The sequence below is a fragment of the Oncorhynchus mykiss genome, chromosome 25 (assembly GCF_057628025.1).
Source record: "Oncorhynchus mykiss isolate SJ-2025 chromosome 25, ASM5762802v1, whole genome shotgun sequence".
NCBI classification, from domain to species: Eukaryota; Metazoa; Chordata; class Actinopteri; order Salmoniformes; family Salmonidae; genus Oncorhynchus; species Oncorhynchus mykiss.
Genome location: NC_143046.1, coordinates 69,564,527 through 69,625,474, shown reverse-complemented (window position 1 = coordinate 69,625,474; position 60,948 = coordinate 69,564,527). Strand labels below are relative to the sequence as shown.

Sequence of the window (60,948 nt, the reverse complement as noted above, 5' to 3'; positions counted from 1 at the left end):
TTCTATGAACGTATCTTTACATTTACTCAAGCGTGACAATTTATCACAACTTTCCACTCCAACACATCACTACTGCTTTCTGTATAATGATCTCTCTTCTTCCTATGTCTTTCCACTACTGACCATTCCGGTCCTTGACGCTCATCCTCCCATTATATACCCTCAGAACTGACACCCTTATTGTTCGCATTCCAGCACAGCTGTTGCTTCACCAACTTTTTCTACACTTCTCATTTTCGTCCGCACTACTCGCCGCAATTTCCGATCGGGTTACGGTGTTGTACCGTCACTACGTTTTTGGCCAAACACATCCAATTTCACACCCACGAACTAGAGTAAGATTGGAAGAGTAATTTGTCAAAATAGAGGATAACAAAAATCCTTGGTAAACCAAATTTGAACAATGAAAAAAAAAGATAAATTAAGTCAAAAGCTCCAATGTCATTATATTCTGTAATTCTGTATAACTCATCGTAGTTGTATTTAATTTATTGTTGATTTAAAAACAAAAATGTTTTGCTTTGAAATAACAATTTCCTCGCTATGCACTGATTACAGTCTGCAGTTGTGAGGGGAAACGCACGCGAGCTCTGATTTACATGTGCTGTTGTTGCTGTGCCATTTCTTTGCGTTTTGAGAGTGTGGAGTGTACCTTTTGTTCTGGTGCTCTCGTTCAAGTGACAATGACAGCCTGTCTATCAAGATGCATGGAACCCGCCCCATTCACCCCTCCTGCTCCCTGGCCGTAGCAAGCAGGGAGCAGTGAAGACGAGGTAGCTAGTTTTGAAGCCGTGGCATAAATGATCTCATCTCAGCCCGATCTCCGCTTTCTACAGAGGATCCTATGACCAACACCGGAATAAAGTAAAAATAAAGGTACGCCAAATTAATTAACCGACTGTATTTATTTGTTAGGATTGATATGGCGCATTTATTGAAATGTTTATCTCCGAAAGTCTTGTCAAATGTTAGTCTGGTGAGGGGGTGGGTGGGGGGGGGGGGGGGGGGGTGCGCTAGCTACACATTTAGCTAGGTAACGTTAGCTAACGGTAGTTAGGTAGCTAAACAATTTTCATGCGGGAGTATCCATGTCAGTTAGGGAGAGTGGAGAAATGTAGTTGGAAAAGGGAAGTTCATAATTTTAAAAACAGTGTTGTAATAATCTACCCCATTTATATCCGTTATTTTATAGTTAAACAATTATATCGCAGAGTGGGAATTAGCTAGCTACAGTAGGTAACGTAGTTAGTTATTTCAAAATGGCCTCATCTCCGTTGTCGCCCCAGCGTCCCTGTTGCTCGAGCTAGACAAAGCATGCGGTACAGCTACCAGAGAAGGACATGCGCTATTGCAGTGAGTGCAATATAAATAACTAATTTCATTATGTACATATTTTTGTATTAACCTATTATGAATTGCAGGATACACACTCGCACTGTTGCGTAGTCAGCTAATTTCTCCATTCAAAAAAGCATAAGCGGCAGCGGAAATACTGTCAACGTCAGTATTGTGGGGGAGGGGAGACTATTCCTAGGTGGAGCCAGAGACGAGGAGGAGGAGGATCTCTGGTGGAGCTGTGGGTGTTAATGCTATTTTATGTAAGCCTTGCTGCTCTTTGACGTTTAGAACGGTGTAATATAACTGAGGCATAACACATACAGTACAACAAGCACAGCATACATGAATGAGGTTCCCTCCTTACATTTGGTACTGACAGATTAATTGTTTGGAGTACAAAACCTTGATTCATCAAAACAATGATTCAACTTTAAAGATTTTTTTTTTTCATTTAACCTTTATTTTACTAGTCAAGTCAGTAAAGAACAAATTCTTATTTACAATGACGGCCTACTGGGGAACAGTGGGTTAACTGCCTTGTTCAGGGGCAGAACGACAGATTTTTACCTTGTCAGTTCAGGGATTCCATCCAGCAACCTTTTGGTTACTGGCCCAACGTCCTAACCACTAGGCTACCTGCCGTCCTAATTTGAAGGGGTGTATGTTGGCTTGACCTATGTTTTGTTTTCTTATAGCCACATTAACCTATTAGATCCTATTTGTCAATGGATTACAACCTAACAGATTTGTATTGAACAGGCCATTTTAGGTTTGCAGTGTTCATAAAGAGCAAAAAGTCCCCTGCCTGGCACCACTAACTCGTTTTTTCTCATCAAAATGATTGCGCCTCCTTTTTTCCTTGTTTTCAGATATCCAATCAGCTATACTCCCATAGTAGACACCTATTGTTTGTGGGTGAAATGGTGCATTAACATGAACCCTGTGTTGTTACTTGTGTAGTATTTTGCTTCTTAGCTAGAAATTCTCCATTCTTTTTTACAGTTACCACTAAGGTAACAAAAGAGAAACAGAGAAAGTACATTCATGTCTGCCTCACATTTTGTATTTTGAATAGGGTACCTGGCAACGCTACTCATGAATTGGACTAGAAAATATGGAATTATTATTTGGGTTTTAGCTATTTAGAACACAACATTTGCTGAATTTGACAGTTGTCTTGTACCCCAGAGGATTGTATCAGACTGTTTGTGCATTTTATCCGTGGTCTGACGCAGGTCCATTTGCAGTCTTCAGTTCTTGCAGCTAACATGATCTTAGATTTCAGTAAGGGCACCAGTCCAATTATGTGACATATTGTTTTTCATCATGGTTTATTGATGGCTAATGACATTAGAAGCACATAACCACCCTCTAGTGAAAGCAATGGTTAGGCTAAGTGGTCGGCCATAAAGTCTGCATTCAAGTTAGGTTCATTAACACACTCAAAAGCACTCTCCTGATTGCTTCCAATGGTGAAAACATACAGTAAATGCGACAGTGTCACTTGTGATGTTATTTGTTGCTTCAGTGCTGAGATGTCTTCTCAGGTAGGACCAAAGCTCAATGTCCTTTGCTTGGCAGACTGATAGATTGTGCCCCTGTGATGTCCAGTGTATCCCTGCAGCTCTAGAATAGATAGATACAAGACATTTGCTTATTAGGAACATTGCTTAAGTTGCTATTATCAACTGTGCTTTTTTTGCCATAAGCTAGTATAGTGTTAAAATCTATTAAGTGCAAATGTTTGCTGTTTTGAACCAAAATGTTACTTTATTAGCTTAATTTATTTCATACTTGTCTCCTGTTTGATATAATTTCTTGCTTCGTAGATGGTTGATCCATGTAGCAGAGTAGTAACTCCAATTACTGCCCCAGCCACTGCTCTCTCTGAGGAGATGCACACCCTGACAGAAGTTCCTTTGTTTTAGTCTGATGGAAAATGTAGTGTGATGTCACACAGGCTCCTGTCCTGTGTTCTCTCCCTACTCTGCTCTTCCCTGCTTGTTGGTCCCTTGGAGTCAACAGCCGTCCCCTGTTGTTTTGAGGCAAGTCTTCTGATATCTTCTCATTCAGACAGAGATACTGCTTCAGGAAGGTTATTTTCACTGTTCCTCCTTTCCCTTTAATTACATTATAGCAGTTATATTTTTTGGAGCATGGTGTGTATATCTCAAACATATCACATTTAAACCTGTGTGGTATTCTTTTGACTTTTCTCACCCAGTATGTGTCCTATTAACTTCACTCCGGTAGTACAGAAGTGAACTCACTTTTGCCAATATTTAGATGTTTGACGTGGGGTGGGATAGTGTATGTACATGAGCTGATTGTGTTTTTTGTTGTTGAGAAAAGCCTGACCTGTCCTGATTTTGACCGCAGTGATGGTAGTTGGTTGGTAACATGCTGTATTTTCGGTGGTTCAGTGGGTCTGTTAAAAGTGTGGTTGTTCCGCCCAGCAGGAGCCTTGCTTCAGACTGGCCTAAAATGGGCAGAAAGGGTGCAGAACAAAAGCTGCTTGTTGCTTGTACAAAAGTACTGAAGCGCTGCAGCCGGGACCAAGCTGCTATGCTAATGCCTGTGCCTCTCAACAGGAAAGGTATAGCAAACTTTCAGAAAAACAACAAGCTATTTATACTGTAGCACATTACATTAATATTTAGCTAACCTGTAGAGATTCTTCTTCATGAAATTCTCTTACCAATGAAAAGTCCTTATGCCACACACTTCAAACATAACACCACAAATTATAAATTCATACATTTTTTGAATGTAGTTTTGATAACTAAAATTCATCAAGACAACACAGTATTTCATGATATCATGTGTGTTTGTTAGAATGTGAAGTTTTTGTGACAGGTTTGTCACCAATAACACTCTTTCCGTTTCCCTTCACCCCAGAGAGCCAAAATGTTCCCGAAGGGCACGAAGCGCAAGTTTTCCGACTCCAGGGAGGAACCTGTGGCAGGCGGTGAGGATGTGAATCAGTCGAGTTTGGCAGCTGTGAGGATGCTGTCGTCCTACAGCCTGCAGCGGCAGTCCCTGCTGGACATGTCCCTGATCAAACTGCAGCTGTGCCACATGCTGGTGGAGCCTAATCTGTGCCGTTCGGTGCTGATTGCCAACACGGTTAGGCAAATCCAGGAGGAGATGACCCAGGACGGCACCTGGCAGATCATGACCCAGGCCCTGAGTGCTGCCAACGCTGCTGCCCAGTGCTCTGCAGACCGCCTGGTGGCCACCGAGGTTCTGTGCCGGCAGACAGAGGCAGCCCAGGGGGAGCAGGTCCCCAAGCCCTTCCCAGTGGTGGGTTCAGAGGGCTGCCCTGCGGAGGAGGTGTTGGAGGAGGAGGAGGAGGCGGCGGCGGCAGAGGTGGGGATGACTATGTCCACTGTCTCCCCCCAAGCCCCAACCTCCTACCTGCCAGGCACCTTTGGCATGGACCCCTGCTGGGAAGAGGAGGAGACAGGTGAAGATGATGATGATGATGATGAGGAGGAGGAGGACAGTGAGGAGTGTGGGTCTGGCTCAGAGGGGGAGGAGAGGGAGCGTGACAGCCTGGTGGAGGACACCAGGACAGCAGAGCAGGTCTTTGGCACGTTCGAGATCAAAAACCCTGCGCCCAGCCCCGACCCTGCTCTGGAGGAACTGTTTTCAGACGTGGATGCGTCTTACTACGACCTTGATACAGTGCTGACAGGAATGCAGAGTGTTCCTAAGATGGGGCCCTATGACCTCCTGGAGAGCCTGTCCTCCCATGGGCCCTCACCCCTCAGTTCCAGCACCAGCTGCCGATCAGACCTCAATGAACTGGACCACATCATGGAGATCATAGTGGGCTCCTGAGAAACAACACACTTCCTTGCATACTTACTTTGCAGACTCGTTACAGACTGTGCACGTGGTGCGTATATTTGGATATGGTGTTATTATACGTTCAGATGTTGAGGGTTTATGAAATCAAGAACTTATTCAGTGTTACGACATGCAGCTGTGCATCTCTAAGTGGGCAGAGATTACAACCTATACCATTATGATTTCTTATTTGACATACTTTTCTATATTTCTTTTTGTCATACAATCTATTTTTCCAGTTTTGTTTTTATTTATTGTAATATGTATGGACTGAAGAACAATGTCATTACACTACACACAAATAGACCCTCTGAAGCGATGCATATTTTCCTAAAGAGTAAAACAAATATTAGTGAAACATGTACGTACAGTTGAAGTCAGAAGTTTACATATACCTTGGCCAAATACATTTAAACTCAGTTTTTCACAATTCCTGACATTTCATTCTAGTAAAAAATTCCCTGTCTTAGGTCAGTTAGGATCACCCCTTTATTTTAAGAATGTGAAATGTCAATAATAGTAGAGAGAATGATTTATTTCAGCTTTTATTTCTTTCATCACATTCCCAGTGGGTCAGAAGTTTACATACACTCAATTAGTATTTGGTAGCATTGCCTTTAAATTGTTTAACTTGGGTCAAACGTTTTGAGTAGCCTTCCACAAGCTTCCCATAATAATTTGGGTGAATTTTGGCCCATTCCTCCTGACAGAGCTGGTGTAACTGAGTCAGGTTTGTAGGCCTCCTTGTTCGCACATGATTTTTCAGTTCTGCCCACACTTTTTCTATAGGATTGAGGTCAGGGCTTTGTGATGGCCACACCAATACCTTGACTGTGATGTCCTTAAGCCATTTTGCCACAACTTTGGAAGTACGCTTGAGGTCATTGTCCGTTTGGAATATCCATTTGCGACCAAGCTTTAACTGACTGGTGTCTTGAGATGTTGCTTCAATATATCCACATAATTTTTGTCCCTCATGATGCCATCTATTTTGTGAAGTGCACCAGTCCCTCCTGCAGCAAAGCACCCCCACAACATGATGCTGCCACCCTCATGCTTCACGGTTGGGATGGTGTTCTTCGGCTTGCAAGCGTCCCCCTTTTTCCTCCAAACATAACGATGGTCATTATGGCCAAACAGTTATATTTTCGTTTCATCAGCCCAGAGAACATTTCTCCAAAAAGTCCGATCTTTGTCCCCATTTGCAGTTGCAAACCGTAGTCTGGCTTTTTTTTATGGCAGTTTTGGAGCAGTGGCCTTTTCCTTGCTGAGCGGCCTTTCAGGTAATGGTGATATAGGACACGTTTTACTGTGGATATAGATACTTTTGTACCTGTTTCCTCCAGCATCTTCACAAGGTCCATTGCTGTTGTTCTGTGATTGATTTGCACTTTTCGCACCAAAGTACATTCATCTCTAGGAGACAACGCGTCTCCTTCCTGAGCGATGTGACTGCTGTGTGGTCCCATGGTGTTTATTCTTGCATACTATTGTTTGTACAGATGAATGTGGTACCTTCAGGTGTTTGGAAATTGCTCCCAAGGATAAATCAGACTTGTGGAGGTCTACAATTTTTTTTCTGAGGTCTTGGCTGATTTCTTTTCATTTTCCCATGATGTCATTCAAAGAGGCACTGAGTTTGAAGGTAGGCCTTGAAATACATCCACAGGTACACCTCCAATTGACTCATTATGTCAATTAGCCTATCAGAAACTTCTAAAGCCACAGCATAATTTTCTGGAATTTTCCAAGCTGTTTAAATGCACAGTCAACTTAGTGTATGTAAACTTCTGTCCCACTGGAATTGTGACACAGTGAGTTATAAGTGAAATAATCTGTCTGTAAACAATTGTTGGAAAAATTACTTGGGTCATGCACAAAGTAGATGTGCTAACCGACTTGCCAAAGCTATAGTTTGTTAACAAGAAATTTGTGGAGTGGTGGAAAAACGAGTTTTAATGATTCCAAAGTAAATGTAAACTTCTGACTTCTACTGTATGTATATAGAAATATATATTTTTGCAATTTACAGTTTGGGAAATTTACCAGTATGATTTAATATAATTTCCCCCCATATTTTGAATATGATACATTTTAATTTAGCCAGTCACCCAATGTCTTCCTATGGTTTGGTTTTAAGCATTTAAGTCTCAAGATGGGCACAGTTTTTTTCCTACTTGATTGGAATCCATCCCTTACAACCTAGACTATATTTGTAAAGTATTTAGAGAAACTCTTGCTTGATATCAACATTAAGAAGCCTTATTTTCTGATATTTGTATTACTACAAATTAAGAATTATTGGTTGACCCATTAAGTTATTCCTTTTAATTTATTTAATTTATTAAATACAGATACATACATGCCACGTAGATTTTTAAACTGAGCTGTGTATACCCATGTGATATATTATAAACTGGGTGGTTCGAGCCCTGAATGCTGATTGGCTCAAAGCTGTGGTATATCAGACCATATACCACGGGTATGACATTTTTACTGCTCTAATTACGTTGGTAACCAATTTATAATAGAAATAAGACACCTCGGGTGGTTGTGGTATATGGCTAAGGGCTTTATCCAGGCACACTTTAGCCGTGGTATATATTGGGCATATACCACACCCCCTTTTGCCTTATTGCTTAATTACAACTCAATACCCCCCCCCCCCCCCCCCTATTCACTATGCATTTCTTTTGCAAAAATATATTTTGTACAGAATTCAACTATCATTTTTTAAATTTATTTTTACAAGCAGCTCTTTCTCTAAAGATTTCTGTTCATAATGTCTCCTTATCATGATGAAACGATTACTCAGGCAAACCGTACCAGTAAAATCTGACAGTATTACTCTGGTCATTACTACCACAAAACTCCTCTGAATGATGTCACTGCTTCAAACAGCAGCTAGAATTTCAAAGACCTTAACAATTGTAAAGTATATGCATTTTTATATTAAGAAAACATTTTAGGACCTTTGTAAATATTTTTTTATAATAAAAGGTGCAAATCTTGTCATTTTTTAATTTTAATTAATTTGATCAAATTAGTCTTAGTATAAATACTTTATTTTTTTTAAATGAAATTTCTCCTTTTATTTAAAGACCTTTTGTGAATATTTTTTTAACTAGGCAAGTCAGTTAAGACCAAATTCTTTCTTTCAATGACAGCCTGCCCCTTATTCAGGGGTAGAATGACAGATTTTTACCTTGTCAGTTCAGGGATTCGATTCAGCAACCTTTCGATTACTGGCCCAATGCTCTAACCACTAGACTACCTGTCGCCCCAAAACAGTTGTTTCCATACCGGTAGTCGAACCCCGGCCGCCTGAGTGAAAGCCAGGAATCCTAACCGCTAGTATAAAGGTAAGTTAAAGTATTGTGGTTGATTTGTAGTGTAAGCTGTGTAATGTGCATACCAATCAGTGTACAACCTTCAAAAACGTAAATGCACACCATAATATCAATTGATTTCTGTAGTGCTCAAGAAATGATATTCCATGAGACTAACATTGCATTTCTTAACACAGGATTTGAAACGGTACATTTTTGGACTATTTTCATGATAACAAAAATATTAACAATGGAGTAATTAGGTACTTAGATTTGACTATATTATGAAGTGAGACCATTATACAGTGCCTTGCGAAAGTATTCGGCCCCCTTGAACTTTGCGACCTTTTGCCACATTTCAGGCTTCAAACATAAAGATATAAAACTGTATTTTTTTGTGAAGAATCAACAAGTGGGACACAATCATGAAGTGGAACGACATTTATTGGATATTTCAAACTTTTTTAACAAATCAAAAACTGAAAAATTGGGCGTGCAAAATTATTCAGCCCCTTTACTTTCAGTGCAGCAAACTCTCTCCAGAAGTTCAGTGAGGATCTCTGAATGATCCAATGTTGACCTAAATGACTAATGATGATAAATACAATCCACCTGTGTAATCAAGTCTCCGTATAAATGCACCTGCACTGTGATAGTCTCAGAGGTCCGTTAAAAGCGCAGAGAGCATCATGAAGAACAAGGAACACACCAGGCAGGTCCGAGATACTGTTGTGAAGAAGTTTAAAGTCGGATTTGGATACAAAAAGATTTCCCAAGCTTTAAACATCCCAAGGAGCACTGTGCAAGCGATAATATTGAAATGGAAGGAGTATCAGACCACTGCAAATCTACCAAGACCTGGCCGTCCCTCTAAACTTTCAGCTCATACAAGGAGAAGACTGATCAGAGATGCAGCCAAGAGGCCCATGATCACAGATCACAGGATGAACTGCAGAGATCTACAGCTGAGGTGGGAGACTCTGTCCATAGGACAACAATCAGTCGTATATTGCACAAATCTGGCCTTTATGGAAGAGTGGCAAGAAGAAAGCCATTTCTTAAAGATATCCATAAAAAGTGTTGTTTAAAGTTTGCCACAAGCCACCTGGGAGACACACCAAACATGTGGAAGAAGGTGCTCTGGTCAGATGAAACCAAAATTGAACTTTTTGGCAACAATGCAAAATGTTATGTTTGGCGTAAAAGCAACATAGCTGAACACACCATCCCCACTGTCAAACATGGTGGTGGCAGCATCATGATTTGGGCCTGCTTTTCTTCAGCATGGACAGGGAAGATGGTTAAAATTGATGGGAAGATGGATGGAGCCAAATACAGGACCATTCTGGAAGAAAACCTGATGGAGTCTGCAAAAGACCTGAGACTGGGACGGAGATTTGTCTTCCAACAAGACAATGATCCAAAACATATCCAGGTGTTAGAATGGCCAAGTCAAAGTCCAGACCTGAATCCAATCGAGAATCTGTGGAAAGAACTGAAAACTGCTGTTCACAAATGCTCTCCATCCAACCTCACTGAGCTCGAGCTGTTTTGCAAGGAGGAATGGGAAAAAATGTCAGTCTCTCGATGTGCAAAACTGATAGAGACATACCCCAAGCGACTTACAGCTGTAATCGCAGCAAAAGGTGGCGCTACAAAGTATTAACTTAAGGGGCTGAATAATTTTGCACGCCCAATTTTTCAGTTTTTGATTTGTTAAAAAAGTTTGAAATATCCAATAAATGTCGTTCCACTTCATGATTGTGTCCCACTTGTTGATTCTTCACAAAAAAATACAGTTTTATATCTTTATGTTTGAGGCCTGAAATGTGGCAAAAGGTCGCAAAGTTCAAGGGGTCCGAATACTTTCGCAAGGCACTGTACTTATTAATGGAATATTCTTCCAAATCTTCATTGAAATGTCGAAAACATTGAAAGACACATTGATCTCCAAATTTGTTCCTCCCAAGGTAATACTTTACTTTTGTAATGTGCACACACACTTTTTACAATTACAATAGACTTTTGACCTTGCGTGGATGTACATGGGCCAATCCACCACAATAGTTATTTTCTCATAAGGAAAATGTAATTGTTACATTGTATGAAATAACTTCGTAATCCATGCGTCTGTAACCGTGTTCGATGGTTTTAACAGTAACAACTCTTGATTTGCAGTCAAATGCGCTGCGATGTAGACTGGGTACTTTGAATTTCAACGCATGTAAAAAGTTACAAACCTCAAATGTGTTGCACATTTCCCAGCCCCGTGAGTGGTAGAGACCGCCCAATGACAATTAGTGGAGGCTTGGTCTGCGGTCTCGCCGACCAACTGCTTTCATAATGGGTATCCGGGAACTGTCTCTGCCTTTCCATGTGTCCCTGTAGTCCCACACCCCTCCAAGCAAAACAGACACGTTTATCAGCGGTCAGGGGGATAGCCATAACGAAAAGAGACACGGCCTTTGAACGAAACATTTGTACGATTTCTTGCCTTCCTCACATTTCAATAAGATGCAGTGAAAACTCAACTGTGTAAATGACGGTCTTTTGAGAGAGCAACGAATCATCGACAATGCGCAGGATATTTTATAAACCGAGGAGTTGGAATCAAATGCAGTAGCTCCATAATACAGGTAGATTAGCCTATGTGATTTGTATTGGTAGTATTACTAGCATGTTGTGTTTGCGTTTTCTAGATAGTCGTGTCTCAACAGCACTTCATAAATTGTTAATTTTATAATGGAAAAAATATTGGAACGCATTATTCATCCTTTACTCAAGCTCATATTTATTGCTGTCTTACACATGAAAATATGCATAAATACAGTAGTTAATTAGAGCACTGTCAACAGCGAGACAGAAGTTGCACTACCCTAGGCAGCCGATATTGGGCGCTAGAGCTACATTATCGTCCAGGATTGATGTGCCCAGCCGGTAATATACTCAAGTGTCCCCATTGGACCTGCTTGTACATAAAGCATCATCCATTAGCGCCCACTATCTGCTGTCTAGGCTAATGTTGCACATATAGACCTGGCCAATACAGTAACAGCAAGTACACACGTTGCACATGTAGGCCGATACAGTAGCCTATCGACTCACTGAACAAGAAGAGCCTTACATTACAAACTAGATTTAAAACTATATGAAGACCAGACTCAAGTGATGTGTATATTTCATACTCAAATGTTGATCAGTGAAAGTGATCAATGTCTTTCCTGTCTAGATCTATGTTGGGTCGTGGCGTGAAGCGGAAACAGTTGTAATGAGGCAGAGGGGCTCAAGGTCTATTTGCCAGAGAAGGCTGAGGTCAAGGCTCAGGGTGGGTCTTCTTACCTGCCTCATCTGCAGCAGCTGGTGCTCAGCCTATGCCTGGACAAGCTACAGCGCAGTCGAACAGGAGCAGAACTAAGCCAGCACCGCTCAGTGCTGCAGGTGAATACCCTGAGGCAGATTCAATAGGACATGCACAGGGATTTGCCAGGTAGTCTTGACCTGTCAGCCCAGTCACTCTCCCCTTACCCTGATGCACCTACCCACACAACTGACCTCTCAAACTTGCCTTTAAATGCTGTCCACCATGACTCTCTCAGTGATGGTATTTGGGAGGAGGATGGCCCACTCACCTGCCCAGGGTGTGCTGAAGGAAACGCACTGGGTGTCTCCTCGCCCTCGCCGCCCCACCCTTTGTTGCCTACATCTCCCTTACAGGACAGCTCCTCTGGGCACCCCAGAGCACAAAGCCCTGGGCTACCTCACGGACCTTGCCCTGGATGACATCTTTGAGGGCATTGACACTTCCATGTACGACTCTGATATCCCCTCGGCCTTGACCGGCTACCCATCCTGGGTGTGCGGGGTGTCGTCCTGGGGGGACAAGGGACTAAAGCGGTGTCTGACCGACCTCAATGATCTGGACCACATTATGGAGATCCTAGTCAACTCATGAAACATGTAGTTCACATCAAGGGGTCATGACCTGGTTGTTAAGGATTTGGACATCATCAGTATTTTTGTCATACGAGAGCGGTTTTATTAAGGTGACGTAGACGGTGTATCTACTGAGAACATAATGTTCAGTTCTTGAGGGAGTCAGCAGAATGCGAGAAAAAATCATTTTACCTTTAGTGCTTGTGCTATTATATAATGCATCTTCTTGAAATTGTACATTATCTTTGCATTTAATCAAATTATAGCAGCCACTTTTCCCTTTAAAAAAACAGTGCCTTAAAGACTTAAAATAAGTCTGTAGAAATGTAGTATTTGAGTTTCAATGAGGAAAGTTAAGAAATATATCAAGTGGAGAGCTTAGCAGTGAGCGCTTTCCTCCACGTGTGAGTGTCATGTAAAGGCTCAATACAACCCAGGATCATCCTCCCTTCCTCCATGTCCCTTTGTCTCTCTTCAGCCACTGCACTGGAATGTAATCTTAATTCACTCTGACATCCCACCAGTGCACTAGCTGGGAGGAGATGAGAGAGAGAGAGATGGAAATAAGAGGGGGGAGGAAAATGTAGGACTACATATCTTGTCATGTAGGATGGGCCTACTTGTGAAAAGGTGATTGTTTTGCTCTCAGTATTACATTTCTATTCATAGACTCAACCCGCCAACCAATCAAATGACATGTGGGAGGAGTGTTCTCATCCACCAACCCCTCGTTTTCACTGTATGGAAGAGAACTGGCTCAGATGGAGTTGTACACATGTAGTAACCTCCCTGTTACGCTGCTTTGTGCTGATTAGCTCCATCATACCCCATTGACCAATCCCATGAAAATGTCTGTGGTTTAGAGTATTTAGGCAGGTTAACAAAGCAGAGGAACACAATGGGGGAAAGATAGATGTGGAAGACGCCAATAATGTGATTCCATAAATAGTTAAAGCACAAACAATCCAGTTTTCCACAACACCTATCCACAGTAAGAAGACACACCCAATCATTACTTAGATTTATATTTGTACCATGCACTCCTCAAGATGTCAAGCCAGGTTTCTACAGTGAGACTAAGGCTGTGTTTACACGGGAAGCCCAATTCTGATATTTCACTAATTGGTCTAATTGACTAATCAGATCGAAGCTCAGAAAAATATCTGATGTGATTGGTTAAAAGCCCAATTAGTGGAAAAAAGATCAAAATTGTCTACCTGTGTAAACGCAATCTTAGAGATGGGTATTTGATCAAATATATGGACAAATGGGACAGTCATACATTTTTGTGAGCTTTTGTTTCTCCAGATCATTGTTTTGAGGTGTAGCAAAAATATAACAACTGGTCATGAGAATGACTCCTCTTATTAGCAAGTTACATGTCTTCCTCCAGCTCATTCATGTTTTGTTAGGATGCTGATAGTAACTTTGGCTTGTAGATCTGCTGTATCAAATACTACTAGTCAATGTGTTCAATGGTTTTTAAGTGCAATATCAACTTTTTAGATTTGTAAATAATGATGATATGGAATGAATCAACTCTTAGAAAAGATTCTGCCATTATCCTGGTTCATGTAGTCAGATGTCAGTATTTGTTTTATACGTACATTGAAATTAAATTATGTTTAATAACATTTTAAACTATACAATGCTTCGCGTCAGTGGATGTCTTCCCATTGCAATTTCTGTGTTTAATTCTGATTTAACATAATCACATACCATGCCATAGATCTGACCCACAAATAATGAAAAAGTAATAGAGATTTGCCTCTTGATTTTAGTTAATGAATATTAACCCTTGTGTGGTTTTCATGTTTTTGTTATTAACCCAATGTTCGCAAGTCTGATGGACCCACAACATTATTGGATTTTTAAAACTATATAGCCATAACAATTTCCGTAAAAAAATACTTAATACTTAGATGTTGACTTATATCAATTACAAGAAATATAGACAGCACACATGGTTAATATTAGCCATTTACCTCAGTTAGATCACATTTATCAATTAAAGCACCATTTGTTTTTTGATAAAATGTGATTTTTTGTAAAGAAATCAATTACAATCAAGACTTGGGTGGAATAAATCATGTTTATCTTGAAGCTATACTAATGAAACAGGGTTTGCATCACTATTCATGTTTATTTCTTTGAACTGAACAAATTGGAAGGACACATTGTACTGTGTGTGTGTTTGTTGCAAATGTATTTCTTGCACTTGATGCATGTGTACTGTGTCTTCCTGTCCTTCTTGGGTCCACACACATCACAGCGCTTCTTCTTGTTGCTACCGACTGTAATCTAGAATGATGAAAACACTTAGTTCAGGAATTTAACTAACATCTCACTCACTTATATAGTTACAGCAGGCCAAGGTAGGAGAGTCAGACACACACACATGCAACATCACTCACACTTACAGTGCCTTGCGAAAGTATTCGGCCCCTTGAACTTTGCGACCTTTTTCCACATTTCAGGCTTCAAACATAAAGATATAAAACTGTATTTTTTTGTGAAGAATCAACAACAAGTGGGACACAATCATGAAGTGGAACGACATTTATTGGATATTTCAAACTTTTTTAACAAATCAAAAACTTAAAAATTGGGTGTGCAAAATTATTCAGCCCCTTTAAGTTAATACTTTGTAGCGCCACCTTTTGCTGCGATTACAGCTGTAAGTCGCTTGGGGTATGTCTCTATCAGTTTTGCACATCGAGAGACTGACATTTTTTCCCATTCCTCCTTGCAAAACAGCTCGAGCTCAGTGATGTTGGATGGAGAGCATTTGTGAACAGCAGTTTTCAGTTCTTTCCACAGATTCTCGATTGGATTCAGGTCTGGACTTTGACTTGGCCATTCTAATGTTTATTTTTGAACCATTCCATTGTAGATTTTGCTTTATGTTTTGGATCATTGTCTTGTTGGAAGACAAATCTCCGTCCCAGTCTCAGGTCTTTTGCAGACTCCATCAGGTTTTCTTCCAGAATGGTCCTGTATTTGGCTCCATCCATCTTCCCATCAATTTTAACCATCTTCCCTGTCCCTGCTGAAGAAAAGCAGGCCCAAACCATGATGCTGCCACCACCATGTTTGACAGTGGGGATGGTGTGTTCAGCTGTGTTGCTTTTACTCCAAACATAACGTTTTGCATTGTTGCCAAAAAGTTCAATTTTGGTTTCATCTGACCAGAGCACCTTCTTCCACATATTTGGTGTGTCTCCCAGGTGGCTTGTGGCAAACTTTAAACAACACTTTTTATGGATATCTTTAAGAAATGGCTTTCTTCTTGCCACTCTTCCATAAAGGCCAGATTTGTGCAATATACGACTGATTGTTGTCCTATGGACAGAGTCTCCCACCTCAGCTGTAGATCTCTGCAGTTCATCCAGAGTGATCATGGGCCTCTTGGCTGCATCTCTGATCAGTCTTCTCCTTGTATGAGCTGAAAGTTTAGAGGGACGCCAGGTCTTGGTAGATTTGCAGTGGTCTGATACTCCTTCCATTTCAATATTATCGCTTGCACAGTGCTCCTTGGGATGTTTAAAGCTTGGGAAATCTTTTTGTATCCAAATCCGGCTTTAAACTTCTTCACAACAGTATCTCGGACCTGCCTGGTGTGTTCCTTGTTCTTCATGATGCTCTCTGCGCTTTTAACGGACCTCTGAGACTATCACAGTGCAGGTGCAATAATACGGAGACTTGATTACACACAGGTGGATTGTATTTATCATCATTAGTCATTTAGGTCAACATTGGATCATTCAGAGATCCCCACTGAACTTCTGGAGAGAGTTTGCTGCACTGAAAGTAAAGGGGCTGAATAATTTTGCACGCCCAATATTTCAGTTTTTGATTTGTTAAAAAAGTTTGAAATATCCAATAAATGTCGTTCCACTTCATGATTGTGTCCCACTTGTTGTTGATTCTTCACAAAAAAATACAGTTTTATATCTTTATGTTTGAAGCCTGAAATGTGGCAAAAGGTCGCAAAGTTCAAGGGGGCCGAATACAAGGCACTGTACATTCTGGTTCCCGCAAGACATTGTGTAGTTTCACACACTACAAAGGGTAAAGACTGCAAGAAAAGTAGGAGACAGGCAGGGAGACAGACAGGTTCTTGGTGCTGTGTTGAAACAGCAGGCCCAGGGAGGAGGAAGACAGAGCGTAGGCACACAGCAAACCTTTTTGTTTAAGTTTTACTTGTTTTCACCTACACACACACACACTTCTCCACACTTATATTACCCTCGGGTCCAGTGGACCCGAACACCACATATGTAATATAAATGTGTAGGTGGGTGCACATGTGCACTCAATGAAAATGTGTTATTTTACATGTTTTTCACAGAAAATGGGCCAAGGCCAATGAGGTTGAAAAATTTATTAATAGTATAATTTTATTTTAGTAAACATTGAAAATGAGTCCCCAGGACCCACAACACCACACAAAGGCTAAATATCTTCAATAAAATATTGGTTAATGTCAATTTTATGTCTAGCTCACACAGGGCTGACTGCTTGTGAATATTGCCAGCAGACAGTTTTGTTTGTCTGCAAAATGGGGTTCAGGACTTGAGGCCAGTCTGCCCTCTAGTGGAGTGCTGTGACTTACTTCCAGTCTTTCCACGGAGTTGCATCATCTCAAAAGGAGCATTGTTCCCTCTGCTCTTGACAATTGTTAAACAGAATAAATCACTCAGTACATTCATAGAAAATGGTATAGTAACACTGTAACTGCACTCTGTATCAAAATATATACACTACCATTCAAAAGTTTGGGGTCACTTGGAAATGTCCTTGTTTTTTAAAGAAAAAATATTTTTTTGTCCATTAAAGTTACATCAAATTGACCAGAAATACAGTGTAGACATTGGTAATGTTGTAAATGACTATTGTAGCTGGAAACGGCTGATTTTTAATGGAATATCTACATAGGCGTACAGAGGCCCATTATTAGCAACCATCCCTCCTGTGTTCCAACGGCAATTGTGTTAGCTAATCCAAGTTTATAATTTTAAAAGGCTAATTGATCATTAGAAATCCCTTTTGCAATTATGTTAGCACAGCTGAAAACTGTTGCCCTGATTAAAGAAGCAATAAAACTGGCCTTCTATAGACTAGTTGAGTATCTGGAGCATCAGCATTTGTGGGTTTGATTACAGGCTCAAAATGGCCAGAAACAAATAACTTTCTTCTGAAACTCGTCAGTCTATTCTTGTTCTGAGAAATGAAGGCTATTCCATGTGAGAAATTGCCAAGAAACTGAAGATCTCGTACAATGCTGTGTACTACTCCCTTCCCAGAAGCGCAAACTAGCTCTAACCAGAATAGAAAGAGTAGTGGGAGGCCACCCTGCACAACTGTGCAAAAGGTCAAGTACATTAGAGTGTCTAGTTTGAGAAACAGACACCTCACAAGTCCTCAACTGGCAGCTACATTAAATAGTACCCGCAAAACACCAGTCTCAACGTCAACAGATAAGAGGCGACTCCGGAATGCTGGCCCTCTAGTCAGAGTTGAAAAAAAAATACATATCTCAGACTGGCCAATAAAAGATTCAGATGGGCAAAAAAGCCCAGACACTGGACAGAGGAACTCTGCCTGGAAGGCATACTGGAGTCGCCTCTTCACTGTTGACCTTTACAATTACAATAGACTTCTAAATGTAATAATTTCCTTTTAACTGGGTAAACTTTGAATCAACAAAAACATGGGTGCACTCTCACCTTTGTTGAGAGATATGTTTATTTTTCATGGGTGAAGAACATGGTAAAGATGAAGATCTGTCAACTGTATCTGACCTGGCAGAACTCCAGTCCCTAAATGCACCTTGGGGTCATTCTCTTCCCAAGCCGTTTGGACAGACCAGTCTTCAAAATCCCCGTAAGCAAAAATGAATGATTCCTCTATTGAACGAATAAGAGTCTGTTCTTGGACAAGGATCAGATAATGGAGGAAATTGAAATGTATCCGTCCGTCCACATCCACAGATGCTCTCAACGTCTGGACAGATCAGGCAATGCTGTGATGATCGGAAGTAGCCTCAGTGACTTCACTCTCTCTATTGTTATGATTCCCTTATACTCTATATTAGGTTTAACAGAGGATATTACTGAAAGGACAGCCATGTCAGTTAACGATAGCCACAAAAACAGTGATATATGCATATAAAGAGAATTATACACACCTGATTAATAAAACAACAAACACGGTCCATAACCTACACATAATGCTAAGCCGTTGCTAGACTGTGACTGAACTCATTTGAAATATCCCTCTTACGTTCGTTATTATTACATTAAACCATTGACTGTATGCATTAAACTCACAACACACTGTATTAGCTGTCTATATTTTGTTGATAGACAGCTAAATAGGACAATATTCCTTACTGGTAGCGGGTCTCTATAACATATTAAGTTTTAAAGAATCTGGAAGATGATAAAATACAGCAGCCTACTTCCTAATGTTTTGGAGCCGTCCCGATGACGAAACCTTACCTGATGCAGGTGCATTGACAGCCGAGAGCTACACCCAACTGAAACCGACAGAGGGCGCCCTAAGTTCTAATATGTGTGTTTCAGTCACTGTTGTGGTCAATCAAAACACATGTACTAATATCTGTAGGTGACAGAGTCAATTGTCAAGACATGACTAGGCAGTGCATGTTTTTGTGGCTATAGTTTATTGTAAATGACGTGGCTGTCCTTTCAGTTTTATCCTCTGAAGAGCTCTTCTATGCCAGTCCAGTCAAGCAATCAAGGACTATTACTGTGCGTAAACATGTATTTTCTTGGGAAATAAATTCACAGCCTGACTCTGACTCTTATGGTTTCACACAATGAGACCAATTACATCGGAGGAAATATTTATATCCATCCACATGGTTACAATCAAAACCACAGACTCAATTAGTAGTAATAGTACACACTGTTTCTCACAGACAGAATCTGACAAGACTCATGTGATTAGGCTTTTTTTCCAAGTCTTGTTGACAGACAGTATAACGAAAATTATTTGGGGCATTCCTCAACACCATTTTACTCAAAGCATGCCATGTGAACTCAGAATAGTCATTCCTCAACACCATTTTACTCAAAGCATGCCATGTGAACTCAGAATAGTCATTCCTCAACACCATTTTACTCATAGCATGCCATGTGAACTCAGAATAGTCATTCCTCAACACCATTTTACTCAAGGCATGCCATGTGAACTCAGAATAGGCATTCCTCAACACCATTTTACTCAAAGCATGCCATGTGAACTCAGAATAGGCATTCCTCAACACCATTTTACTCAAAGCATGCCATGTGAACACAGAATAGGCATTCCTCAACACCATTTTACTCAAGGCATGCCATGTGAACTCAGAATAGGCATTCCTCAACACCATTTTACTCAAGGCATGCCATGTGAACTCAGAATAGGCATTCCTCAACACCATTTTACTCAAGGCATGCCATGTGAACTCAGAATAGTAATTGTAAAAGGAAGGGCCTGGTGGCAAATATGTGACAGCAAGTTATTGCCAAAGCATTCATGCCAAAACCCACTGGGCACACCAATCATTTCAACGTGGACGTTTGGGTAATATTTGGTTGAGGCGTTGATTAATGAGAGCTCAACCTTTATTCACCCATTCAAAAAGACAGCTACCTTTGTTGAATCCCCAATTTCAACCAAATTCCAAAGAAAAACAATGTCCAATTTTTTGTTTAGTTGTCGTCTAAATGTGTTATCACTACACTTTCAACCATTTAAAAGCACAACAAAGTTCAGATGGGAATACAATGTCAGATATTTTGTGTTTATACACAACATTATGTATTATCACTGTGCTTCATCTAATTGCACATCCAAATGACCTGGAATGCAGTTGAGATTACATTAAAAGTGCATTGTGTCAGTGATCAATGCTAGTCAAGATTCTGAACAGATTATTACAGCAACTGTGAACGCTATCTTGAACATTCCTACTTTCTATGATTATGTAAGAAGACATTTATAATTACAGCAGGCTAATCTCAAAATGTGGCCATGGATGTGTTACCTTAAGGCTATTTACTGTTTTACAAAAATATTATTGAATTATGTTTGTTTGACAACCAATCTCAACATTTAAAGGATACAGTTTAGATATAGCTTAGATATAGTTTCATCTGAACAACTGGCTTAATCCTTATTCCTTAGCTTTGATTTTTTGGTTTAGTTGCAGAAGTGAATCCATCATATCATTTGTCAACAAGTTAATTAGCTATCTTTTTACTGTATTGCAAAAGTATTATTGAATTGTGTTTGCTTGTCAACCAATTCTAGTTTGATTCCAAATGAATAATTGATATGTTGTAGTCACGTCTCCATCTCAACCAATAATCAAAGTTAAAGAACAGAACTAAATCAAATCAAACTTTATTTAAAGTGTATTTAAAGGTTGATTTGATTTATTTTAGTCCTATTCTTTAACTTAGATTTTTGGTTGAGATGGAGATGTGAATCCAACATATCAGTTATTAATTTGTAGACAAACTGGAATTAAATATATGACTTATAAAGTATGTTTACATTTAATTGAAAACATTTATTTATTTATTGAACTATGGGACTTCCAATCACGGCCGTCTGTTAAACCTACACTTTGGAATGACTTCAATAGCAACAGAGAATATATTTAGTTATTAAGAGGTCTCTCAATAATCATTCTCACGTTAGCACATTAGTAGTAGTCAGTGACAAATATAAAAGCTAAGCACTGCTGGTTAAAAATCCTTGGATAGGAGACCAAACGAATAGCTGTACATCAACTCTCCAGTAGGAGGTGCTGCTCAGCCTATTGTTTTTTAAAATGGTGGATATAACGTTGAAGATCTGGCGTTGTTTCAAAGGTACAAATGAAACGTATTTTAAACAAGGTGTGTGTCTATGTTGAAAATTAGTTACAGTGATGACATAATCTAGAAATGTCACCCTCATAACAGTTTGTGTTGATGACTTTTTTCAAATCCAATGTATTTTCCACATAGATTCCATCTCACAATACGTTGACAAATTACGTTGAAACAAAGTTGTTTTAACCAGTTTGTGCCCAGTGGGAAGTGATGCAAAACAGCAACATTCAAGAGGACAAGTTCTCTGAAATTCAGAGTTTTTTAATCCTAACGTCTTCACTAAATTACCCTGAGGATCCCTGCTATAGTGAGGGCCCACAATATTACATTCAAATGAGATATAATTTCAAATGAAAAACCAATATGTAACAGTACTAATAATGCTGTTCAGTCGTGTGGTCAAGTGCCACAAAAGGGGACTTAGGAAAATGACTATTGGCTCAGAACAGGGCAGCACGACTGGCCCTTGGATGTACACAGAGAGCTAACATTAATAATATGCATGTCAATCTCTCTTGGCTCAAAGTGGAGGAGAGATTGACTTCATCACTACTTGTATTTGTGAGAGGTATTGACATGTTGAATGTACCGAGCTGTCTGTTTGAACTACTGGCACACTGCTAGGACACCCATGCATACCCCACAAGACATGCCACAAGCGGTCTCTTCACAGTCCCCAAGTCCAGAACAGACTATGGGTGGCACACAGTACTACATAGAGCCATGACTACATGGAACTCTATTCCACATCAAGTAACTGATGCAAGCAGTAAAATTAGATTTAAAAAACAGATCAAAATACACCTTATGGAACAGCGGGGACTGTGAAGCAACACAAACACTGGCACAGACACATGCATACACACACGATAACATACACACTATACACACAAGTACACATGGATTTTGTATTGTATATATGTGGTAGTGGTGGAGTAGGAGCCTGAGGGCACACAGTGTGTTGTGAAATCTGTGAATGTATTGTAATGTTTGAAATTTTTTATAGCTGCCTTAATTTTGCTGGACTCCATTAGCTGCTGCCAAGACAGATCCATAATAAATACAAATAAAAATGTGTCTGTCACTTTGGACTAGAGCACGTCTTCTGCTGTCTATGCAGAACAAGAGCCGTGGTATGCCATGGGGTTATGCAAGTTACACTCGTCAATTGAATTAACTCAAAATGAATTATGAAGATGGGTAATTAAAGGCAGAGTATAAGTTATTAGTCCGCTCTGCACTGTTCTCAACGTGGGGATTTTTTTCAAACTCAACTGTTCAACATCAACATTTTACAGGTCTTGTATTGGTGCAGTAGTCTCCATCATGTGGTGATAAAACATTTTTTTCTCTTGTTATAACATGGCCCTCAGTCACATAGAACCAATGGGGAGGGGGATTTTGAAGCTGATGAAATTTGCCATGTAATGTGCAAATGTTTACTAGGCCTACTGTCCACATGTCCATCAGAGCTACCGTATGTTACTCAACCAAAAACCATGGTAGGAACTGAAACGATCTATATATTTATTTGCACATTTAACCATTAAAGGTCTTCACTCATTCATACAGGCAAAAATACAGGTAACTGCCAAAATAAAGGAAACACTAACATAAAGTGTCTTAGTAGGGTGTTGGGTCACCATGATCCCCCAGGGCTGCCACAACAGCTTCAATGCACCTTGGCATAGATTCTACAAGTGTCTGGAACTCTATTGGAGGGATGTGACACCATTCGTCACAAGAAATTTCATAATTTGGTATTTTGTTGATGGTGGTGGAAAACACTGTCTCAGGCACCACTCCAGAATCTCCCATAAGTTTCAATTGGGTTGAGATCTGGTGACTGAGACACACACACACACACACACACACACACACACACACACACACACACACACACACACACACACACACACACACACACACACACACACACACACACTCCTTTAACACCCTATACTCCTTTGAGACCCCTCTTTCAAAGTCACTAAAATCTCTTCTTCTAGCCATGGTAGCTGAAATAATGGGCAGCTGGGAATTGTTATACGTGACCCTAAGCATGATGGGATGTTTTAATTGCTTAACTAACTCACCTGTGTGGAAGCACCTGCTTTTAATATATTTTGTATCTTTCATTTTCTCTTTCCTTAATTTTGGCAGTTACTCTACCTATATTTTATCATATCAGAGGGAGTCAACCCAAATCCACCTTAGTTGTCCTAATCTGGTTCATGGAAAATCTGTTAAATGTTTAGTATTCATTATACGATTAAGATGTTTTTCATTAAATCACCATTAACCACTAAATCACCATTAACAATGCATTATTTCTCTTTTGTTTGCTAAACAAATACTACAGTGGATTTATTCATTTCTTGACTTTTTCCGTTGAGGAATGCATGCAGTATTTCTGGAAAGCACATTTCTTAGACTAACACCATTTTGTGCAGCTCTGTCTGTCTTTGTGGGCACAGAGGGCATTATTGTTGACATGGTCCATGAAGGACTTTCGGATTCATCAGCATTTCAGGTGGAGACTGGAGATGCCGGAAAGTATACATAACATTGATTTTATAATTAAATGGCAGACGGAATGGGTCCTGTCCTATATGATACCGATGGAAAAAGCTCAAATATGCATGATTTAGGATCTCATGATGTTTAGTTTCCAATGGTGTTGTCATGTTTATGGATGGAAGTTGTTTGTACAAGGGTATAGGTATGTGTCTGTGTATATAGGCTATGTTTGTGTGTTTTGTAGGCTACAGATGTCATTTGATGCCTAGATGTCTGGGAACCTTAGGTTTGTTGTTTACGGTGTGCTTACTGGAGCCGATGCCTAAATATCACCCCTCGTCCTATTGTGTGGCCTTTCTCTGAGCCATGAGCATCTTCTCACAGGATTCTACACACTTCAACTTTTTTAAAGGAGGTTTTCTGGAACTGATCTAGGTAACATCGTATGCTGCTGGATGGCTCTAAAGACACATACACCTTGCATAGCGGCATACACTATTTCTTCTCCACATACTACATAGTGACAATGAGGGCAATCCCATAGTCATTATCTTCAGCACCAAACCAGTGTCTACATATTTTACCTATATTTAACTAGGCAAATCAGTTAAGAACAAAATCTTATTTTCAATCACTGCCTCGTAACAGTGGGTTAACTGCCTTGTTCAGGGGCAGAACAACAGATTTTTACATTGTCAGCTCGGGGATTTGATCTTGCAACCTTTCGGTTACTAGTCCAACGCTCTGCCCTCCCAGTTAGCCTGGCGTGTTTCTATGATCTGTGGTTAAGAAGATAAGAAAAACGGGCCTAAAAAATCACAGGGTAGAATTAAAAGTAAGAAAAAACATGATTTTCAAAACCTGCAAGGTGTTTCGAGGTGTTTCGAGGTGTTTCGAGGTGTTTCTAGGTGTTTCTAGGTGTTTCTAGGTGTTTCGAGGTGTTTCTAGGTGTTTCTAGGTGTTTCGAGGGAGGGCATTTTCTTGCTCCCCACTTTGCCGCGAATGTCATAGTGTTTGAAAATCAATGTTTTCTAAATTTTTAAACTTTTGATGATGTCATGGGGTAGAGCTTTTTTGTTTGTTATTTTATTATTATTACCCACCCCCCCCCTTTTCTCCCCAATTCTTTCGATCTTGTCTCATCGCTGCAACTCCCAAACGAGCACGGAGAAGCCAAGGTGGCGTTATGTGTCCTCCGAAACATGACACGGCTAACCGTGCTCCTCAACACCCGCCAGCTTAAACCATAAGCCAGCCGCACCAATGTGTCGGAGGAAACACCATTCAACTGGCGACCGGGGTCAGCCTGCAGGCACCTGGCCTGACACAAGGAGCCACTAGAGCATGATGAAGTAAAGTAAAAGTAAAGCCCCACCGCCAAACCCTCCCCTAACCCGGACGACGCTGGGCCAGTTGTCCTATGGGACTCCTAGCCACGGCCGGTTGTGGCACAGCTCTGGGGGTAGAACTTTTTAACGTTATATTATTTTCTACAAAATAATGGAAATGCGCCGTTTTCACATATGTAGACACTAGTATGGTGCTGGAGATAATGAACATGACGTTGAAAAGTGGCAGAGTGACCCTTTAATGCTGGGTTTCTAACATTATGAAATATTGTATGGTGCTTTTCAGGAGCATGAGATCCACAAAGAAGATTAGGTATAGCCTGATTATTTTGAATGGGTACAGGATGAATGGGGATACAGAATGTTCTTGTTTCTCTTGGCCCAGCATTGATTCTGGTTTGGAGTTGTTGTTTGATCCTGTGCCAAAAGCTAATGCAGTATCATCTAACAGCTCTAAAAAAAAGGTCTGAAGAAGACTGGCAGTAATGTATATGCAACTGTCCTGAAGTGACCAAGCCATCGAGTTGGAAACATGGAATTCATTAGAATCTAACCAATACAGTATAATAATTAGGTGGGTGTATATATTTGTTCTATTTCAAACATGTACAAGTGTGTATTACATTTAAAGTCGAAAGTTTACATACACTTAGGTTGGAGTCTTTAAAACGCTTTTTTCAACCACTCACTGTATCACAATTCCAGTGGGTCAGAAGTTTACATACACTAAGTTGACTGTGCCTTTAAACAGCTTCGAAGATTCCAGAAAATGATGTCATGGCTTTAGAAGCTTCTGATAGGCTAACTGACATAATTTGAGTCAATTGGAGGTGTACCCATGGATGTATTTCAAGGCCTACCTTCAAGCTCAGTGCCTCTTTGCTTGACATCATGGGAAAATGAAAAGAAATCAGCCAAGACCTCAGAAAACAATTGTAGACCTCCACAAGTCTGGGTCATCCTTGGGAGCAATTTCTAAATGCCTGAAAGTACCACGTTCATCTGTACAAACAATAGTACGCAAGTATAAACACCATGGGACCACGCAGCCGTCATACCGTTCAGGAAGGAGACGCGTTCTGTCTCCTAGAGATGAATGTACTTTGGTGCGAAAAGTGCAAATCAATTCCAGAACAACAGCAAAGGACCTTGTGAAGATGCTGGAGGAAACAGGTTCAAAAGTATTTATATCCACAGTAAAACGAGTCCAATATCGACATAACCTGAAAGGCCACTCAGCAAGGAAGAAGTCACTGCCCCGAAACCGCCATAAAAAGGCGAGACTATGGTTTGCAACTGCACATGGGGACAAAGATCGTACTTTTTGTAGAATTGTCCTCTGGTCTGATGAAACAAGAATATAACTGTTTGGCCATAATGACCATCGTTATGTTTGGAGGAAAAAGGGGGAGGCTTGCAAGCCGAAGAACACTATCCCAACCGTGAAGCAGCATCATGTTGTGGGGGTGCTTTGCTACAGGAGGGACTGGTGCACTTCACAAAATAGATGGCATCATGAGGCAGGAAAATGATGTGGATATATTGAAGCAACATCTCAAGACATCAGTTAGGAAGTTAAAGCTTGGTTGCAAATGGGTCTTCCAAATGGACATTGACCACAAGCATACTTCCAAAGTTGTGGCAAAATGGTTTAAAGACAACACAGTCAAGGTATTGGAGTGGCCATCACAAGGCCCTGACCTCAATCCTATAGAAAAATTGTGGGCAGAACTGAAAAAGCGTGTGCGAGCAAGGAGGCCTACAAACCTGACTCAGTTACACCATCTCAGTCAGGAGGAATGGGCCAAAATTCACCCAACTTATTGTGGGAAGCTTGTGGAAGGATACCCGAAACGTTTGACCCAAGCTAAACAATTTAAAGGCAATGCTACCAAATACTAATTGAGTGTATGTAAACTTCTGACCCACTGGGAATGTGATGAAAGAAATAAAAGCTGAAATAAATAATTCTCTCAACTATTATTCTGACATTTCCCATTCTTAAAATAAAGTGGTGATCCTACCTGACCTAAGACAGGGAATGCTTACTGGGATTAAATGTCAGGAATTGTGAAAAACTGAGTTAAAAGGTATTTGGCTAAGGTGTATGTAAACTTTCGACAACTGCACATTACTGCCCTGCATGTACAGTATACTGCCTTCCATTTGTGTTGTATTGATCGCCCTCTGCCAAAACATCATGTCTAATGTACTGCTCACTCTGGGGTAAAACGTCACTTAATGTCGAATACACTTAAAGATGGGATAATAAATCAGTGTTATAGTTTATGGATGACCAGCTATGTTTCATCTCTGTTCTCTCTATATAAGTGCATGTTATATAATGTTAAACACAGGTCCACATCTTAGATGTACACCAGCACAGCCATGGAACAGCCCCAGTCAGTTAACCAGACCATAGTAGTCTCTCACTAACAACACACCCAAGGATTGCAAATAGACAAGCTACAAACAAGGTCTCTCACCCTAACCAGTTGACAATCTATTACGCAAAGCTTACCTTTATGATTAGTGCCTGATTAGTGCCTGGCTTTTAGTGCCTGATACTGTCTTTTCCCTGTGTGGGTTTGTACATGATGCTTGTCTGGCCTGGGTTGCTATGCAGCGGTCCTACATTCTCTCTCTTGCTGTGAGCTCATACTTTATTTTAGCCTAGGCTCTTAAATCATTTAACAGGAAGCATCCCTTTGAAAACACACCCAGACACAGACAAGGTGACTAGGCACCACTGCGGCACCTCAAATGTTTCGTCATCGTCCCTCTCTCTGATCAAACCCTATATACACACTCTCTAAAGTCTGTGTTTAGCTCCTCTTTTGCCTTTCCCTCTTATACCTGTTTCCCAACAACTGTAATATGTAGCATCTTGTCCTGTGAGAGATTAGTCTGAACTATACTGCTGGGGGGGGGGGGGGGGGTCTGAACAGAGGGGTGGGGGGCAGCCCCTCCCATAATTGGGTTAGTGTGCTGCTCCAGAGGTCTATGTTTACAGGAGAGATTAGAAGAGCCCTGCGTCACTCCAGTGTGGACTGCTCCGACTGTGGATGCTGCAGAAATCCCTCTGTCTCGCTGGCCGCTTGTTCGTTCGCTCACTCCTTCACTCTCCTCTCTCACTCTCTCTCTGGTCCTGCGACTCATCCCTTCCAGCTGTGACTGACTGAGAGAAGGCAGTTTGAGGCAGAGGCTGCAGTTCCAGCTCCGCCAGGACAGGGAAACTGCCAGAGCTCATCAGCAGCCACTGTGCCGCCGCCTGCCAATCCCAGGACAGGACCCCCTCTCCCTCCCAGGACCCCGGTGGACCGACAACATGTGCGACTGTTTCAACCTGGGCTTCCCCAACTGGCATGGCTCGCTGGGCACAGGTGGGCATCCCTCTCTCTCCTATCTCTGTTTCTATGGTTGTCCTCAACTATTCCTTGATTCAGCGCTAGAGCTCAGCATGTGTGAGTGAGTGTGTTGGGTGGCTGCTGCTGCTAAGAGCAGAGTGCTGAGTCGTGTTGCTGACCTGCTGCTTGTCTGCTTGCCTGCAGTGTGTGGATGGGTGTGTCTGCAGTGTGCTGCCTGGGTGTGCCTGCTGCATAGGGATGTGCTTGATGTGTTTACATGAGTTGATGTACTTTTTTCCAGGGGTATAGTTATTATCCAAGAGCCCAGGCAGAATGTATCAAATGATGAATGCACAGTTCACCATATGTCATTCACAATGCAAACTTAACTTATTTAAGTTTCATATAGACACAAATTCTGAAGGCCGAACTCATTGAAAGTTTGTAACATAGCCCATATTTTCTTTAAATGCTAGATTTTGTGGACATTGTTATTCGATTTTGATAATGTAAATGATTTTGTCCTTGACACGTTCAAATAATGTTCATTTTTGCATATTATCTTGACTTAAATAATTACATTTTCTTGACTGATGCAGTCCATATCATCTCAATGTTATTCTCTAACATAATCTGTAAGGGTCCATCCCACTGGGCAAAAACTGATTGAATCAACATGGTTTCCATGCCATTTCAACAAAGAAAATCGTTGTGATGACGTTGAATCAATGTGGAAAACTGATTGGATTTGCAAAAAGTCATCAACATGAGGGAATTGTGTCCTTTTTAACCTTTTAGCCTAAATCCAATGACAGGGTGACATTTTTTGTTGATTTCACTTTGAATTCATGTTAGTTGACAACTCAACCAAATGTTAATCGGAATCTTTTTATACAACACACTATTGTGAATTTCGCATTGCTTTCTGATTGATTTTGTATGCATTGTGCGGCAGGTAGCCTCGAAGTTATAGCGTTGGGCCAGTAAACGAAAGGTTGCTGGTTTGAGTACCGGAGCCTAGGAGGTAAAAATCTCTGTTGCTGTGCCGTTAAACAAGGCACTTAACCCTCATTTGTCCTGTGATGCTGTACAGTGGTGACCCTGGCTGTGATCCCTCTCCCTGTGGGTGTCTCAGGGGGAGTTGGGGTGTGCAAGAAACACATTTCCATTACACACTTGTGTGTAATAGGACAAATATAAGCATTCCATTTACAATGCAGTATTTAGTGTATCATACTTTTGTACAAAAAGTGCTTTACTTGGGCACAGGCTCAAGGTTATGGAGGAAAGTGAATTCCTAGGCCTGGGAGGGACTGAAGCCAAAATGGGGCAGGGATGGCGATGATCTAATGAGATATAAGTGCCCTCTCCCCTGAGAAGAGACCTGTGCCAAATACTGGCCCAGAATTACTGTAATAGATGGTCTACTCAGCATTAGAGCCCATTGAAAGTCCATTTAAGATATCATCAACGATATCATCAATTATACACCATATACATTGGCAATCTCTTACAGACAGTCTGGGGGATGTTGCTGACTTTTATAGACATATTATTGTACTTTTCCCCTCTGTATAGAAGTATTCAGCAGTACAGGTCCCATTAGAGGGTGGGTATTCACTTATTGTTTGCTTATAAATGTAATATATGCATGGACATGTACTCTCTCCCAGTGGGGCTATTTTTTGTACTAGTATTGGGAGGGCATCATGTGAGAATAGGGGCTAATTCTGATAGTTGAATTCCTAAACCATTATGAAACTCCTGCCACGTTAGGTGAGTATCAATTAATGTTGTGGCCTGCTAGATTGAAAGCATGCGGGATCACAGTCCCATGTCCACATAATCGTGGGGAGAAATCCAATTCTGTTTTTTTCTCCCTGACAGAAATCTGATTATGCTTTAAATGCAAACAAACCACCCCCCAGAGAAAGGAGCTTGTGTCTCTTCTAAACTTGGATAGGAATCATGCCCTGCTTCCCTGTAAACGAGGGACATGTAATTCATTTGGCTAATGTATTTGGCTAATGAGCAGAGCTCAGGGTCCTCCCAGGGCCTATGAGGAAGTAAATGCCAGCGTGGTAGGCGTACGTTTAGAATTTATTAAATGAACAACCCACAAAAACAAGAAAGATAAACAACACGTAAAGTAATGCAGCGCTAAACCAGCAACTAACAAAAAAAAGATGCCACAACAGAAAGTGGGAAAAAGGGCTGCCTAAGTATGATCCCCAATCAGAGACAACGAGATGATATGGCCTCTGATTGGGAACCATACTCGGCCAAAAACAAAGAAATAGACAACATTGAATGCCCACCCCAAATCACACCCTGACCTAACCAAATAGAAAAACGTCTCTCTAAGATCAGGGCGTGACAAATGGCTGTAACAAGGGTCATGAGTCAGCTGGTTATGTTCAGAGAAGATGTTTGATAAGTTGTTAGAGGAAAAAACGATGCTGTAGTGCTCCAGGTTTTTATTATTACATTATTTATTTGAGCATATATAATTTCAAAATAGTTATGTAGCCACTGTTGATACAAATGCATTCGTAGACAAGATTTTGAATGGCCTTCCACATATTAAGGTGCAATCCCATTTATTAACAGGAAATTGCACATCAACCAAATTTCAATCAATAAAATGTATTTATAAAGCCCTTCTTACACCAGCTGATGTCACAAAGTGCTGTACAGAAACCCAGCCTAAAACCCCAAACAGCAAGCAATTCCGGTGTAGAAGCACGGGTGTAGAAGCATGACTATTTACTATTGGATGTTGGCTCTGTTTAAGACTGAGAGTAACATTTAGTTTTACAGCCTAACACGTTGTTCAGGGAGGAGATTGAGGCCCATTCTCTACCACATTATTGCTAGCTAGACCCAGCCTTGAGCGTGACCACACCCAAAGACAATGGTGCAGTTGCACCCGACGTGAGTCATGCTAGATTAACTCAATGAAATGTTCCAACTGTACTGTTTTGTCAAATCTTTACAATGTAAAATATTTTGCTATTATAAAGTAATAGTCATATTGACTAATGTGTTTTGGGTCCTGAACAGCAGAGGACAAACAGAGCAGAAATGTGCAGACAGTACGTGTCTGTTAGTTGGGCCCTGTCCTTGAATGGCCATTAATTTATGGTATTACCTGATGGAATGCAGAATTCATTATTTGGTCCCACTTTATATAAGTGTCACTAAAACAATGTGTTTTACACAGTAATTACATTGTCATGTACGATGTGGTTAGACATTATTACAGATTACTTACCCAACTGTTATAATTGTTTGTGACTTGCACAATTTTAGAGATGTGCAAATACATTTGAACATTGAGGGGACCTTTTAAATTGTACAGTAACGGAGAGTTTGCTGACAAATCTAAGGCCTGCAAAATGAATCATTTAAATGTGTAATCATATAAAACTCAATGTACAATCACACACCAACTATAAAACTGGTTACCTAACTACACCTGCCTACAGTATGCAATTACTATGTCAACACAGTTTGTAGGGACAACTTACATAAAGTACGGCAGACAGTGAATTAACTTAGATACTTTTAGTGTGTCACCTTTCTGCTGCACCCATATGACAAATATTTGAGTAGGGAGTTTCTCCACGCTAAGTGCCAGTCTTGGTATGAGGAATATATGCCAGCCCCTGACAACAATATAATATAACATGAACATCAGCAATTCTGGCTATTTTTTAATTGAGATATCAATTTGGAATTGTTCCGGATTATTTGAAGTATGCCCTTCCTTTCAGCCCACACAGGGAGAGTCCCCTTGTTCCTCAGAGAGTCCACTGTCTCTCTCCACAGTCATGACCCTCTCCATTATTACCCTTCTCTCTGAACATGTATACAGCGTTTGCTGAAAATCAGTTAATCTGGAGAAAAAGGTGTGTAAAGAAGTCTCTGTGAGATTAGAGTGGAAATGACTAAACACTGTAAAGTTTACATAATATTTCTATATTTATAGCTGCGGTGTACATCCCCTGTAGGAGTGGAAAGGGTTATATACAAATATGTATTTTGGAGAACATCCACACCTTCATGAGAAGTATTTAAAATATGATTTGCAACTCCAGTCCTAGGATTTGGCTGCTGTGTGTTACTCATACTGTTACAAGATTGATCTAGAAGGCTGAGCTGCAACTGAACCGGAACCCAAAAAGTGGGCAGTATCCACCCTTCATCAAAGGATGGTTGCTCTTACTCTCTTGGGAGCAAAAACATAGCAGCTATGTTGGGAGTTTCTTCCAGTCTGTCTGAGGCGGTATTAAATGGATAAAGCAGGTTGCTACTTTAGCTTTAAGGGTGAGATATTTCCTTCAGGTAAGCCCTCTTGATATAAGAATTTCTCCATGAAAGTGTTCTTATGTGGTTGAATTAGCCTTGGCTGAACCAAGCAAACATAGTAGTAGTAGTTATTTAACTAGGCAAGTCAATTAAGAACAAATTCTTATTTACAATGACGGCCTACGTCAGCCAAACCCGGGCCGGTTGTGATACAGCGTGGATTCAAACCAGAGTGTCTGTAGTGATGCCTCTAGCACTGAGATGCAGTAGACCGAGATGCAGTAGAGCTTCTTTTATTGTCTTGACATCATGATTATTATGGACTAATGATGATTTTTACATTTCACAACACTAGCTAGGTTTCCATCTAATTGGCAACTGATTTCCTTTTTTTTCTTTTTTCTTTTACCCCTTTTCTCCCCAATTTCGTGGTATCCAATTGTTTTAGTAGCTACTATCTTGTCTCATCGCTACAACTCCCGTACGGGCTCGGGAGAGACGAAGGTTGTAAGTCCTGCGTCCTCTGATACACAACCCAACCAAGCCGCACTGCTCCTTAACACAGCGCGCATCCAACCCGGAAACCAGCCGCACCAATGTGTCAGAGGAAACACCGTGCACCTGGCAACCTTGGTTAGGCCCGCCACAGGAGTCGCTGGTGCGCGATGAGACAAGGACATCCCTACCGGCCAAGCCCTCCCTAACCCGGACGACGCTAGGCCAATTGTGCGTCACCCTACGACCTCCCTGTCGCGGCCGGTTACGACAGAGCCTGGGCGCGAACCCAGAGTCTCTGTAGGCACAGCTGGCGCTGCAGTACAGCGTCCTTAACCACTGCGCCACCCGGGAGGCCGGCAACTGATTTTCATGCGAATATTCTAAAATCTTCATGAAGAAAATATGTGCATTTTCCCACTAGTGGTGTGTTTCCACCAAACAGACTTGTTGCCAATAAAAGTCAGTGTGTGATGACGTAGTTGTCACGTTCGTCATAAGGAGTAGACCAAGATGCAGCGTGGTATGTTTCCATCTTATTTTGGAAATTAAAACTTCAAAGACCAAAACAACAAAACGTGCAGCTACTAATAATGCTCACTGGCAACTATATCTAGACAAGATCCCACAAAGCACAATGGGAAAATGGCTACCTAAATATGATCCCCAATCAGAGACAATGATAAACAGCTGCCTCTGATTGGGTACCATATCAGGCCACCATAGAAATACAATTCCCCTAGATAACCCACCCTAAATCACACCCCGACCCAACCAACATAGAGAATAAACAGCTCCAACATAACCAACAACCAACATAAATAGAATAATCAGCTCTCTATGGTCAGGGCGTGACAGTAGTGCACAGTAGTGCACAAAATATTTTTGCTTACCTTTTAATTTAACTAAATAAAAATGTAAAGTTCAGTGTGTTTCCATCCTATATTTAACTCTACTGATTTCTGTCACAATAGTTTTGTCACAAAAACTGTTGCGTTAAATAGCAAAAGTGCCTACTCTAGTCTTGGCACGTGTGCTCTAGCCAACAGCTAGCAGATAGCCTACAGTGAGGGTAGGCTGTATGGGTAGCATAGACATAATACAAATATTCCAAAACATTTGCAACAAGGCACTAAAGTAATACTGTAAAAAATGTGGCAAAGCAATTCACTTTTTGTCCTGAATACAAAGTGTTATGTTTGGGGCAAATCCAATACAACAGAGTTACCACTCTCCATATTTTCAAGCATAGTGGCTGCATCATGTTATGGGTATGTTTGTAATTTTTAAGGACTGGGGAGTTTTTCAGGACAAAACAGAAACGGAATGGAGCTAAGCACAGGCAAATTCCTAGACGAAAACCTGGTTCAGTCTGCTTTCCGTCAGACACTGGGAGATGTACTCACCTTTCAGCAGGACAAATCTCTTAGTCTTTTAGTTAATCTTTTAGTTAATTACAGCTGCATAGCTAATGTATTTCTTTGGTGTAAAAACACTTTTTCATATCAATATTGTACATACATGTGATTGTAAAAGTTTTGTATATTTTGGTTTGGTCCATCGCGGGTTATCTGTATTTCCGTACCCCCTTATTGTTCTCTTTTGCCTGACCTTTGGCTAGCAAGATATGTTGTCCTTGGCTCCGAAATTGTTCAATATAAAACCGTGGTAATGTTTCACAATGTACTGTTATGCTACCATAAGTTTGTTACAATGTGGATAATGTAAAGATTTATGTTAACAAGTTTCACAAAGCTCGCTATCTAGGGTATCTATTGTAACTTGTGAGTACTTGGGACAGTGTTTGAGTGAGTGTCCATGTGCTTGCGCAGGTCCTTGAGAGCTGTGACTGCGCCAAGGTTTAACATAATGTGTGTTGTCTCTTCATGTGCACGTATGTCTTTTATTTTGTCCGAATTATGTTCTGTATCATTTTACTTGTATTGTATGGTGTGCTGTTGTGCATTGAATGTGTGCACGCAGCACCTGTTATTTCCTTTTGCCACTCTTTTGCCTGACCTTCGGCTAGCAAGGTGCCTGAGAGCTAGGACTGAGCCAAGGGTTAACATAATGTGTGTTGTCTCTTCGTGTGCAGGGCAAATCAAAATAATTCAACTAGCAGACCTTCAGTTGTGGCAGCGTCCTAATTAAAAGTACACAACTCAGAACGAACCACGCTACATCTAGCAATGATCCACAACCAATATGACAGCACTTGAAGAATATTGTAAAAAATGATGGGCAAATGTTGCACAATCCAGGTGTGGAAAGCTCTTACAGACTTACCCAGAAAGACTCACCGCTGTAATCTCTGCCGAAGGTGCTTCTACAAAGTATTGGCTAATGGGGGTCTGAATACTTATGTAAAACATATATTTCTGTATTTCATTTTCAATACATTTGCAAACATTAAAAAACACATTTTCACTTTGTCATTCAAATCAAATCAAATCAAATGTATTTGTCACATACACATGGTTAGCAGATGTTAATGCGAGTGTAGTGAAATGCTTGTGCTTCTAGTTCCGACAATGCAGTAATAACCAACGAGTAATCTAACCTAACAATTCCAAAACTACTACCTTATACACACAAGTGTAAAGGGATAAAGAATATGTACATAAAGATATATGAATGAGTGATGGTACAGAACGGCATAGGCAAGACGCAGTAGATGGTATAGAGTACAGTATATACATATGAGATGAGTAATGTAGGGTATGTAAACAATGTGGCATAGTTTAAAGTGGCTAGTTATACATGTATTACATAAATATGCAGTAGATGATAGAGTACAGTATATGCATATACATATGAGATGAATAATGTAGGGTATGTAAACATTATATTAAGAAGCATTGTTTAAAGTGGCTAGTGATATATTTTACATCAATTTCCATCAATTCCCATTATTAAAGTGGCTGGAGTTGAGTCAGTATGTTGGCAGCAGCCACTCAATGTTAGTGGTGGCTGTTTAACAGTCTGATGGCCTTGAGATAGAAGCTGTTTTTCAGTCTCTCGGTCCCAGCTTTGATGCACCTGAACTGACCTCGCCTTCTGGATGATAGCGGGGTGAACAGGCAGTGGCTCAGGTGGTTGTTGTCCTTGATGATCTTTATGGCCTTCCTGTGACATCGGGTGGTGTAGGTGTCCTGGAGGGCTGGTAGTTTGCCCCCGGTGATGCGTTGTGCAGACCTCACTACCCTCTGGAGAGCCTTACGGTTGTGGGCGGAGCAGTTGCCGTACCAGGCGGTGATACAACCCGACAGGATGCTCTCGATTGTGCATCTGTAGAAGTTTGTGGGTGTTTTTGGTGACAAGCTGAATTTCTTCAGCCTCCTGAGGTTGCTGTCTGTGTGGGTGGACCAATTCAGTTAGTCTGTGATGTGTACGTAAAACTTACGACCCTCTCCACTACTGTCCCATCGATGTGGATAGGGGGGTGCTCCCTCTGCTGTTTCCTGAAGTCCACAATCATCTCCTTAGTTTTGTTGACGTTGAGTGTGAGGTTATTTTCCTGACACCACACTCCGAGGGCCGTCACCTCCTCCTTTTAGGCCGTCTCGTCGTTGTTGGTAATCAAGCCTACTTCTGTAGTGTCGTCCGCAAACTTGATGATTGAGTTGGAGGCGTGCGTGGCCACGCAGTCGTGGGTGAACAGGGAGTACAGGAGAGGGCTCAGAACGCACCCTTGTGGGGCCCCAGTGTTGAGGATCAGCGGGGTGGAGATGTTGTTACCTACCCTCACCACCTGGGGGCGGCACGTCAGGAAGTCCAGTACCCAGTTGCACAGGGAGGGGTCGAGACCCAGGGTCTCGAGCTTGATGACGAGTTTGGAGGGTACTATGGTGTTAAATGCTGAGCTGTAGTCGATGAACAGCATTCTCACATAGGTATTCCTCTTGTCCAGATGGGTTAGGGCAGTGTGCAGTGTGGTTGAGATTGCATTGTCTGTGGTCCTATTTGGGCAGTAAGCAGGTAGGGTGGAGGTGATATGGTCCTTGACTAGTCTCTCAAAGCACTTCATGATGACGGAAGTGAGTGCTATGGGGCAGTAGTCGTTTAGCTCAGTTACCTTAGCTTTCTTGGGAACAGGAACAATGGTGGCCCTCTTGAAGCATGTGGGAACAGCAGACTGGGATAAGGATTGATTGAATATGTCCGTAAACACACCAGCCATGGGGTATAGTGTGTAGATGGGTGAGGATTTTTATTTATTTAACCTTTCTGGTCTCCCCATCCCGGATCCGGGATCGTGAATACAGACTCAAGCTCATTACCATAACGCAACGTTAACTATTCATGAAAATCGCAAATGAAATTAAATAAATATGCTAGCTCTCAAGCTTAGCCTTTTGTTAACAACACTGTCATCTCAGATTTTCAAAATATGCTTCTCAACCATTGCAAAACAAGCATTTGTGTAACAGTATTGATGGCTAACGTAGCATTTAGCATTAGCATTCAGCTGGCAACATTTACACAAAAAAACAGAAAAGCATTCAAATAAAATCATTTACCTTTGAAGAACTTCAGATGTTTTCAATGAGGAGACTCTCAGATAGCAAATGTTCAGTTTTTCCTGAAAGATTATTTGTTTAGGACAAATCGCTCCGTTTTCTGCGTCACGTTTAGCTATGAAAAAACCCCTGTATCCAGGATTGTGTAAATCTATCAGCAAGCTCATTAGCATAACACAACGTTAACTATTCATGAAAATCGCAAATGAAATGAAATAAATATGCCATCTCTCAAGCTTAGCCTTTTGTAAACAACACTGTCATCTCAGATTTTCAAAATATGCTTCTCAACCATAGGAAAACAATAATTTGTGTAAAAGTAGCTAGCTAGCGTTAGCATTTAGCGTTAGCATTTAGCGTTAGCATTTAGCGTTAGCATTAGCGTTAGCATCCAGCACGCAACATTTCAACAAAAACATAAAAGCCTTCAAATAAAATCATTTACCTTTGAAGAACTTCTGATGTTTTCAATGAGGATACTCTCAGTTAGATAGCAGATGCTCAGTTTTTCCAAAAAGATTCTTTGTGTATTAGAAATAGCTCCGTTTTATACATCACATTTGGCTACCAAAAAAAATCCGAAAATTCAGTCCTCAAAACGCGAACTTTTTTCCAAATTAACTCCATAATATCGACTGAAAACATGGCAAACGTTGTTTAGAATCAATCATCAAGGTGTTTTTCACATATCTCTTCATTGATACATCGTTCTTGGACACATGGTTTCTCCCCTATATCAAATGGAAAAGTACGAGCAGCTGGCAATTGCGCACCAAATTCCACGCAGGACACCAGGCGGACACTTGGAAAATGTAGTCTCTTATGGTCAATCTTCCAATGATATGCCTACAAATACGTCACAATGCTGCTAAGACCTTGGGCGAGCGACAGAAAGTGTAGGCTCATTCCTTGCGCAATCACAGCCATATAAGGAGACAATGGAAAACAGAGCTTCAGAAATTCTGCTAATTCCTGGTTGATGCATCATCTTGGTTTCGCCTGTAGAATGAGTTCTGGGGCACTTACAGACAAAATCTTTGCAGATTCTGAAACTTCAGAGTGTTTTCTTTCCAAACAGAATATGCATAGTCGAGCATCTTTTCGTGACAAAATATCGCGCTTAAAACGGGAACGTTTTTTATCCAAAAATGAAATAGCGCCCCTAGAGATCTAACAGGTTAATCCATTTTGAATTCAGTCTGTAACACAACAAAACGTGGAAGAAGTCAAGGGGTATGGATACTTTCTGAAGGCACTGTATGCGCAGTTTAATACTGACACACTGACACAGCACTGACACATGGTCATGTCGAAAAAGTTGTTCTACTGCATAGTGTGCCTCCCTTTGAACCACCTGAGCCTTGATCCTCATAAGGTACTTGCTAAGGGAATGACACACCCTTTCAATAGGATGTTCCCACACATAGTGTATGTCACGCCTACTCCCGCTCCCCCTTCCTGGTGCTCGAAGGCGCCAGGCTGCCCATCATTACACACATCTGTCACCCTTGTTAGGCGCACCAGTGCTTCTTTGGACTCACCTGGACTCCAGTACTTTGTTGATTGCTCCTTCTATATCTGTCTGTTCCTCAGTTTGATCCCCGTGTCAGCATTATTGTCGTTATGTTTCCCCTGTCCAGACGCTGTCCTTGTTTGTTTCATGTCAGTTATTTATTTAACGTTCACTCCATGTACTTGCTTCTCGTCTCTCAGAGTCTGTTAACATCACTGTATACACACAAACTCACAAGCAAACAAAGAATTGTATACACAGCAATTCCCCATGACTTATCGCTCAAACTAACCAGCATGTTTTCAAGTGGGGCATACAATGTCAATTCATTTACGATTCTAAAATATTGTGAATGTTTTCATACATGTTTTGGGCTCTCTACACTTTATTGCTTGCAATGTTTCGACCAGAACACATCAAACATGTTTACTTGCCTAAGTCAATCGATATCACATACAGCATCTCAGAATGTAAACTCAGCATTGGATAATACTGAGCAGGGAACTTGTCTCACCAGTAACCTTGTTACAGCATCTTTGATAGACAATCTTGATTTTCACATCAACATGAAGAGAGTTTATTCAACCCCACTGCGTCTTGTGATTTTATGAGACCCCACTGCTTTTCACCGCTGCAATGATCTGACCAGTGACTTCCAGTAGGTCTATTGTGAAGCTTCAGTCCAACCATGAGGGTACTCAGCAGCTAATATGATAACATTGATAGCATTATTTGATTTTGAATATTTGTTTTATTCTCAGAAATGGATACTCAAGTGGCATCAGCGCAGGGGTAACTTGACAAGGGAAAACATGATCACAGTATGATTGTATATCAAAGATGATAACAATAACAATCACATTGATCCGGATGATACATTTTGAAAACTACACTGCCTTACCTACTGCAGACTTCAAGGCAAATTTCAAGTTAAATCTCCAGATCAATAGAGTGGATCACTTAACAGGCAGCTGTGGAAGCTGGTTCCTTTGGGAATTCTTGCCAGGAAGAATTTCCAATAATCTCCTCCTGGGCTTTAGTATCTCTAAAGAACTATGATACCCTGGTCAGACAGGCAGGGAGGGACAATCATCTGAAATATTTTGATAATGTTATATCCCGATAATATTCACAATAGATGTGAACAAAACATGGAAATCTTATCTAATACCTGGTTACCTAATGAGAGATATTCTGAGGCTTTATTTGTATTTTATTTTACTTAACATTTATTTAAATAGGCAAGTCAGTTAAAAACAAATTATTATTTAGAATGACGGCCTACCAAAAGGCAAAAGGCCTCCTGCGGGGACGGGGGCTGGGATAACATTTTTAAAATAAATAAATATAAATCTAGGACAAAACACACATCACGACAAGAGAGACACAACATTACATAAATAGAGACCTAAGACAACAACATAGCAAGGCAGCAACACATGATGACACAGCATGGTAGCAACATAACAACAACATGTCAGCAACACAACATGGTAGTAGCACAAAACATGGTACAAACATTATTGGACACAGACAACAGCACAAAGGTCAAGAAGGTAGAGACAACAATACATAACGCAAAGCAGCCACAGCTGTCAGTAAGTGTGTCCATGATTGAGTCTTTGAATGAAGAGATGGAGATAAAACTATCCAGTTTGAGTGTTTGTTGCAACTCGTTCCAGTCGCTAGCTGCAACAAACTGAAAACAGGAGCGACCCAGGGATGTGTGTGCTTTGGGGACCTTTAACAGAATGTGACTGGCAGAATGGGTGTTGTATGTGGAGGATGAGGGCTGCCGTAGATATCGCAGATAGGGGGGAGTGAGGCCTAAGAGGGTTTTATAAATAAGCACCAACCAGTGGGTTGCAACCTTTTGAGAACTGTGGTGGTTTACCTTGAACTAAATATGCTCTTATTATTTTTCTATTTTTATTCTTTATATTGAGTAGGGTCCGGACGAAGGCTGAAGGGACCAGAGCCTGACACGGTGGATGATTCAGTGAGTGGCTCTACTGATATGGCAAACCTATTGTTTGCATTGGTGGACATCATGTGAATACTAAAGACTATGGGAAAGACACCCAACTCATTTGAATTCATCTCCATATAGTAACAAAAGGAACTTACTTTGAACATATTTTTGTTGTAGATATGTGAAGAGTCATCTGAGTTTATAGAGGGGGAAAGACCTCGCCCTCAAGGATCCTCCCCTGTAGATGAATACCCTGAGACTGACAAATACAAGGACAGTGATAAACAGGTACAATGCTGTATATTTCATCCAACCATCATGTTGACTTGCAGTGTGAATTTTGTCAGACCGTCTGATTTCTTTAACGTTCATTTTAGGGTGGAGGTGGGAGTGGCAAAAAAGGAAAGAGAGGTTTTGGGTCCCTGTTTGAAAAGCGCTCCCCTGCCAAGATGAGTCAACTGGAGGTCAGACAAGTCTGCATTATCTTTAACTCATGGAGAAGCATGGCTTCAGGGTTTCATTTGGTGGTACATAACATGTTGGTGGTTCAACATTTCTCATGTTTTTCTTTAATTATTATTTTTTGTGTAAACTCAGAGCCCAGAGTCAGGAGTGATTGTGAAAATGGCAAAAGAGACATGTGCCGAGGGCCTCGTTGTAAGTGGAGGGAAGGAGGGAATCTTCATCAAAGAAGTGAGGCCAGAGTCACCAGCCTCAAAGCTTCTTAGTGTACATGAGGGTAAGCAGACAACCAGCTCATACCATGTTCTTTCAGAAGCTGAACCAAAAAAGTAGCCTATAAAAAGTTAACCTGAAAGCAAAGGACATATTGGTGAAATGTGGAGTGAAATAGGTTAAATGTGAAGTAACGGAGCCAAGATTGTTTTTGCTTTCCAGGGTAAGAGACTCCCACATTTTTGGCTTTGAATGATCGCATATGCTAGAGTTCTACAGTTCAACTGTTGATTTATTGGTATTTCTATTTCTTCCTTTTGTTCATTCAGGTGATCAGATACTCAGTGCCACTGTGTATTTTGACGATGTTACATATGAAGATGCTCTACAGATATTGGAACATGCCCAGCCTTACAAGATGGAGTTACTTCTGAAACGCAAACCAATAAAGACATCCACCCTTGAGAGTGAACCAGCCCTTGAAATGATCCAAGTAACTATCACTATGTTCTTTTTCTGGATATGTAGAGTAGTGTTATATCTTTGGCTCTTTTTCTCATTCAGCAATCAATCAGCTATGCACTTTTTGTTATCCTACAGGTGGAAGAAGGTTCCTCTCCGGAAATGAGGGGACATTCAAAGACAAAAAGGCATGGTGACCGAATCTCTTGGCCCAAGTTCCCCTCCTTCAGCAAAAGTCAAAAGTCCCATTTTAAGAGGTCTCACAGTACTTCAGAGGCAGATGATAAGAGGAAGCTGGAGCTTAGCCCTACAACAAGTGACACAGAGTCGCCAATAAAATCTCAGGAGGCTGTCAAGGGCAAGACAAAGAAGCATAAGATAAAGTTATCAAGCATGAAGATGAAGGGCCGCAAGAGCATGTCTGTTGAACAGCCGGACCAGGACATAGACATACTAACTGTAGAACGTGTAGAGGGTATGGAAAACCAAAGGAGTCAAGATGACATACACTCACCGGATGGTCTAGAGAGCGCATCAGTAGATATATCTCAAGTATATGTGTTAGAATCAGAATCTGAAAAAATTGAAACCACCAAGATAAGAAATGAATGCATTATTCCAGACCTGGCAGGCTCTGAAACAAAAAAACACAAGGTAGAACTCATTAGTCTGGACAAAACTTTGAAAACCACAGACATAACAGTTGCTCTTGCTGATCAAGAAAGTCCCTCAACCAAGAAATCTCCAGAGGGAAAGACAAAGAAGAAAGAGAATAAAGAGAGGTCAGAACTAAAGTTTACATTCAAGGGAAATGAGAAAAAAGACAAACACAAGCAAAACATACCAGTAAAATTATCACAAAAAAACCTGAAGACACCAATAACAGATATGATAACATCTGATCTGTCTGCACACGACAATACATTGCTGAGCCCAACTGTAGTATCACATACTGAGCTGGAGGAGTGTCAACTCCCAATTGATATCAACACTCAAGTAATCATCAATGAGAGTTCAGGGGAAACCCTACCCTCCACTGATAAGGAAATGAGCATGCCAAAAGTAGACATCTGCCTTGACATGTCAGATATAGGATTTATCAGGAAATCCCCTCAGATTGGACAAGAACAACACCTGAAAGAAACATATGTTAAAACTGATGTGAATGCACAGGAAATTAGCATACATGCTAAGGTCATCAGTATTACAATGGAACCAGACTCGCAGATGGAAATACAAGCTTCAAAGTTACCTACAGAGAGAAGCATTGATGATGTTTTAGCACAAATTGGTACAAGATCTGCTCCCAAATTCAAACTGCAGAGGGTGGACCCTGCTGACTTTGTTACTGACAAACCCATAAAAATGACAGATGTGAAGATTGTAGAAAAGGACTTGAAAGGCCTTACAGTTGAGGATAAGGGGTTAAAGATACTTCCAAGCCGTGAGGATATTGAGATCCCAGGCATAGAAGATGCATCATTAACTAGCACCAAGACCCCAGTGATAAAACAGCCTAAAACAGCATTCACTCTTCCTGTTGAAGAAATCCAGGCGCAGACTGTACAGATGGTTATAGACGTTGATAGAGTTAAAGAGGCTGTCTCCAAATTGCCAGGGTTCAAGCTGCCGAAGGGTGACATTGCAGGCTTGCCTGCTCATCAACAAATCACAATGACAGACGTGAATGCAGAAAGAGTAGATGCCACACTATCTAAAATCACAGACATAAAGGCACAGTTGGACACGTATGTCAAAAAGACTGACATAAATGCTTTACCAGAAAAGTTGAGCAGGAGCTCAGTGACCACATTCAAATTGCCAAAGACCCAACTTTTTGATCTAGGTGCTCATGAACCTATTACTATGACAGAAATAGACCATACAAAAAGAAAACAGGAAGCTGGAAAGACCAATGAGGATGAAATCCAAATTGAACTCCATAAACAAGAGAACATAGAGAAAGCTGGAATGGAAACTATACAACAAAAAGGAACTCCCAAGAAAGTGGAAAATGAAAAAGAGACTGGTGAAATTCTGGAGCCTAAGTTGGCAGTACCAGTACCTGAGGGGCCAACCATCACATCTGAGGAGAGAAATAGTATACCTGCCACTTACACTAAAGGATTAGATAAGAAGTCAAAGAAAGCAAATATTTCAATGCCTAGGTTTGGAATAACACAAACGGAAATTAGATTCTCAGACATTGGGATTGGACTACCAAAAAGAGACACCTCGGTGGAAAAGAAGGATGAGGTCAAAGATGAAAGCAATGCATTGCACCTTGAAATGAAAATGTCAGAGGCTGAAATTAAACTCAGCAAAGTACCAGATTCTGAATATTCTACTATCCAAACTCATGTTACAGACCTTCAAACACCTACAATACGAACTTTAAGCTCAGAAACAATGCCAGAGGTACCTTCATCTGACATTAAAGAAGCAGTTATGGGCATTGATGTTCAATCTGTTGATGTCGGGAGAGCAGACATCCAAATACCGGATGTTGAAGCCGAAGTACCCTCCGTTGAAGTTGAAATACCAGAAACAGTTTTTAAAGATATTGATGTGAAAATGAAAAAACGACAGATGTCATTCCCCAAATTTGGAGTTAAAGCCCCAGAGATAGATGTTAGTGTGCTAAAACCAGACATCTCTCTTCCCGAAGGAAACATGGAGGTCAAATTGCCTGAGGTGGAAATTGAAGTTCCAAAGCTTCAAGTAGAAGTGAAAGATCCAAAATTTAAAATCCCAACTTCAAAATTCCCTAAATTTGGAGCAGTTGCTCCAATCGTCACAGTAGAGTTACCTGATGTGGACAAGGATATCAAACTTCATGGAACTGAAAGACCAGAACCCAAGCTGTCAATATCAGGAAAAGTACATGCAGTTGACTTTGAAAAACAGAGTGACTTTAAAAAATCTAGTGTTAAGATCCCATTTATAGATGTGGATGTGAAGACTAAAGGACTTGAACTGGAGGGACAAGGAAGCAAGTTTAAACTGCCAAATCAGGGAATTTCATTAACAAAAGTAAAAGGTCCTGAGATAGATTTAGGTGTATCGAAGAAAGACATAGATGTCACTTTACCAGAGACCAACATGGAGATCCAACCACCTGATGTTGAACTCAAAGTGTCTTCTGATGAAGTTGAAATGCCTGAACGAGCTGCTACAGAGATTGATGTGAAAATGAAAAAGCCACGGATTTCATTTCCAGGGCTTGGATTTTCAAAACCTGAAGTATGTGAGGTTGATGTCAATCTTCCAAAGGTGAATATTTCTCTTCCAGAAGGAAATATGGGGGTCAAAAAGTCAGAGGTGGAAATGACAGCTCCAGAGATTCAAGTTGAAGTGAAACATGATATTGAGCTTGAGGGACAAGGAAGTAAGTTCAAACTACCCAAATTTGGAATCTCAATGCCAAAGGTAAAAGGTCCTGAGATTGATTTAAGTTTATCAAAGAAAGTCATAGATGTCACTTTACCAGAGGACAAAGTGGAGGTCCAACCACCTGATGTTGAAATAAAAGTGCCTTCTGGTCAAGTTCAAATGCCAGAGGGAGCTGCTACAGAGATTGATGTGAAAATGAAGAAGCCCCGAATGTCATTTGGATGGTTTTCAAAACCAGAAGTGAAAGCACCGGAGGTTGATGTCAGTCTTCCAAAGGTGGGCATTTTGCTTCCAGAGGAAAGGGTGGAGGTAAAAGAGACTGAGATGGAAATTGAAGCTCCAGAAAATCAAGTTGAAATTAAACATGGAATTGAGCTTGAGGGACAAGGAAGTAAGTTCAAACTACCAAAATTTGGAATCTCATTGCCGAAGGGGAAAGGTCCTGAATTTGACTTAAGTATCTCAAAGACAGATGTAGATGTCAACTTACCAGAGAGAAGAGCAGTCCAACTACCTGATGTTGAAGTTGGAGTGCCCTCTGTTAAAGTTGAAAAACCAGAAGCAGTTTCTAAAGATACTGATGTGAAAATGAAAATGCCCAGAATGTCTTTCCCCAAATTTGGATTTTCAAAACCAGAAGTTAAAGCACCCAAGGTTGATGTCAGTCTTCCAGAGGTGGATATTTCTGTTCCAGAAGAAAATGTGGAGGTCAAAGAGCCTGAGATGGAAATTGAAGCTCCAGAGATTCAAATTGAGGTGAAAGATACCGTAGGCTCCCCCTCAAGATTCAAAATGCCAACTTTAAAATTCCCTCAATTTGGAGCAGCAGCTCCAAACATCACAGTAGAGGTACCTGATGTGGACAAGGACGTCAAGGTTCATGGATCTGAAATTCCAGAACTCAAACCGACAATGTCAGCAATTAACATTGAAAAGCCAAGTGTTGACCTTAAAGGCCCATCTATAGATGTGGATGTGAAGAGCAAAAGACTTGACATTGTCACTTTACCAGAGGCCAGCGTGGAGGTCCAACCACCTAGCACTGAACTCAAAGTGCCTTCTGGTAAAGGTGAAATGCCTGAGGGAGTTGCTGCAGAAATTGATGTAAAAATGAGAAAGCCACGGATGTCATTTGGATGGTTTTCAAAACCAGAAGTGAAAGCACCGGAGGTTGATGTCAGTCTTCCAAAGGGGGATATTTCTCTTCCAGAGGTAAAGGTGGAGGTCAAAGAGACAGAGGTGGAAATTAAAGCTCCAGAAATTCAAGTTGAAATGAAACATGGAATTGAGCTTGAGGGACAAGGAAGTAAGTTCAAACTACCTAAATTTGGAATCTCATTGCCGAAGGTGAAAGGTCCTGAATTTGACTTAAGTATCTCAAAGACAGATGTAGATGTCAACTTACCAGAGAGAAGAGCAGACCAACTACCTGATGTTGAAGTTGGAGTGCCCTCTGTTAAAGTTGAAAAACCAGAAGCAGTTTCTAAAGATATTGATGTGAAAATGAAAATACCCAGAATGTCTTTCCCCAAATTTGGATTTTCAAAACCAGAAGTTAAATCACCCAAGGTTGATGTCAGTCTTCCAGAGGTGGATATTTCTGTTCCAGAAGAAAATGTGGAGGTCAAAGAGCCTGAGATGGAAATTGAAGCTCCAGAGATTCAAATTGAGGTGAAAGATACCGTAGGCTCCCCCTCAAGATTCAAAATGCCAACTTTAAAATTCCCTCAATTTGGAGCAGCAGCTCCAAACATCACAGTAGAGGTACCTGATGTGGGCAAGGACGTCAAGGTTCATGGATCTGAAATTCCAGAACTCAAACTGACAATGTCAGCAATTAACATTGAAAAGACAAGTGTTGACCTTAAAGGCCCATCTATAGATGTGGATGTGAAGAGCAAAAGACTTGACATTGTCACTTTACCAGAGGCCAGTGTGGAGCTCCAACCACCTAGCACTGAACTCAAAGTGCCTTCTGGTAAAGGTGAAATTCCTGAGGGAGTTACTACAGAAATTGATGTAAAAATGAGAAAGCCACGGATGTCATTTGGATGGTTTTCAAAACCAGAAGTGAAAGCACTGGAGGTTGATGTCAGTCTTCCAAAGGGAGATATTTCTCTTCCAGAGGTAAAGGTGGAGGTCAAAGAGTCAGAGGTGGAAATTAAATCTCCAGAAATTCAAGTTGAAATGAAACATGGAATTGAGCTTGAGGGACAAGGAAGTAAGTTCAAACTACCAAAATTTGGAATCTCATTGCCAAAGGTTAAAGGTCCTGAGTTTGACTTGAGTATCTCAAAGACAGATGTAGATGTCAACTTACCAGAGAGAAGAGCAGACCAACTATCTGATGTTGAAGTAGGAGGGCCCTCTGTTAAAGTTGAAATACCAGAAGCAGTTTCTAAAGATTTTGATGTGAAATTGAAAAAGCCCCGAATGTCATTCCCCAAATTTGGATTTTCAAAACCAGAAGTTAAAGCACCCAAGGTTGATGTCAGTCTTCCAGAGGTGGATATTTCTCTTCCAGAAGAAAAGGTGGAGGTCAAAGAGCCTGAGATGGAAATTGAAGCTCCAGAGATTCAAATTGAGGTGAAAGATACCGTAGGCTCCCCCTCAAGATTCAAAATGCCAACTTTAAAATTCCCTCAATTTGGAGCAGCAGCTCCAAACATCACAGTAGAGGTACCTGATGTGGACAAGGACATCAAGGTTCATGGATCTGAAATTCCAGAACTCAAACCGACAATGTCAACAATTAACATTGAAAAGCCAAGTGTTGACCTTAAAGGCCCATCTATAGATGTGGATGTGAAGAGTAAAACACTTGAAATTGTCACTTTACCAGAGGCCAGCGTGGAGGTCCAACCACCTAGAATTGAACTCAAAGTGTCTTCTGGTGAAGTTGAAATGCCTGAGGGAGCTGCTACAGAAATTGATGTGAAAATGAAAAAGCCACGGATGTCATTTGGATGGTTTTCAAAACCAGAAGTGAAATCACCTGAGGTTGATGTCAGTCTTCCAGAGGTGGATATTTCTCTTCCAGAGGTAAAGGTGGAGGTCAAAGAGTCAGAGGTGGAAATTAAAGCTCCAGAAATTCAAGTTGAAATGAAACATGGAATTGAGCTTGAGGGACAAGGAAGTAAGTTCAAACTACCAAAATTTGGAATCTCATTGCCGAAGGTTAAAGGTCCTGAATTTGACTTAAGTATCTCAAAGACAGATGTAGATGTCAACTTACCAGAGAGAAGAGCAGACCAACTACCTGATGTTGAAGTAGGAGTGCCCTCTGTTGAAGTTGAAATACCAGAAGCAGTCTCTAAAGACATTGATGTGAAATTGAAAAAGCCCCGAATGTCATTCCCCAAATTTGGATTTTCAAAACCAGAAGTTAAAGCACCCGAGGTTGATGTCAGTCTTCCAGAGGTGGATATTTCTCTTCCAGAGGAAAGGGTGGAGGTCAAAGAGCCTGAGATGGAAATTGAAGCTCCAGATATTCAAAGTGAGGTGAAAGATACTGTAGACCCCCCCTCAAGATTCAAAATGCCAACTTTAAAATTCCCTCAATTTGGAGCAGCAGCTCCAAACATCACAGTAGAGGTACCTGATGTGGACAAGGACATCAAGGTTCATGGATCTGAAATTCCAGAACTCAAACCGACAATGTCAACAATTAACATTGAAAAGCCAAGTGTTGACCTTAAAGGCCCATCTATAGATGTGGATGTGAAGAGTAAAACACTTGAAATTGTCACTTTACCAGAGGCCAGCGTGGAGGTCCAACCACCTAGAATTGAACTCAAAGTGTCTTCTGGTGAAGTTGAAATGCCTGAGGGAGCTGCTACAGAAATTGATGTGAAAATGAAAAAGCCACGGATGTCATTTGGATGGTTTTCAAAACCAGAAGTGAAATCACCTGAGGTTGATGTCAGTCTTCCAGAGGTGGATATTTCTCTTCCAGAGGGAAAAGTGGAGGTCAAAGAGCCTGAGGTGGAAATGACAGCTCCAGAGATTCAAGTTGAAGTGAAACATGCTATTGAGCTTGAGGGACAAGGAAGTAAGTTCAAACTACCCAAATTTGGAATCTCATTGCCAAAGGTAAAAGGTCCTGAGATGGATTTCAGTGTATCAAAGAAAGTCATAGATGTCACTTTACCAGGGGACCAAGTGGAGGTCCAACAACCTGATGTTGATATCGAAGTGCCTTCTGGTGAAATTGAAATGCCCGATGGAGCTGCTACAGGAATTGATGTGAAAATGAAAATACCACAGATGTCATTTGGATTGTTTTCCAAACCAGAAGTGAAACCACCTGAGATTGATGTCAGTCGTCCAAAGGTGGACATTTCGCTTTCAGAGGGAAATGTGGAGGTCAAAGAGCCTGAGGTGGAAATGAAAGCTCCGGAGAGTCAAGTTGAAATGAAACATGAAGATGTATCAGTTGATAGAAAACTAGAAACATCAGAGATGGGATTCAAAATGGCAACATTCAAATTCCCTAAATTTGGCGCAACGTCAAAGGTTGTAGTCGATGTCTCTGATACAGAGAAGGATATTAAAGTGCCTGGGGTAGAAATTATTGAAATTGATTTACCCGAACACGGGGACACAGTTGACATTAAAGGATCTAGAGAAGTACAGCTACATGATGCTGGATCTGAAAGGCCCTCAGTTAAAGGTGGAATGGCAATAGCCGAAGTGTATGTTCATGAAGTTGAAGTTTCAAAACTGACAATTGATGATAAAGGCCATGGTTCCCCCAGCAAAGGTCAAGGCTCACCTAGTAAATTCAAACTTCCGACCTTTAAAATGCCCAGATTGAGCATTTCAAAATCCAAACCTGAGAATGAACATGATGATATAAATCCAAATGTTATTTTGGAGAATTATGAGATTCAAGTAAAACCACAAGGACCAGAGAAATCACCAAAGTTGACTTTGACAACATTTGGGGAGATATTAAGAAGCATTGATGTTGAATTTGATGTTCCCAAATTAGAGGAAGTGGAAGAGAAGCTCACAGGCTCAAGGGAAGATATAACATCCTCAGGGAAAACCGAACTAAATGCTCAAACCAGTGTTGAAACCCAGTCTGTGCATAAAGAGGAAGAAGCCAAAGAAAAATCTAAATTTGGGTGGGTTAAGTTTCCCACATTTGGACTATCTTCTCCTTCAGAATCTGCTAAGATTTTAGAAAAAGACACTTCTGAGAAAGGAGGAAGTGAGAAAAGCCCTGACTCTGTGGAACAGGACGCCAGCTTGACCTTTTCAGTACACTCATCAGATGCTTTTGCAGATATTAGTTCAACAGTCACAAGCGAACAATTTGGTCCACCATTGGCCTCTCCAACCAAAGTCACAGTGAAATATTCTGACCCTATTGCCACTGAGGTTCAGGGTGATGTCATCACCTCCACAGCAAGGACAAAATGTATTGCCTTTGAACCCTACTTGGCAGATAAAGTCACCATTCCAATGTCCTCCGGAGTTTCCTCCTCATCAGTGGACACCCTAAAATTGGAGTCTGGTACACATGTCAGCACATCCATACAAGCAATACCAGACACACAGAAGGCCACACTCTTAACAGATTTTGGATTGCAGACAGGGACCGCCGGAGTTTCTTCTGCATCTTGGTCAGTGGACGACACCAACAAAACACAGAGTGATGGGCAAACAGTTATTGAGAGGCATGTAGTTAGGGAAATGTCAGGCACTGACAAGGAAACGGTTTTCATAACCCAAAAAATTACACATGTGTTTGTGGCTGAGCCCATCTCAGATGAAACAGCCTCATCTATCAAACAGATAAAAGACACTATGCAGTCTGAGAAAATGACATTTTTTGATGGGGCTGAATTGGAGTGACTGGGAGGAATACAGTATGATAAATCCCTCCATTGAGGAGTAATATCAGTCAGATTATTATTGTGCTCTTATTAATTGTGCTTTCACTTATGACCAAGTTTTAATATATACAGTTCAATGTTTTGAGTGTTTACCTAGTACACTATATAAGTACACAAATTGGCATACAAGCCCCATGATACAGGTAGCGATGTAAAAGCCAACTTTGTCAATGTAATTACTTCCGCTGAGACCAGGTCAATTCCACAGTAACAGAGTGACAGCAGCTAGGTTTCCATCCAATTGGGAATATTCAAAAATCTGCATAAAGAAAATATGCAATCAAGTTTTAAAAATATGTCATTTTCAAAATACATAAATCATCCCCGTATGATGCAATTTGCAGCATACAGGGATGATTTCTATATTTTGAAAGTTACATATTTTGAAAACTTGATTGCAGACAAGCAAAACATTTTGGGACTATGTCAACAATGAACTAATGAAACAAATACCAAAAGATCGTTTCCGGGTGGAATTTTTCTTTAAGTTTATGCATTAACTCAGAATTATTAAAGTTAGACATTAACTCCAAATGTTTAAGGTAAAGGTTAAGGATTTGGGACAGGCATAAAACAAAAATATCAAAAACAACTTTCTTTCGCTGGATTCGAACATGAAACCTTTGGCAAATACACATCATCTCCCAACTTCCTCAGACATGAATGGTCATCCAATACTGACATCTATTGGGGTGACTTGCCTCTTCCAAAGTCATAGTGGGTGGACCACACAATAGCATTCAGCCTGGTCTCATAGACTAGACATAACATAGTAAACGCAATTACAACATACAAATCAGTTTGGTATGGTTACATAAGACAGAAGGTTACATAAAGCAAAAATAAATGTAAGGTGGCTGGTCGGGGTGGGTGTATAACAGGAAAGTCTAGCAACCGAAAGGTTGTCTGTTTGAATCTTATCATGGACAACGTTTGCATTTGAGCTAATTATCAACTTTGTAACTACTTACTACTTGTGAGCAACTTTGCTACTACTTAGCATGATAACTAACCCTTCCCTAACCTTAACCCTTTAACCTAACTCCTAACCATAACCCTTAATCCCTAACCCCTAGTCTAGCTAACATCAACCACCTAGCTAACATTAGCCACAACAAATTGGAATTCTTAACATATCATACCTTTTGCAAATTCGTAACATATTGTATGATATGTATCGGATATACATTTACGATGTTAGGTCTACCCCTGAGTTGCAGCATCATGTGACTCCAATTGACTTCAATATGATCGTTTTTATATACTGTAAATATTTGAACATAAAAGCATTTCCACCACCATTTCTCGCATAATTAATTTTACTGACACAAAATGATCCCACCTTGTCTAGCTTATTTAGTTTTCTCCCCCAAAAAATACATTTACTGACAAATGTGCTGTTTCCATCAGGTCTGTTGTGAATTTTTTTTATCTGACATAGGCTACTTTCTTCGCATAAAATCAGAACATTTTACAAAAATACATTTACTTGAAGAACAGTGCAAATGCAAAGTTTTATAACAGAATGAGAGTTTGTGCCTCATTCTGTTACCAGCATTTTTGGTGGTTGTTTCCTTGTTTGCAGAAATTGTAATAGTTTGCCTAATTTCAGTTTATGTGACAAAACAAGCATGTAGAGTGTAGAGAATCATTGTACCATCTAAACCACTGTGAAATATATTTCCATAACTAAAAATAGAGCATTTTCAGCTGTTTGAAGCTGGTGTACAAAACTGGAAATATAAGACGCAAAAACGAAACGTAAGAACTGGAAGCATAGAAATAGCGCACATAGAACAGATCTACCACTTCTTGCTTTCAAAGAAAGGAATTTTAGTCCCGTTGCCCAAAAAGTTACGTAATGCAGCTTTAAAAGTAGTCATTGTGCATAGAGTTGTATGGTTTGTTTAACTTTGCAATCATTGATTTTGGTTTGACATACATTTTAAAGTAAAATATCTGAGTCTCAGTGTCACTCTGTTACCATGGAATTGTACACCACTGAGACCATTGCTGTTTTTAGACATCTCTGCAAATTGTTATGCTGTACATATAATGAAGAGGAACTTGTTAATCCACTGCCATATGCATTTATGAATGATCTCTGATGTCTGCTCTTTATTCGACTTCTGGGCAGGCATATATAGATATAAGGTATAAATGATCATGAGTCTGAAAAAATGAATACGTAATGATATACATACAAACCATGCAACATTCATAGAACAAAAACAGAACACATATAAGGAACTATTCAAATCTGTACACTTAATACCATGAAATACATGATGCTAAAATTGAATGCTTGTAATCACAGTAAAAAGCAGAAAATATATATTGATGCAACTATATTTTGATTATAATGATGCCTAGTTTTGATTTGCCATAATGTAAAACTAATAGATTTTGTTTTCTGAATTTGTGCAAAGTAGAAACATTTTAACACCTATGTAAATAGTTGATTTATTCATTTATATTGCCTTATTTTGATTGTTGCTATTGCCTTATTCTGCACTGATGTAGTCAATTTATTTGCAAAACTATGAATAATAAAATATTCTAAAATATTAAGAAATGTATGTCCTTACTGCTACATGTATCTACATTAAATATCACTCAGATTTCTGTTTTCTTCTTTACAGACATGCCATATCCAGCAATGTAGAATCGAGCTAGTTTCTATAGCAGGCTACGGGCCATTGTTGTGGATTATGAGTTATTCAACATAATTGAATTGGTAGGCCCACTCTTGGTGGTATGTGTGCACATTTGACAGTGTGGTTTTAAATACCATAAGACCCTTTCTCAGGCAGGCTTAGTTAGATGTCTAGGAGAGGAGAGGTTTGCAATTATTAGTGAATAAACATGACTAAATGCCTCCCATTTAATGTGGATGATAGGAACATTTGCAAAGCTGTATGTTTGCTTGAGGAAGTGCGTTGAAGTGTTTCAATCATGTTTTATGCAGCAACGGAATGAACTGATGCAGTAGTACCTGAATGCTGTCACTAGAGGTTAGTAGTGTTCTAATCCTACAGCTCAGAATGAATTTGGCACTCAGCTGTGTAAGAGCAGTGTCAGTAAAGTTGTCCGTGTCTGAGAGGATGGCAGTCTCGGCAGCTCCACAATGAATCAGTCAGACAGACCACTGACTGTTAACCAGTTCTCCAATTGCCCTATCTACACACAACATAAACACAACTCTATATCCAAGTGTTGTAACTGTAGGCCTACAGTAGCCTACTGTGTCCTACTCTTTCCATATTGCATAAAAAGAGGGAGGTAGATAGCCAGTTAACTGTTCACCTGCTCTGAGGGAAAATGAGTGAGCTTCATAATGTAATATAAATATAAACGGTGCAACACACAGTGTAGGCTGCTATGTATGTGATGTCCAATAATGTCGTGGCATCTCCATTTGTGGGATCTGTTTCAATTGGAAGTGACTTAAGGGCAATTCCATGGCAACAGAATTACTCAAGAGACTTTTCACTTTAAAATGTATACCAAACAAAAAACATTGATTTCAACGTTTAACAAGCCATGCAATGTTATGCACAAGGACTACTTCTCACAATTTTCATTGAAAATTGAACAAAAACTAATTTAAAGGAATAACTGTGCAGATACAAAGTTTGTTAACAGAATAAAACTGAGGGAGATTTTACTGTAATTCTGTTGCCAAACTTTGCATCTGCACAGTTTTTCCAGTAATTGTTTTATATAATTTGATTGACTGTGTAAATTGTTTAAAGTAGTCATTGTGCATAGAGTTGTATGGTTTGTTAAACTTTGAAATCAATGGTTTTTGTTTGGCACACACTTTCATGTAAAAGAAACTGAATCTCAGCATAAATCCGTTATCGTGGAATTTCCCATTATCAATTTTGAATTGAAAACAAGGAAAGGGACAAGGAAAAGATAGGGAAATCTCACAAGCTCCAGATGTGTGGTGTTAAACCTGAAGATGCCTGGCCTTTGAATTGCAATTGAGATGACGAGAAACTTGAAATATTAAACACTGGTGTTTAGTCATGGAGGCTATGAATGGTAGACAGTTGCCCTTATCATGACTCCAATTGCATTGCATTGGAGTCATTCCACATCCCTTTTGATTAGCTGAGATGATTATTTAAGTGTGAAATGTTTTATCTAGAAACAAAGAGATCCTTGGTTATGATACGGTTTTGGAAACCCTGAATAATCAACTTAATTATCAGCCCAAAATGACTGTTTTACAGATTTACACAGAGTTTTTTTGTGTAACACAGGTACATGAGGCAATGAATTTTTTTTCTTCCCTCCCAAGTTTCCATTAGCTCAGTTGTTGTTTTAGGCTAGTTCAGGTAAATGTGCAATGCAAAACACCTCCATGGGATTCCATTAAAATGGTGCATTGTAAGTTACTCTTTTGTGTTTCAAAAATTATTTTTCCTACGAAACTTAAGTTCCAAACATTTCCAAAAACCATAGCGCAAGCAGGGATTATAAACATTTCTAAATGTTAAAACAGAGCGTCGGGATTGTAATTCATAAAAATAAATAAGAATATTAGCCACATGCTTCATAAACAACAGGTGTAGACGAACAGTGAAATGCTTACGCACGGGCCTGTCCCAACAATGCAGAAACAAGATAAATAATAGAAAAGTAAAACACGTAATAATATTAGATACACAATGAGTAATGATAACTTGGCAATATACTGTACAAGGGTTACCAGTATCAAGTCGATGTGCAGGGGTACGAGGTAATTGAGGTAGATATGTATTTATAATTATGAATTAAGTGACATATAGTAAACAGTAGCAGCAGTGTATTTGATGAGTCAAAAAAGTTAGTGCGATAAGGGTCAATGCATACATACAGTGTATTCGGAAAGTATTCAGCCCCCTTCCCTTTTTCATATTCTGTTATGTTACAGCCTCAATCTAAAATGTATTTTTTTTTAAATGTTCCTCATCAATTTACACACAATACACCATACAATGCAAATATAGGTTTTTAGAATATTTTCAAGTTTATTACAAATGAAAAACAGAAATACCTTATTTACACAAGTATTCAGACCTTTTGCTTTGAGACTCGAAATTGAGCTCAAGTAAATCCTGTTTCCATTGATCATCAATGAGATGTTTCTACAACTTGATTGGAGTCCACCTCTGGTAAATTCAATTGATTGGACATGATTTGGAATGGCACACACCAGTCTATTTAAGGTCCCACAGTTGATAGTGCATGTCAGAGCAAAAACCAAGCCATGAGGTCGAAGGAATTGTCTGTAGAGCTCCGAGACAAGATTGTGTCGTGGCACAGATCTGGGGAAGAGTAACAAAACATTTCTGCACCATTGAAGGTCCCCAAGAAAAGTTTGAAACGACCAACACTCTTCCTAGAGCTGGCCGTCTGGCCAAACTGAGCAATCAGGGGAGAAGGGCCTTGGTCAGGGAGGTGGCCAAGAACCCGATGGTACCTCTGACAGAGTGTAACAGTGTTGCTTCCGTCCCTCTCCTCGCCGCAACCTGGGCTCAAACCAGGGACACTCTGCACACATCAACAACTGCCTCCCACGAAGCATCATTACCTGCCACGGCCCTTGCAGAGCAAGGGAACAACAACTTCAAGGTCTCAGAGCGAGTGATGTCACTGATTGAACCGCCATTAGCGCGCACCCCTCTAACTAGCTAGCCATTTCACACCGGTTTCAAGAGCTCCAGAGGTACTCTGTGTTGCTGCCAGGTTGTTGTCGTGTTGTGTTGCTACCATGCTGTGTTGTCATGTGTTGCTGCCATGCTATGTTGTTGTCTTAGGTCTCTATGTAGTGTTGTGGTGTCTCTCTCGTGATGTGCGTTTTGCCCTATATACATATATATATTTTTTAAAATCACAGACCCCGTCCCCGCAGGAGGCCTTCTACCTTTTCGGAGGGCGTCATTGTAAATTACAACTAGTTCTTAACTGACTTTCCTAGTTAAATAAAGGTTAAATTAAATTAAATAAAAATAAAAAAAGATGGGAGAACCTTCCAGAAGGACAACCATCTCTGCAGCACTCCACCAATCAGGCCTTTATGATAAAGATGCCAAACAGAAGCTACTTCTAAGTAAAAAGCACATGACAACCCGCTTGGAGTTTGCCAAAAGGAACCTAAAGGACTCTCAGACCATGAGAAACAAGATTCTCTGATCTGATGAAACCAAGATTGAACTCTTTGGACTGAATGCCAAGCGTCACGTCTGGAGGAAACCTGACACCATACCTACGGTGAAGCATGGTGGTGGCAGCATCATGCTGTGGGGATGTTTTTTAGCGGCAGGGACTGGGAGACTAGTCAGGATTGAGGGTAAGATGAATGGAGCGTAGTACAGAGAGATCCTTGATGAAAACCTGCTCCAGAACGCTCAGGACTTCAGACTGGGGGTGAAGCTTCACCTTCCAACAGGACAACGACTCTAAGCACACAGCCAAGACAACGCAGGAGTGGCTTCGGGACAGGTCTCTGAATATCCTTGAGTGGCCCAGCCAGACACCGGACTTGAACCCGAACAAACATCTCTGGAGAGACCTGAAAATAGCTGTGCAGCAATGCTCCCCATCCAACCTGATAGAGCGTGGGAGGATCTTCAGAGAAGAATGGGAGAAACTCCACAAATACAGGTGTGCCAAGCTTGTAGCGTCATACCCAAGAAGACTCAAGGCTGTAATCGCTACCAAAGGTGCTTCAACAAAATACTGGGTAAAGGGTCTGAATACTTATGTAAATGTAATATTTCAGCTTTGTATTTTTTTAACATTTGCAAACATTTCTAAAAAACAATTTTTGCTTTGTCATTATGAGGTATTGTAGATTGATGAGGGGAAAAAACAATGTAATACATTTTAGAATAAGGCTGTAACGTAACAAAATGTGGAAAAAGTTAAGGGTCCTGAATACTTTCCGACTGCACTGTATATATTTCGGGTAGCTATTTGGTTCACTATTTAACAAACTATTAAACAGTATTTTTTTTTTACAATTATATTTTGTATTATTATACCCATTTTTCTCCCAAATTTTGTGGTATCCAATTCGGTCAAAAGCCGTGCGTGCTCCGAAACACAACCCAGCCAAGCCGCACTGCTTCTTGACACAATGGCCGCTTAACCCGGAAGCCAGCCACACCAATGTGTCGGAGGTAACACCGTACACCTAGCGACCGTGTCAGCGTGCATTGTGCCTGGCCTCCCACAGGAGTCACTAGTGCCCAATGGGACAAGAACATCCCTGCCGGCCAAACCCTATCCCGGACGACGCTGGGCCAATTGTGCGCCGCCCCATGGGTCTCCCGGTCGTGGCCGGCTGCTACAGTGGCTCGACTCGAACCAAGACCTCTAGTGGCACTGCGCCACTCGGGAGGCATTAAGCAGTCTTATGGCTTGGGGGTAGCTGTTCAGGGTCCTGTTGGTTCCAGACTTGGTGCATCGGTACCGCTTACCGTGTAGTAGCAGAGAGAATTTTGTCTATGACTTGGGTGGCTGGAGACTTTGACCATTTTTAGGGCCTTCCTCTGACACCGCCTGGTATAGAGGTCCTGGATGGCAGGGAGCTTGGCCACAGTGATGTACTCGCTACCCTCTGTAGCGCCTTTCTGGTCGGATGCCAAGCAGTTGACATACCAAGCGATGATGCAGCCAGTTTGCCACATTGCCAGGTCTCTGAACTCCTCCCTATAGGCTGTCTCATTGTCGTCGTGTCGGCTGCAAACTTAATAATGGTTTTGGAGTTGTGTGCGGCAACTCAGTTGTGGGTGAACAGGGAGTAGAGGTCTTCACTGGTCCAAAAAGTTCCCACCCAATATGCATAGCTTATTTTTTTAAATATAGAGACCCGTTCCGAACTGACCCGAGGACAACTAGACCCGTTCCGTATAGACCTGGTTGGATCCAGACCCAGAGTCAGGGAAGCAACAGAGCATTTATTTTTTAAGCTACTTCCTTAACCAGAGCTGATAAAGCATGAGTGGAGGAAGACTGAGGTGCAGCGGGGGAGGGGCTGTACTGTGAGCGAGTGACACAGGGAGCAGGGAGGAGAGAGGGAGAGACAGAGAAAGCAACCAACCAAGCCTAGACCAATAGCTGCCATAGCTAGATTATTATAAAATATGATTACATAGTACCTGTCTTGACTGTATCAAACCGGGACAAGCTAGTTAAGCTAGTTAAAGTTAGCTAGCTAGGCTAATTAAGGATGCAGTGCATGCACTTTGTCATCCTACAGTTGCAAATAACAACAGATCCATTCAGAATATTAAGTAGCAGCCTACCTGTTGGCTCTTCGTCATTGTAGCCTATCCTTCTCCTTTAACTTTTAATCCAGTCATTTAAATTCCATCTTCCATTGATTAGATATCTCCTAACGTTTACCACCAAACCTGTGACATTGTTATGGATTATGGATCCGGACCCGCTCAGGTCCCGGATCGAGTCTCGGTATTCGGGTACAGGTGGGTCTGTGAAGACCTCTAACAAGGAGTACAGGATGGGATTAAGCACACACTCCTGAGGGGCTCTAGTGTTGAGAGTCAGCATGGTGAATGTGTTGTTGCCTATCCCTCAACACCTGGTGGCATCCTGTTAGGAAGTCCAGGATCCAGTTGCAGAAGGGAAGTGTTTATTTCCAGGGTCCTGAGTTTAGTGATGAGATTGGAGGGCAGTATGGTGTTGAACGCTGCGCTGTAGTCAATGAACAGAATTCTCACATAGGTGTTCCTTTTGGGAAAGGGCATCTGTGGATCTGTTGAGAGAGATGTGATGGTGTGGGGGTGCTTCTCTGGTGACACTGTCAGTGATTTATTTAGAACACACTTAACCAGCATGGCTACCACAGCATTCTGAAGCGATACGCCATCCCATCCGGTTTGCGCTTAGTGGGACTATCATTTGTTTTTAAACAGGACAATGACCCAACACACCAACAGGCTGTGTAAGGGCTATTTGACCAAGAAGGAGAGTGATGGGGCGCTGCATCAGATGACCTGGCCTGCAAAATCACCCGACCTCAACCCAAATTAGATGGTTTGGGATAAGTTGGACCGCAGAGTGAAGAAAAAGCAGCCAATAAGTGTGGGAACTCCTTCAAGACTGCATTCCAGGTGAAGCTGGTAGA

The 60,948-nt window shown here is 40.8% G+C and overlaps 2 protein-coding genes and 1 pseudogene across 6 annotated transcripts; all 3 read left to right on the top strand.

Moving 5' to 3' along the window:
- The first annotated feature begins 556 nt into the window (after positions 1-556).
- On the top strand, positions 557-8,201 carry LOC110505651 (cell division cycle-associated protein 4). Of its 4 annotated transcripts, none has more exons than XM_090220919.1 (4): positions 557-876; positions 3,168-3,383; positions 3,798-3,934; positions 4,237-8,201. In XM_090220919.1, exon 4 carries the CDS (start codon positions 4,246-4,248, stop codon positions 5,179-5,181), a length of 936 nt encoding a protein of 311 aa, XP_090077045.1. In that variant the 5' UTR covers positions 557-876; positions 3,168-3,383; positions 3,798-3,934; positions 4,237-4,245; the 3' UTR covers positions 5,182-8,201. The 4 variants fall into 4 exon arrangements, with proteins under 4 accessions (XP_090077045.1, XP_036818117.2, XP_036818118.2 ...); XM_090220920.1 differs by having other exon boundaries at positions 762-876; positions 3,267-3,383; XM_036962223.2 differs by lacking the exon at positions 3,168-3,383 and having other exon boundaries at positions 742-876.
- Positions 8,202-11,771: 3,570 nt separating this feature from the next.
- LOC118944143 (SERTA domain-containing protein 3-like) lies at positions 11,772-12,620 on the top strand (annotated as a pseudogene).
- A 15,318-nt stretch (positions 12,621-27,938) lies between these two features.
- On the top strand, positions 27,939-54,378 carry LOC110504212 (uncharacterized). 2 transcript variants are annotated; one of them, XM_090220918.1, is made up of 7 exons: positions 27,939-28,595; positions 41,348-41,397; positions 41,548-41,658; positions 41,748-41,834; positions 41,968-42,109; positions 42,375-42,538; positions 42,646-54,378. In XM_090220918.1, exons 1-7 carry the CDS (start codon positions 28,541-28,543, stop codon positions 51,760-51,762), a joined length of 9,726 nt encoding a protein of 3,241 aa, XP_090077044.1. In that variant the 5' UTR covers positions 27,939-28,540; the 3' UTR covers positions 51,763-54,378. The 2 variants fall into 2 exon arrangements, with proteins under 2 accessions (XP_090077044.1, XP_036818680.2); XM_036962785.2 differs by lacking the exon at positions 27,939-28,595 and adding an exon at positions 32,617-32,906.
- The last annotated feature ends 6,570 nt before the right edge of the window (positions 54,379-60,948 follow it).

Excerpts from the sequence above, each read along its gene's own strand:
- LOC110505651 (XM_036962222.2), top strand. The coding sequence starts at position 4,246 with ATGTTCCCGAAGGGCACGAAGCGCAAGTTTTCCGACTCCAGGGAGGAA.
- LOC110504212 (XM_090220918.1), top strand. The coding sequence starts at position 28,541 with ATGTGCGACTGTTTCAACCTGGGCTTCCCCAACTGGCATGGCTCGCTG. Across the intron at positions 41,659-41,747 it reads ACAAGGACAGTGATAAACAG|GGTGGAGGTGGGAGTGGCAA; the intron begins GTACAATGCTGT and ends CGTTCATTTTAG. Across the intron at positions 41,835-41,967 it reads CCAAGATGAGTCAACTGGAG|AGCCCAGAGTCAGGAGTGAT; the intron begins GTCAGACAAGTC and ends GTGTAAACTCAG.